General features: G+C 42.5%; 6 protein-coding genes across 7 annotated transcripts in view; 5 read left to right on the top strand and 1 right to left on the bottom strand.

The window, feature by feature from the left end:
* Positions 1-17888, top strand: part of npr2 (natriuretic peptide receptor 2) — a 44881-nt gene extending 26993 nt beyond the window's left edge. Inside the window, exons 11-22 of the mRNA XM_068574716.1 lie at positions 1067-1171; positions 2317-2388; positions 3159-3318; positions 3435-3590; positions 5576-5744; positions 11371-11517; positions 12326-12449; positions 13617-13685; positions 13871-14045; positions 15256-15354; positions 16078-16169; positions 17323-17888. Of these exons, the coding sequence (XP_068430817.1) occupies positions 1067-1171; positions 2317-2388; positions 3159-3318; positions 3435-3590; positions 5576-5744; positions 11371-11517; positions 12326-12449; positions 13617-13685; positions 13871-14045; positions 15256-15354; positions 16078-16169; positions 17323-17385 (1431 nt within the window). The 3' untranslated portion in view covers positions 17386-17888. The remainder of the gene's footprint in view (positions 1-1066; positions 1172-2316; positions 2389-3158; positions 3319-3434; positions 3591-5575; positions 5745-11370; positions 11518-12325; positions 12450-13616; positions 13686-13870; positions 14046-15255; positions 15355-16077; positions 16170-17322) is intronic.
* A 4722-nt stretch (positions 17889-22610) lies between these two features.
* Positions 22611-31575, top strand: spag8 (sperm associated antigen 8). Of its 2 annotated transcripts, XM_068574364.1 has the most exons (7): positions 22611-22790; positions 23369-23528; positions 23765-23810; positions 25230-25344; positions 26826-26888; positions 27270-27381; positions 31443-31575. In XM_068574364.1, exons 1-6 carry the CDS (start codon positions 22722-22724, stop codon positions 27375-27377), a joined length of 561 nt encoding a protein of 186 aa, XP_068430465.1. In that variant the 5' UTR covers positions 22611-22721; the 3' UTR covers positions 27378-27381; positions 31443-31575. The 2 variants fall into 2 exon arrangements, with proteins under 2 accessions (XP_068430465.1, XP_068430464.1); XM_068574363.1 differs by lacking the exon at positions 31443-31575 and having other exon boundaries at positions 27270-27445.
* Positions 31576-31671: 96 nt separating this feature from the next.
* On the top strand, positions 31672-32013 carry pmchl (pro-melanin-concentrating hormone, like). The gene has a single exon (XM_068574192.1). It carries the CDS (start codon positions 31672-31674, stop codon positions 32011-32013), a length of 342 nt encoding a protein of 113 aa, XP_068430293.1.
* A 15418-nt stretch (positions 32014-47431) lies between these two features.
* On the bottom strand, positions 47432-50754 carry ccnb1 (cyclin B1). Its single transcript, XM_068573893.1, has 9 exons — positions 50641-50754; positions 50252-50380; positions 49569-49682; positions 49283-49471; positions 49046-49204; positions 48663-48899; positions 48422-48562; positions 48096-48206; positions 47432-47988 (listed from the first exon to the last, which is right to left on the bottom strand). Exons 1-9 carry the CDS (start codon positions 50659-50661, stop codon positions 47884-47886), a joined length of 1206 nt encoding a protein of 401 aa, XP_068429994.1. The 5' UTR covers positions 50662-50754; the 3' UTR covers positions 47432-47883.
* A 919-nt stretch (positions 50755-51673) lies between these two features.
* Positions 51674-57807, top strand: LOC137784268 (AN1-type zinc finger protein 5-like). Its single transcript, XM_068574805.1, has 6 exons — positions 51674-52060; positions 54256-54436; positions 54553-54688; positions 55410-55513; positions 55723-55851; positions 56259-57807. Exons 2-6 carry the CDS (start codon positions 54280-54282, stop codon positions 56405-56407), a joined length of 675 nt encoding a protein of 224 aa, XP_068430906.1. The 5' UTR covers positions 51674-52060; positions 54256-54279; the 3' UTR covers positions 56408-57807.
* Positions 57808-61344: 3537 nt separating this feature from the next.
* tmc2a (transmembrane channel-like 2a) lies at positions 61345-69718 on the top strand. The gene is made up of 20 exons (XM_068574507.1): positions 61345-61451; positions 62499-62537; positions 62657-63092; positions 63345-63497; positions 63941-64031; positions 64115-64196; positions 64283-64389; positions 64845-64943; positions 65073-65215; positions 65557-65704; positions 65826-66014; positions 66225-66404; positions 66702-66860; positions 66995-67123; positions 67459-67526; positions 68081-68320; positions 68414-68539; positions 68646-68724; positions 69249-69369; positions 69478-69718. The coding sequence occupies exons 1-20, from the start codon at positions 61415-61417 to the stop codon at positions 69696-69698; spliced, it is 2847 nt and encodes a 948-aa protein (XP_068430608.1). The 5' UTR covers positions 61345-61414; the 3' UTR covers positions 69699-69718.
* The last annotated feature ends 417 nt before the right edge of the window (positions 69719-70135 follow it).

The following is a 70135-nucleotide window of genomic DNA, read 5'->3' as shown; positions in this document are numbered from 1 at the left end:
GACGGACAAGATTGAAGATTTTTGGCCATTTCTTCTTCACTGTAACATTTCTTGTTTGTTTGTTTTTGTTCTTGCGAGCTGCCGCCCCGTTGGAGGAGAGCAGTTTCGGCTTCTGGGATGCTTCTGTGGTCTCTCGGTCAGTCGGCAGGCCCACATGGGAGAGAGGCTTCTGTCTGAGCGGGCAGCCTCTCAGACGCCCCGGGGGCCTGATCGGCTGTCAAACCTCAGCTCGTGAAAAAAAGCCAACCAGATGGGGGAAGAGACGGGCCTGCCAGTGGAAACTTAACCACTTGTCTTCCGGCGCTCGCTCTCTCCTCCTCCCCCAGTGGTTCTCCTCCCCCTCCACACCGGCGTGCAGCAGGGGGAATTATATAGGCCAAAGGGTAGGCTAACATCTCCGGAGACGTGAAACAGGAGCGACTAACGGCCTCCTTTTGGTGTGAGAGCGCCTGTCCCTCAGTGTGCTCAGAGAAGAAACGTACACTGTTGACATTGTGAACAGCGCTTTGAGAAGTTTCCCGCTGGCTGCAGAAAGATTGACCTCTTTTTGTACGTGTTGCTTCGAGGGAGGCCGTGCGCGGGGACACACCATTGAGCCGTCTTGATCGCTTCACCTCAAACGTCTCTGCTTTCATGGGTTTATCATTCAAAGTGATTGGAACGCGTGATTAGTGATTACTTTCCATGTTGAGAAGTTTCACACCCTTGGCCCCGCTCCGCTCGGATATTCCTGCTCCGAACATCCTCAACGTATAATTTTTTTCATCATCCTTAGCACACAGGCTCATTCATAAAAGTCCAAGGGCAATTTATGCACATGCACATGTTTCAACAGGGTGCCCTGAGCAGGAATGCGTCTCAACACGTCGAAAAGACACCGTGCCAGTTTGCCGAACTGCAAATAGAATATTTTGATGAACTGCTGGCAGCGTTATTCTCAAAACTTTGTATATAAATGAACCGTCAGTCCTCTTCCCCCCGTCTTCTGTTTCCATGGGGTTTGGGAATGTGATGTTTGGAAAGAGTTACACTCACAGTTGCAGTGTGTTTGTGTGGTTATTTTCAGATGAGAGACGTTCAGTTCAACCATCTAACCAGGTTCATCGGAGCCTGCATTGACCCTCCGAACATCTGCATCGTAACAGAGTACTGTCCCAGAGGCAGCCTGCAGGTAACGTCCATGTCTTTGAACAGTTATGAATTGAGTAACTTGTGGGTGATGTACTGTAGGTAGAAACAAAAGCCCTGAGTCTCTTTGGGATCAGGAGGATTCCTATCAGCATTTTTCACTGTTACAGAATCACATTGAAGAATCATTAATGAAATAACTGGTAGTTGCAGCCCTGTACATGTGACATATTGATTTTACATTCAAGCGGATCTCCTGTTTTCTTGGCTCATGACCAAACTTCCTACCAAATTTCATTGAGCAGGTTTTTGACTTTGTCTGAAATCTAGCGCACAATCACACCTTCACATCCACAACGTAACTTCAGCAATGACCTTCGACCATCTGACCTTATCTTCTATATCAAAACTAATGTGAGAGAACGTGTCAGGTGGGAGTTTCGTACTCGTAAACAAATCAAAGTTGTTCGGGGAATGTTACACATGAACTCGTGCAAGGTGCAGTCTGATTAATCATTGAATGAGAAGTTTCTAACATAAGCCGATGGACTTTTCTAGTTGCAATACCAAGAGAGCAAAACGGTTTGTAGAACCTCAAACTGTCCACAGAGCTCTCCAGCACCAAATGAAACCTCCTTATTTAGTCTGGTGAGCTCGCGGCACATGTGGAGCTTCCCTTTGAAGTGTGACTCATTCTTATCTTTTTCTGTCGTATTCAATATTTTGCCATCTGTGTTTTTTTTTTGTTCCAAAAAAAAGTAAACGATGCATTAAGTAAATTTGTTCTTGGCCCGCGCCCCGTGTTCCCAACTTGACCTTAAAATGGACGAGCTGGAAAACGATGGGAAACTCAGCCGCGGTCTTCATCCCTCACACTTAGAGATAGAGACTTCAGAGTAAAAGGCAGATAGCTGCAACCGCCGCGGCTGGATGTCAAAGCCCGACATGGATTCCAGCAACTGGCCGGCTGGAGGGCATTTGAGGGCTTTGTCCTGAAGGGGCCAACTATGTGACCCTGAAGGTGAAAACCAAAGATATCTGGACTCAAGGTGGTTCTGTAGTTGGTCCCAGAATACACATCGGCGCTCGCCTGGTGCCCGAGAGGCTCCTGGAAGTTGAAAAGATGAACCAGATACTAACTTTTTTTTTTCTGTATGTAAAAATGTTTTTGTTGTTGTTGTTCTCCAGGACATTTTGGAGAACGAGAGCATCAACCTGGACTGGATGTTCCGCTACTCGCTGATCAATGACATAGTGAAGGTACGTGACTGAAAGCTCTGCAAACAGAAATCAAAGGCAGGACGATCCATTGATATGATGTTTTTGCATAAATGTTGGCAAAGAGGTCGCTTTTCAACGTTAAATCATGTTTGTGCTTCGTGTGTTAAAATCCCAGTTACCATGGAGAGTTTGTTAAAGGAAAAACTGTATAAGTGTGTTTTAAAGCACCGCACAGTGTCTAAGACTACAGTAAATATTGTTGTGATATTGTTTATAGTAGGACTCAAACGTCGTCATAAACCTTGCTAAAATTTCCTTTAAGCCAATCAAAACTAATCCCGGTCTTACTTCAGAAGATTATCTTCGATCTGTCCCCACAAAGAGGCTTTCTGTCTCTTGGATGGACTCGATACTGCACCACGTGCGTGACGAAGCGCTCCGGCTAAATGTCTCCACACAGATAGCGGCGCTCGGCAGAGGAGAGGCGCTTTGGGGAAGCTCTGAGGGGATGTTTGACTCACCGTTTCCACAAAATATTGTACGCGAGTACATTCAGTACCCGCAGTCCCTTTCCCAAAAGAATTAACAGTAATTTCACGGAGATTCTCCCGTGACTGTGCCGTCCTTGAAACAGGGCCTCTTTTCAAAACCTCCAGCATCCATCCACAACACGTCAAAGCGTATTACTTCCATATGTCTGGGTTTGTGTGTTTTCATGTATGATTTGCTGCGGAGAGAGAGAAAAAAAAACAGGAAAAACAGTTGCGAGAACCCCCCTTAATGCTTGACTTACCGCTCCTCTCCACCAGGGCATGAACTATCTCCACAACAGCTACATCAGCGTCCATGGAAATCTGAAGTCATCTAATTGCGTGGTGGACAGTCGATTTGTTTTGAAGATCACGGATTATGGCTTGGCCAGCTTCCGCTCGTCCTGCGAAAACGACGACACGCACGCACTTTATGCAAGTAAGTGGAGTTTGTGTATTCGATCACGGCGTGGATCTTATCATTCACAAAAAAAAACATGAACTCCTGTAGTAGTGCAGACATTTTATGAGTGCTTCTGTTTCTTGGCTTCCCAGAGAAGCTTTGGACGGCTCCTGAGCTGCTCATATACGACCGCCATCCTCCTCAAGGAACTCCGAAGGGTGACGTGTACAGTTTTGGCATCATCCTGCAGGAAATAGCCCTGAGGAATGGACCTTTCTACGTGGAGGGCATGGACCTCAGCCCCAAAGGTAAACACAGGTGTCTTTTTTAGGCCTCGGGGAGGTCAGCTGACCACTGGGATCCTTTCAATCAAGCATGCAGCAAACTAACGTGTACGACCTGAGCGCATGAGAAAAGTAAAGCAAACGGACAAATCGGCACGAGCATGTTTTGTGCCAGTAATTCACAGGAGAAAAAAAAGTATATCTCTGTAACATCATGAAGCCTCTTTAGAAGAAACTCGTCTGAGAAATGTTTCTGAAAACAGGAGGACAGAAAGACGGACGTTCACGTAATAGTGACTTCATTCATTGGCTTTTCTCTGACATTTCAAAAGGGGACCTTGGTAAGAGCAGACAACTATATGCAGCTACGTACACAAACAAAGAACACATGTTGGCCAGATGTCAAAGGCAGGTGGAGTTTGGGACGAGAACATATGGTAACAAACTAAGACAAGGCACAGGAAAAGCAATTGAATAAAAAAAAGGTGTTTTGAATTTTAAAAAAGGAGTATATAATGTATAAAAAAATGCAGCTTAGAGGGATCAATTCTTTTTTATTTGATTGTGTAGCTTGGTTCAAATCCGAACATTTGCATTTTGATCAAAGTGCAACACTGACAGGTTAACTAACCTTTTTCAGTTATTTCCTAACTCATCATCATAGCAAACCTTGACTCAGCTCGTGCTAGAGTTCACATTATTCAAACCTTATTGACCAGCTTACTCAATGGCTGAGTGGGCGTTAACAGTTTTTTTCAAAACCCCGTAAAAGAACGCAGATGGAGTCGACCTTTAAGCAAAAACATTTCATTTACGTGTCCAGTATTCAGCTCGGGAGTGAGATACAAATAACTAACACGTCAGGATACAAATGAGCCCACGGCATCAACAGGTGGAGATAAGCAGGCGCTCCTGATAGTGATGGGTTCGGGGTTCAGCCAACATGACCGAATGGTATTTCTGGACAACAGCCGTATTACTGAGTTTTGGTTTTGCAGTAGCTTTCTATCACTGGGTAAAACATTGTTATCTCAGACTAAACTAATCTTAAAGCTTAATCACTGATGACACCATGGCTCTTCAGCTTCCTGCACCCATTTCTTCACCAACACGTACTTTTACCTCCGCTGCCGTTTCCCCCTGAGTGATTGGTGGGAAAACTTCTAAAGTGACTCAGGATCAGGAGTTCAAACCATCCCGGGGCGCTTCCTCCATGTGATGACTGTGATTAGTGTTTGATTCACAGTCACGCTCGATGCTGATTGTACACGTGCATGATAGCCATCCATTAACAAGCTGAGCGCACTGAAAGACTGCACCTGTCCTCCGGTCTTTGAACGTGTCCTTTCACGATGATGCCAATAACAGAAACGTCAGAATGTGGAGGAATCGTGTCGGGAAGGATGACTCTTTCAAACTTTTGAATTTCTTTGATTATGGCGTCAACCGAAAGAGAACTGTGCAATGCTAAATATATGATGGCTCATGTAGCAGAAGTAGCACATTAATAGAAATACAGAACTTTCATAAGAATATCACCATTTGTGAAAAAAAAATGATCCAGAGTGCAGCATCTACTGAGCTTATGAAAAAGAGTTATTAGTAACACTGTCAATGCATTATGAGACCAGTAAGAAATAAGAAGTAAATACAAATGTTCTCAACGTTTTCAGCTTCAGACAGAAAGTTGTTGTAAAATATCAGAAAGACCTTAGAACACAAAATACACCAGAGATTTTCTTATTTTACTCTCAGGAATAATGTAAATAAGCATATTTCTAAAATGTGAAATGTTTCCATGAAAGAAGCAGTTACTGCTTTCCAGCAAAATGTCAAATCAACACATTATTAAATATATACTTTGGTTTAATTGGACACAGATGCCAACAATGAGGATTGTTGTATCGTTTCAGTTATTTTGTCCGACCCACGTACACACGTTTCACACACTGTGAATGAAATGTGAGACGTGAAAGCAGTGCTTCTCAACACACCTCCTGTCCTCTCAGAGATCGTACAGAAGGTGAGGAACGGTCAGAAGCCGTACTTTCGGCCCACGACGGACAGCAAATGCCACTCGGAGGAGCTGACCATCCTGATGGAGGGCTGCTGGGCCGAGGACCCCGCGGAGAGGCCCGACTTCGGCCACATCAAGATCTACATGGCCAAACTCAACAAGTGAGACGCACGCTTCACTTCTTTGCCTTACCCGGTCACATTAAGCTTTTTCCTTTTTAAAGAGTCAGTAGAAAACAACCGCAGTAATCAGGACAACTCTTCATTTTGCAAACTGTACGTTTATGTTCGACAGGAGGAAATTATTCCAAAATACTAGGAGCTGGAAGCTTTCCTGTTTTTTACGAAGGTTTTTACACTTCAATCCTCTTTTTTTTTGCAAAGTGGAGATAATTTGTCTGATTTAATTTGACAGTCTGTTTCTTTCTCACACTATCAGTGTCTTTCCCGCCCTCCGAATGATGTGCAAGTTGACACATTAACGAGATTCAAAAAGACAAAAGACAAAAAGAATCATGTTCTAGAAACACCGCCACGGCAATTTAGGATAAAAGGTTGTTTGTAATTCCAGACAGGAAGTGCTCGTTGCTTTCCTGCATGTGTGTTCGTGTAAAAGAAAAGGGATGGCGCTAAGTCCATGTTTCTGGTATTGTCTTCAATGATCAGAATTCATGTGCACATTTTGGTTTCGTTAGCAGGGCGGATCTGTCAGAAATAGTTACCGTATGAAGCATCCCGGCTGATACAAAGTGACACACTCACACACAAAAACACACATAGACAGACACAATGTGTAGCACATTCTGGGATTTAAACTAGATGCTGGTCGGAGCTGTGTTATGGAAATTGTGAAATGCTGTTATATGTGTACAGATATAAAACGGGCTGAAAAACTAAGACCAACCCTCCCACGTTTGTCCCTCGTGTATGTGTTGCAGGATGGTAGATGAATGGTCTCTGCATTGATTGTGTGTGAAGGTCTGCTCCTGGTTCCCATAAGATGTTTGTCACACTTGAATTAGATGGATTTCATTCGCTTTATCTACAGTTAAGATGTAAGTTAAGTTGTAACGTTGGCCTTGGCTTCATTGTAAAAGTGGAATAAAGTCAGGCATAAATATTTAAAAAACAGAAAATCATTAAATTCCCCACTCCCAAAAACTATTTGATGATGATGATGATGATGATGATGATGATGATGATGATGATGATGATGATGATGCACTGAACCCAACTGAGCCAGGTCCAATTCAAAGCAGTGAGATGAGCACAGAGGAAAAAAACACTGGCGATGGTTTCAGCTCCAATGGCATCCTCCAAGAGTGAAATCAGGGTTGAGGAGGTCAAACGCAGCGCCGAGAGAAATACAACGTCATGTTCTGCCGGCTGCTGCCGACCTTCCAGTCCTGTGAGTTGTGACATGCAGAGCAAAACACTGGTCACGCTCCATTACACTGACTGTCAACTTTTCTGCTACTAACATTGCCATGCTGTGGAGCATCTTAGCTTAGCTTCAGATGGAGTTCTACACTGGACAGGTTATGTTCAGCTTTAACGGTACACAGTCAACACCCGGTAGCTGTCGTCGCCATCAACTATTTCCATCAGCCTTGGAAACTGGAGGCGAAAACGCAAGCAGCCTAAGCTGACCAATCACAGCTCCCGAGGTCGCTCCATGATATCTCCTTGATATTGCACCGTCGCAGTATCTGTCCCGCTGCTTGTTCCGCGCCTAAAGATACATCTGATGCGCGATTCATACTTTCAGTCTGTCTTTCGTGCCTGCCGGAGCTGGTTATGGAATATTGTTATTACTCATTATTTTGAAGGAGACCTTGCTGTTGTCTGACAGGGGCCCTTTATAATCAGCTCAGATAACGCTCGGCTCTGTTGCGCCGGAGCGTCGCATCAAATCAGCTCGCGGAGATCCGGAGTGTGCTTGAAATGAGAAGAAAGAAGAAAAAAAAATCCATCACAGTGAAGATTTCATTCATTGTCATTTATTGTTTGTTTTTTCAGCAGAGTACATCACTGTTCAAGGCCGCTCTGTTATCAAAGACAAAGCGAGTTGGGTGTGAGAGGCCGTTGCGTTTGTGAGCTACATGGTTGTGAAATGAAATCCATACGCGCGCTGCATTTCTCTGTGCAATACCGCCCTGCATAATAATCAAATCAAAGGAAGAGCTTTCAATTCAGTTCCTGCACACGGACGCATTAGGATGCAGGCATCCAGAAGCTCCGATCCTCTGAAGATGGAAAGAGCACGACAGCTGTTGAAGTGTAAATGCACGAGTGTTGATTTGGGGTGGCGGCGAGCTAAAAGCAGGTGGTTTGGAACCGAATCTAAAAACAAATCTGTGAGGTTGGAGTGTCTGACGTCTCCTCTGGTAGCTGTGTCAGTCAGTGCAGGATGAGCCCGGTGATGTACAGCTTTCCATTTGTAGCGGAAGCACTCAAGGATGCTCTTGACAGCTGCACGCAAAGCCCCGCCTCGTGTGCCCGATGCCCGTCACCGCTGAGGGCCTGCGCCTTAATGCTCTGTTTGCCAGTTACTTTCATTAGGTAAATGCATGTTGTTGACATGACGTGATGGATGGGCAGCTATTTTTGGTTTGTGTGTGTGAGTTTGATCTTGAAGGGAGCAACAACAAGAAGGGTGTTCAGCAGTACTTGGTGTTTAACCCACGCGACAAGCTGACACTTGCCATAAATAGGTGCACATGAAGTCTCTCTCTGTACTTATTTCACTTTGTGTTCAGCATTTAAATGTTCCCCTTTTCGGGAGTTTGCAAGATACTTTTCTTTTATTCTTAACTGTGTTTTTCTGAGAAGACTGGCACACAGTCCACCGATTTGAGGGGGAAAAAAAGTAACTTCCTGAATGTTTAGCCGCTCTGTAAACAAGAAAGCACTCAGAGAGCGCTTTCCTTCGCCAAGACTGCACAGTCCTCTACATTTGTTTTGTAAATAGTAAAAAAAAGAAGAAAAAAAGTGTTTTAATCAGTGTCTGGATCCAGATCTGCATAAAAAAACACAATGATGGACAAACATGCTGAGGGGCTGATGACAGCCACGATCCACTGAAACTACGTGAACCTGGCTGGAAAAGTAGCAGCTTTGTACAAATACCTGGGCCGTCTTTGTCTGCTTGCACTTGCACAATGTGTTCAAAAGTGAAAGTAGCTCAATTCAGTCGGTCATATTCATAATTTTAGGGACAGTTAATTACACAGTTGTTGTGTTGAGTTTTAATTTGAACTAATTTGAAGTACCTTTTGTAGCTGAACCCTGTTCTCCCATGTTTTTTTTTTGGTCTAAGTAACTATAACGATTTTTTTTAATTGGTCCAATATTATTGGACAGCGAGGTAACCGGCAGCCGCTAAACAAGCTGCAACTTCAATGTGAGTCCACCCCAAGTTCTTCTTTTTGCAACTCACTCAGGCTCAGAACTGTCTGACTGTATAGAAAGGATCCTATACGAAGAAATACAGATAAAAGTGTTGTAATCATCTTCATTAAAGTTAATTGGAGCTAATTGGTCTTATTCAGCGTTCGGTTGTACTTGGTTTCACCCCCTTAAGTCACTTCTGTTTAAAAAAAACAAAACAAGATGGCAGTCCACAAACCAAAGGGTGACTTCTTGGTGGCGACGTCTACTTCCAATATACAGTCTATGCTTTCACAGACAAAGAAATGCTGGAAGTCTTTCTCCAAATGTCTAAGGTGCACTTGCTTTAAGAGGATCAACAGGATGCAGGATTATTGCCTGAAGGCAATGATTATTTTCTGGCTTCTCACCTCTTCCGCTTCACGCTCAGCATAAAGGCCGCTTCTCAGTTTTCCACCGTTACTATTAGTTTGGATGAATGGTGGGAAACTGCGGATGTCGATAAACAGCGCATGGCCTGCGCGCTCGAGCTCAGCGCGTTGATACTCATCGCCGCCTTTCATGTCTCCCTCTGATGGCTTTTCTTCTTTAAACTTAAACAACATGTGGGCGTGTGTAGGATCCGTGACCCACAAGGAACATGGCAGGACGCCAGGCATTGATGCTCAGGGGCCGCCACGGTGGCGTGGATGACTCACCTTCTCGCTCAGTCGGAGTGAATGCGCGGACGTGCGCGTGTGTGTGCGTGAGTCTATGACTCCTAGAAACCTCCCGAGACACACACATTACACAATACATGCATTATATAAGTTCACAATATATGTGAAATGCTCCGATCTTTCCGCAGCGTCTGTTTTTTTCCTGCATGTTGGAAAGTCACAACAGCCGCTGTATGCAAACGAAACGTAACATCTCGTTAGCGCATGTATTAACAAAGCTGCTGTGGAGCGGTGATACACATCTGCTTTTCCTGTTTTTTAACCCTCGCGCAGAAAGAGACTGTTTGTTTGAAAGGGGTGAAGCGGTGCCGGTGCTCCATGTTGGAGGAGGGAAAGCTACACCACTCAAAGAGCACTTTGAATGATTAGGTTTCTATCTCAGTCATCTACACTCTTATGTGACCTCTGAACTCCACCCGTTGTGCAAATAAAGGTCAGCTCACGTGTCATGGTTGGTACTACTCAGCCTGTGAAAACAGCTTTAGGTCGTCTCCTGGAAGAGCTTTGTCAAGTCTGGGAAAAGGATTCCTGATGATGTCATCAATGTTATCTCAGCTTGGGTTGGAGACTAAAAATGTTGTTTTTTTTTACGGAAAGCCGTATTACAAACTGGGCCTTTATCGGGCAGTGAAGGCCTCACAAAGACAAGCTGTTGGTTGCATTCTGGGAAATGAGGGGTAGAGAGATTTTGGGAGTTTGGCCCATATTAATGACAAAAAGTGGAGCTATATCAGCCTGCGTTTATTCTTCTTTCGGTCTTTTATGCCTCTTTTGAGCCTCTTCCAGCTGTAATACTAAATCACGGGATTAGCCAGTACATTCCACAGATCAATATTGAATGTTAGTAACCACAAATGTGCTGATTCCACCAGTTATATTCCAGCTGCTACTTAGATTTGAGGCCAAGGGGACAAGGGTTCATCAAGGGTAAATCCATGGACTCGGCCTCGCTTGACATTTAAATGGTTTGACATTTACAGTATGAAGTCATTTTTTACTTTGCTAAGTGGCAAAGAATTTCATTTATTTGTCTCGTTATACGCATACATTCTTTTCTTATCCTTCAGATTGATGGAGCCGATTTCACTCATCCAAGTCTGTTTACGGGTGTTGTGGAGTACTCGTGCACATCGGAAAAAAACTTGTATCGAGGTTTTGGTGGCTCCAGTGGGAGTTGCGTAAAGTTTGATAAATTGTCTTAAGTGATTTTGCGTGAGTCAGCGTCGGCTGGGGCTGAACTTGAGTCTACACACTAGCCGCTCTTCGTAACACACCGAAATCTCAGACTCAACTGTCAGCAGTAGAGTTGCATTTTGGGTAATGTAGGTGGTAGGTTTTGACAAGGTAAAAGATAAGTTTCCTTTTTTTTTTTAAGGAGTGCAATTCTAAATCAGTACTCTTAGTGCAAATACCAATCTGTAATACGTTGTTGTAGTTTTACAATTGACAATTTACAATAAACTCCTCCCCTCTGGTTGTTTTTAAAATGATTTTCTCAAAGATGATCTGTCCCATTAACTGCATTATATAGTGACATTTAGACAATATTTAGGTAACATTGAATGATCTCCACATGTGTGTGTTTTGCATTGTTTTACCATCATTTTTAGAAAAGACCAATAGCTGTGGAGGGTTTGTGTGGCTGTCACCTGACTCTGCCCTGTGTGTGTTTCCCGTAGGGAGGGCAGCACCAGTATTCTGAACAACCTGCTGTCCCGGATGGAGCAGTACGCCAATAACCTGGAGAACCTGGTGGAGGAGCGAACACAGGCATACCTGGAGGAGAAAAGAAAGGCAGAAAACCTCCTCTATCAAATTTTACCACAGTAAGAGCAAATGACATATGGCACATTCACACTTTGGTCCTTCCACTCAGACGCTCAAAACGTCCAATTAACTTTGAACTAAAGCAGCAAATTAGGTGAGTTTTACACTGTCAATTGTGTTAAATCCTCGTATTAATTAAAGACTCTAAATCCCTCCCGACGCTACGTTTTAATACACACTTTCCCGTGGTGCGATCGCACCGGCTTAGACGAAAGGGAGAGAGCTGACAGGCAAACTGCTCATTAAGGCATGATTGTGAGGTTTGGATAACACCAAAGCGGCAAATCCCATCTGTCTCACCCGTTGACTCTCTTTTTTTTTCTTCTGCTGAATAATCCAGATATATACAGAAGGGAGCCTGAGAGAAAGGGCAGACATCCTTTCTCATCGTACTTGTGAATTGCACTGGCCGGCTAATTCCACATGTGCCTTTTCTCTTGTGATATGATTTGATTGAGGGGAAAACAACAGCAGCAGAATATGCAAAGATAAACTGACGTCCAGTTTTATTGAACCTGTTGCTAGGCATCCTGCCACTGTGGTTTAGGCGGACGAATCTTTGAGAAAGAGATGTGAACAAAACAACCATCATGATTTCATCACCTCCTGCAGCGGCTCGTTTTCCTCTTTTTTTAGTCTCCATCCTTTGCTTGTGGACTTGTCTGAACGTATCACATTTTGACCTCCCTCTCTCTCTCGCTCTCTCTCTCCTTCTCTCTCTCTCTTTCTCTCTCTCTTTCTCTCTCTCTCTCTCTCTCTCTCTCTCTCTCTCTCTCTCTCTCTCTCTCTCTCTCTCTCCGCGTCCAGTTCAGTAGCAGAGCAGCTGAAACGAGGCGAGACGGTGCAGGCCGAAGCCTTCGACAGCGTCACCATTTACTTCAGCGACATCGTGGGCTTCACGTCCATGTCCGCGGAGAGCACACCGCTACAGGTACACGGCGACCCCCCGCTCTGCGAAACACTGTGCCTGTCCGTGTATACCGTGTTCATTTTTTTTTCTCCCCTACCTCCCTCAACATCCGCTAAGTTGACGTCTGAAAGCTTCGTGATCACAGTCGCAGTGAACTCCCGTTCTCTGTTCACGCACATGAAGTGCTCACCACCGGTATCGGGTCTCTCTACCTACGGTGCGTCTCATAGTTCCCACAGTGTGTGTTCCCACACGGTCTTCTACTCAAAATAGTACAGTTGTTAGATGGAGCAGTGTGTTGACGCAGAGTTGAGTCACATTGTGCCACCGCACATCTCCCTCTCGCTCGAATACCAAAGGGAGGTTTCTATAGAGCAAAAACACCATCCTGGTGTTGCTTCCGGCGAGAGGATCTTAAGTGTTGATGGACAATTTGACACAAGGAGTGGAATCTCCCAAGGAACGCGTTGGCTCTCCTCAGCTTCACCTCTTTCCTCCTCTCAAGCCGCGAGGAGTCAAGTGTGCTTCTTGCCAAGGCCAGACATTCATATGATAGAACAAAATATCCCACACAGCTACATCGAATCCAGTGCTGTAGTGGTAGTAAAACAAGACGTGCCCGTCTATGGCAAAAGAGAACTGCAGATTTGGATCCTGTGTTTTGAGTTTGATAGCAGGCGTTTTAGTTTAGTTAGATTGTGCCTTTTTAAGAGTTCAGTTTTGATGAAACAATCTTAATTATAAAGTTTCTCACAATTCAGATCCTAGTTTCAATGTTCTCATTCACGAGCACAGCTCACTCTTAAAGCACAGCACAAGATGTCCCGGCCAGATAGAGAGCCAGCGCAGACACAATTATAATGCTTTTTCTTAAAAGATCTCAAAGATAAAGACTAAATTACTGAACGCGGTCAAATTAAACACAGATTGTGATTTTGTAATATTCCGTCAGTGGATTTGATTTATGACCCTGTAAATGTGTTGGCCAGGGAGCCTCAGCGGGCGCTCGTCCAGTGACAGACAAGCAGAGATTAAGTGGGAGAATGGGAGGCTTTGCAGACACGCTGGAATCCCAATCTGTCAGCCTTTTAAAGAAAAGAGAAGCGTGTGAAATGTTGAATTCACGGCTGTAAACCGTATTGTTTCTTTATCAAGTCTCATCATTGACACTTTTCTGCCTCTCGACAGGTTGTCACACTGCTCAATGATCTCTACACGTGTTTCGATGCCATAATCGATAACTTTGATGTGTACAAGGTAATTCCCTTTCTCATCTTAACTTGGGTTTTGTCTCTTGTGTTGTGTTAAAATATGCATTTTAAAGCATGAAGGTTCTTCACAGCCTTCAGGACCTCGAAAGGAATCCTGGGAATACAACAAAAAAAACCTTTATTTTTCTTGTTTTTTTTCCCCTCTCTCATCCTTTATGACTCATCCCCCAGGTGGAGACCATCGGCGACGCCTACATGGTGGTGTCGGGGCTGCCGGTGCGGAACGGGAAACTGCATGCCAGAGAGATCGCTGGGATGTCGCTGGCGTTGTTAGAGCAGGTCAAAACGTTCAAGATCCGACACAGACCCAACGACCAGCTGAGACTCAGGATAGGGATACACACAGGTGAGTCTGACCTCTGACCTGGACGGGACACAGATCTGGTCTCTCATAATGGCTGGTGGCCATCCCACTAAGGTGTCCGTGACTTGACCACTGTTGGGTCACCCACCGTGTATCTTCTATTTTTCTTGTTGCTATAGCTACTTTTATGTCTGGTACAGGGACATGATTATTCCGTTCTGCCTCGGATCTTCCAACACTCGATCGGCTCCCGGTGGGAAAACAGCCGGTAATGAGCGCAGCACCAGACCTTTGTGAATTATTGAACAAATCAGGATGCAGGCACTGATGAAGAATTATAAACCAATACTTGAAAATTGTAATTGGGAGAACTTATTCAGTTGTAACATAATCAGAAAGTCCCATTAGCTGAACAAGTATGTATTTTATGGACAGATTTGCTCTCTTTCACTTCTCAAAAAGAGTTCTGGGATGATCTAAAATTGGTTACAATAGATTTTTCACGAAAGAAATTCCATTGTGCGCAAATGTTTTCACAAACTAGGACGAACCAAAGCACACTGCCCTGTCTCCGCTTCCACGCTATCAAAGGTTTGCACAGCTATCAAAACCTTCTGCGCTCCTGTTAGTCCAAGAGGGATTTTTGACGAAGATAAACTGTCATAACAGGGTGTGTAATGTGACACTTAATGTGCTCTGCAACTAGATGAATAGATTGCTTGTGGAAATGTAGCTGCTTTCCGTCCAATAAAAGTAGTCGGCCGTGTCTTTTTTTTTCCACTCTCCACTTAAAAAGCTGAACCTTAATGAAAGAAGGGTTTATTTACAGCGGGTCTGTTGTTGTATTAGCTAACTATAACTTGTAACTTCCCACCTCTGGATGCCAACGTGCCGGCTAGGTATAAACACTCAGGGTGTTTCAACTCGACCTGTCTGCAGCGTTTAGTCTGATGTCACTTACAGTATTTAGACTGTATCAGCTCGCTGCGGCATTACTCATATCCTTCATCAGACATTTGACACGCAACAGAAACGGACCGGCGTCAGTAGGCTGGTACTTAGCATTGTCAGAGTAATTAAAGCATTCTGGGCCCAATTTAATTTCACTGACACCGCTCTAGTCCTATGTAAAGACATGCACACTGCGGAGGCGGCTGTGTGATGATGACAGCAGCTCCCAGCATTCCAAAATATGTTTATTTTATTTTTTTTCTGCTGTAATTAATGTGACCATTTCGCTTTTGTTTCATAGGTCCGGTCTGTACCGGCGTGGTCGGTTTGAAAATGCCCAGGTACTGTTTATTTGGAGATACTGTCAACACAGCATCTCGAATGGAGTCCAACGGAGAGGGTGAGCGTCACTGTCACTTCCTTTTGTTCTGTTTTTCTTTGTTTTCCAGTGTTTACAACAAATTGCATCTTTTTCTGTGTCTCTGAGATTGCTGTGACTCTGCAATGTCATCATTAATATTATGGTGGACTGGTGTATATGCCAACGTGCTTTAATATAAAAATAATCAACACAGCATCTTTGTTACTGGAACTGGATGAAATATAGTGCATTTGTTTGGACTATTTTTAGCTGCAGATTAATACACATTTGGTGCTCAAGTGAGTATTTTTAGCAGCACGACTGTGTGTGTGTGTGTGTATGGAGGGGGGGGATTGAGAAACATTCTTGTATAAGAATATGGTTTTCCAGAGATTTCAAGAACCTGCGGTGATAGTTTGCGAGCCAGTCATCAGAAGTATTGATTAACTACTGAGTCGCTTCCTGTATTGTGCCTCCACTGGTAAATAATTTATAGCACTTACAGCTAAAGGCCCTTAGCCAGCGATAAACCGGGCAGCTTGGAGCTTCACAGGCAGGACTCTCGTATCACGTCCCTGCATTGTGAGCATTAATTGGACAAAACAATGCAGATTGTCACCCCCGTTACAGCTCGTCTCGCTCCTCGGTTTTCTCATCTGCCGTACGCCCGGAGGCCGGAGATGAAAGCGGTGTGGTGCTGATGCAAATGACATAAAAGTATGTCATTTACAGTGTGGACTTGCTCTTCATGTGTCTTTCCAGCCTTAAAGATCCACTTATCTTCTGCCACCAAAGAAGTGCTGGATGAGTTTGGATACTTTGATCTCCAGTTACGCGGAGACATAGAAATGAAGGTAAGAAGCCACTTTTTTTTTTTTAAATTATCAACAAAAAGAGCACTCAAACTGCAAATAAAACATCTGCCTTTATGACTCATTGGACTTGTTGTTGCTGGTGCAGTTTGTTTTGCAAATGTTCTCGAAATGATTGTTCAGAAACAAGATGGAACGAGTGACTGTCTTGCAACGGGATCCCCACCAGCTGCGAAGTAAAATCGTTTCTGTGACTGCATTCCGCACCGATGTGATGCGATCGCGTTGACAAAATCTGTCCACAGACAGACATTTAAACACCCAGTAATGTCCACGGACTTCTACTGGTTCCTGCTACAGTAACACGCTGCATGATGACACACACACACACAGACTCACAAGGTGTGAACAAGCTTTTGGCTGAGATGGTACAAGACAGATTACTTCATTTGTATTGTAATTAGATGAAACAAATGTAGTTTAAGACGTCATACTTGACAGAATAACTTTGAAAAAGAAGGTTATTGTAATTTTATGTTTGACACTAACATACTATGTTAATTCAATTCAATTCAGTTTATTTTGTATAGCCCAAAATCACAAATACAAGATTTGCCTCGGAGGGCTTTACAATCTATACAATCTGTTAACAAATGTTCAAAGAATTGAAGAATCCTATGCTGCTTCCTGAATTGAAGACCGCAGCTACAAATTATTGTCAGTATCGTGTTCTTACTTTAGGATCTTACTGAGGATATTTTATTCTATTTCAAAGACAAATTGTTCATTCTTTAAAATCAGGGATATAGATACCAGTGAGGACATTGAGGTTATGTCCTCAGCAGCGCGGCCATCTTGGGGTTCTTCCTCTCTCGTGCTCCGGTCTGATGTTGAAGTCTGACGCAGACTCGAAACCAAATTCACGCGAGTTCATGGATGCAAGTTAAAGCAGCTAACCCGGCTAATATAGTTTAATAAAGGCTACTTGAACAACAACCACGCAACAACTATGCCTCGCAACACATGTTTTGGCACTGTGGCGATGTGGTTAACGCTCCTCTGATGGTGCTTCGTTCGTTGATGCTGGAGCTGGAAGCTGAGCTGCAGTAACTGAAGTGAAGGGCAGCCTAATAGAGGATATCACCCTTCCACTTCATGCCCATTGATAACCCTATTGATTTCTGTGTTTTTCCAGGGCAAAGGCAAAATGAGAACGTATTGGCTTCTTGGGGAGAAGACTGATGTGTATGTTATCTGAGAGGCCTGCTGATAACGTGGCAGCAGCAGTGGAGACGACAGCAGGAGCTCCAGTGGCCGAGCCACTTCTTTATTTGTTCTAGAATAAGTCCTTATTGGTGATTTCCGCACAGAAGAAAGGAGAACGACACCATACGACACAAAACAGGAGAAAATTCCAGGTATATTTATTACCTGCATACTGTAACTGCAAAAAAACAAAAAGACAAAAAAAGAGACTAAATATTGTTAAAGTTTTTTTTTTCTTCTTTTGTATGAAGAACCTTTCTGTCCTGAGTAATTTTCACTGATAAATTTAAATTTTTTTGTGCTTTCTATATTAAGATTTGTATAACGTGTTTGGGAGTCAACGGTGTAAGAATATTTCCTTGAATCGTCCATTGAGGTTTCGAGGCACAGCGTTACAATTGATGTCACTGCAGGGGCTCATAAACCATGTTACACAGTACAAGATAATATGTATATATGTATATCCAAGATACTGTAAGATATTTTGTTGAATAAACTGAGTAAAAAACTCTTTTTCCATTTATGGAGCGGGCAGTTTTTTTATGCTCCTGGTGAGGAGTCTGGTTACTTATTGATATTCACATCCACAGAAGGCTGTAACATGAGAAAGGCAGAGAAGAGCCCCAATGAGTCCGTTCTTTTTTACACATTCATGTTGAACTGGTTGATGTGAGCTCTTTGAATGTATCTGGGCCATATCCTCTCGACGACACTCACCCAAAAGTTTTCATCCGACTTTAACCCAGAAAGAATGAATGACCTTCCTCCCCCCCCTCCTTTCTAACATATTGAATGACCCGCTAGAATTGCACATTTCAAAGCGCTCACAGAGAGAGCTAAGTTCAGCAGAGGAGCAGGCCATCACCTGGTGTGACCTTTCAGGAAGGTCTCTCTCAATGAAGCTGCACCTTGGAGATCAAATTAAACATCAACTCTGCGCTTCGGCCCTCGCCTGCTTGGCAATTAAATAAAAAAAGGTTTATCTGATCCAGGAGCACGTTTCACATCGCCGCCAGGATTATTTCATTGTCATTATTTAAAGCACAACAAGTGTGCCACACAAGAAGCCGAGCATTAAGTGTGTGCAGCATAATTAAGTGCAAGCTGTTGTGGACAGATAAGGGAGGAGAAAGGGCGAGTTGGTGTGGCGGGGCAGCTGTGCGTTTGTGTTACAGTGACATCACCGCTCATTAGATGCTCATTATCAGTTGCGGGGGCATGGGCGCTGAGTCGGTGGCTATGTGTGTTTGTGCCTTTTTATCTCTGCAGGAGAACATCTCCCACCTCCCCTGCCTCCTCTTCCTCCACAGCTGTAATTACCACCCACTTCCTCACGATGCCTGTTGGAGCCACAGCGAGCAGAGTGAAGGTCTCTGCTGAACGCCGCTCTGACCTGCTAGCTCATCACGGCTGACGTCTTGTTATTTTCTGCCTTTCCATACAGCCGAGAACCTTGAAGTGCATGCACAAAGCCTCTTCAAGAATACTGCAGAAAGAAAAAAATAAATAAAGTGTGCATAAGTCAAATTCTTTTTTAAATCGCATATTTTTCATAAAAACCGAGAACATCTTAACTTGTCGGGTGATTTCATGTTAACCTGTGTCACGAACTGGCTCAGGGGATGTAACAAAGAGGGGGGTTCACCTAAGACTAAACATCATTTATTAAACTAAAGTCTTAAATGAACAATGGAGCGTGTAGACCAGCGACTGGAAGCAGGACACGGATGTGAGGCACATCAGAGTCGACTGTGCAAAACCAAAAGAAGGGGATGCAGATGTTGGGGTAAACACAAGGAGTAGCTTTTGCAGCCTGCAAGGCCGGTGGAGCTTAATCAAGCTTGTGACCCTTCCTTGTCAGCCAACTGCCCGCTGAGGTCGGCCAGGTCGGCCTCTGGGACAGTTGGAGAGACGTCACACCTGCAAAAGAGATTCACAGGTTTCAATCTGCAGGGACAGCGAAGCACTTTCTCCAACAGATTCATCCAGCTCCGCTGTCACAAGGACCGATACAGGAGAACATACCTGTCCACTATGCAGTCTTATTGCAATAAGACTGTATGATAAATCACACCTGGCCAGATCCTCAATAACCCCAGCACCGCTTTCACTGTATATATACTATATGTACTAACACACTTCATATACTATATAATAATATAATTTTTGCACTTTTATTATTTACTCTGATTGCTGCTGACACAACTAAATCACCCCTTGGGTATGTATAAAGTACATGTCCTATCCTAATCTATGCAGATTAAAAACAGGTCAATGCTTTTGGAAAACTGGGTAGTTCGTTTGAGCAAATTGAGCAGTTTTATGAAAGAAAATGTTGTTACTGGTATGAATGTTTTTTGCACATGAATTCAAGAATTCATCTGCGGTGAAAAACCATGTGTCCAGACATGAACCTATACTATTGCTACAGGATTTATTTATTTATTTATTTAAATTATTACTTGATGGCTGAAGTCCTTCTAAATGGCTGTGTGAAAGAAGTATTTTAGGAAAGTGCCTGCCCGTACATCAAAACATTAGTTTGTATGTTTATTTGTAGCAACTGGTAACAGCCCAAATTTGGGGCCTTACATCTTATATATAAGATGTAAGATATTTGATAATAATGTACTTCTTACATTAATATCAAATATTTTAAGTAGGCCCTTATAGGCAAGGAACATAAACTAATAAATGTATTTGATAATTGTTCTAGTTGTTTACAGCTTCACACATAACATCATGATATTGTAAACTCTTTAGTAGTGTAGTTATTTTGAGTGAACAAAATGATTGCCTATTTGTAGTGTACAGCAAGCAGAATCACAGATCCCTATCAAATGATGGGTGGACAGATATAGGTCGTGTGTCTTATTTGACAGTCTGTTTTAGACCTTTTGGCTGTCCAGTAAAAAAAACTCCACTGCTATTTTTAAATGGGATGTGATTCTAAATGAACAAGTGACTCAGCAAGGTTACTGAGCAAATACATACCTCCTTTTTTTTTTTACCACCTAAATGATGTTGTGTTACTTGATTTGGCAGCAAAGGACATTCACCTTCAGGTATAACGAGAGCTGCTGCACTTCGGCTCCTCGTTGAAAATGTGCCGCTTTGGAAGTACATTGCAGATTGTAGGTAATGGGAAAACAAAATCATGCAGTTATGTGGATTTGGCAAAGAATGCTGGATTCTATTTTTTCTTTAGGTTAGGATTTGCTGCCATTATATGTTATAATCAAGCATTGGGCTTTTAGAATTTTTAAGAGTTAATAATTCTTAGCTGAATGCTGTAAACACGTACTGCTTAAAACTGATGGAACCATAAGAAGACGGTACCTCTTATAAATTATATAATACACACGATCAATTTTATTCTTTCTGGCAAACAATGCACTTTTTTTTAGCATGGAATTCATTTCTGACTTTGTGAACAGCGTATATGACACACTGATCTAATCAAGGTCCACTTACTAGCTTCTTTTGGAGCTTTCAGCTGCACTCGCATGGTCATCAGCAAATCGAAGTGGCTTAAGGCATGAGGATACTATGTGACGTCACACCATATGTTCAAACATGTTTTATTAATATTCAATGTTTTGTGGGCCATTGTAGCTTAGAATTGTGTTTTGCCTTTTGTAACAGAGGAACAAAATAAATAAAAGAAGAAAATAAACTCTGACTGGTGATGTTCATCCGGTTGCCACCACAACCCGTGGCTGTAACAGTGGATGATGGACGGATCAAATCAGTGGATGGATGTGAAGACATTTGACCAGGTGATCAGACCCGAGGAGCATCGTCTCTGTTCACTTTAATTTCGCCTCAAGGGACACAGAGCTGTCTCTTTGAGACGGGAGGAAGTAGAGATGTGCTTGTGAGGAGGATCATTCATCCTGAGACTTTACAATGCTAAGAGACCTTTTAACTCTTTTATAAAAGTGGCTGGTATTTCAGACACGCCAGTTACTCACAAAAGAAATCAGAAAAGAGTGTCTTAATCAGACAGGGTCATATTGATGAAAAGCCAGTAGTGTATGTATTGGCTTTAATAACTGACATGACTTAACATTTAATCTACGTGGGCTACTGTGTTTCAGAGCATATTCCTTTGAGACATGTAAAGGCTATGTCATTCTCTTAATAATTCACATTTTGATAACTTTGTTCATGACACTTAACGCATGCATAGAGCTCACGTGCACAGACAAATATCAAGAAATGAGATGACAGTTTGGATTTATTCATATGTGCTTGTAAATATTTATGTAGAAATGTGCAAGTATCTGCATTGTGTGCTATCCTTTGTTCTTTTTACGTCTGTGAAACACATTGCTGGTTGTTTTGATATGTGTTGTGTAAAATGTATTATTATTATTATTATTATTAACATTATTGTAGGAGCTATTACACAATGTATATATCACAACATGAGACTAATAACCAACATTCGAGCATTAAGTATTACAAACCAAAGAATAGGAGTTATGATTAATTGTGGTGTTTGTTGTCAGATCCATCTTTAAAAAAGATCTGATTGGCTCTTTTTAAATAATTTCGCACTACTGCATATCATTATCCACAATCATCATCAATTACTTGTGGATTTATATTTTTCTATTACTAATCTGCAAAACAACTAATCTTATCAAATAAATAAACTAAAGTAAAATAAGGAAACAAAGTAGAAATCTGCTGCAAATGGAAATCCTGAAGTAAAGTACAAATACCTCAAATACCTACTGTACTTTATAGTATAGTAACAAGGTTACATTCCACCACTGCCAATCAATGTAGATATGATATCCACAAATGGTTTCTGACCCCAGGACAATCACTAATTTGCCACAAATCAATATTTAAACATAACCTGAGGATCCTCCTCTGGTGTTTTAACTATCCTGAATTGGGGGACCAGTGTTCATCCCAGCATCCAGGAGGAAACAAAACGTACACGGACCCAGGAGGCTCAAGTCCACCTCTGGAGCTCTGCATGCACAAGGTTGCATGACCATTCTTTTCTAATTTCACCCTGAAGGGCTCATCCTGATAGATGACCACCAGCATAACGTTATACGATGTGTGTATACTCCATGTATAGAGTATTTTATATAGATATATAATATTCTATAGTGTTGCCAAAGAAGGGCGCTTGGAGTCCATCCCGCCACGTGGGAGGGTGGAGCTTCCGGGTTGGATGACACCGTTTAAGGGAGGAGTTGGCTGCGTTGTCACGGCGACGGTTCCCTCAACAGTGACGTTACCTCAGAGGACGGGAGGTATAATAATTCATAGTTATAATACAGTCATATTTATCTCGGTGCTGCAATGGCCGAACAGCCGAAAACTGTGCAAAGTAAAGTTGCGGGTTGCATGTTGCGCAACTGGGTGGAAGAGGTGAGTTCATAGCGCGAGCGGCCGAGTAAATGTTAGCTAGCAGCCACACGTCACTGCAGACTGCGGCCGTGACTTCTCAATTAACATCTTGTTTTTTTGTTATTTTAAATGTTCAGTCATATCACGACGTTATTCTGTGTGCTGTCACCACACCACGTCAGTGCGTCACATTAGTGGTGTAGCTACATGATTTCAGTCATGATAGCTATAATTAGTTGCACCTGTGTTTGGCTCTTTGAAGGGTGTAAGCTTGTGTATCTCCACAGCCAACGTGTTGTTTCATTTTTTTTTTTTTTTTTTTTTTACCAGGGAGTGAAATAAGCACCTGCCAAAAAGGATAAATGTAAAAAGAAAAAGTGACAGGTCACCTGTCACCATTACAGATCTTCATATAAAGACAAAAAAAAAATCATTTAAAAATAGTTTAGCACACAAAAAAGATGTTCTTCTTTCAAAGATACAGTATTGTTAATAGCAAACACTGTCCTTTACAAAGGTCGTATTCATTGCGTTGCTCTAGAATGTAACATGTTTGTGTTTGTTTCTGTCCAAAACCCTTTGTGTCCATTAAAACACAGAGGGCTGTTGACGCTCTTGACACTACACAGACGAGGTCCGAAATTCTGAAGCACGGACACAGAGGCATTCTCACGATGGATTGGGAGTCTAAAATGGAAAGTGTCACCACACAGAAGGCGACATTCGCGCCCCCAAAAGGTCCAGGGGTGAGGCTGCAAGGTATGTGTCTCTCTGTCTTTCACCATCCACGGGAGGAACCTACCAATACGGTGTAACCCATGTATAGACTAGACATGTATCGCAGAAGAGTAGCACACCTTTTATTCAGACGAGGAGATGTTTTATAGAGACACTTTGACCTTTTGGATTTTATTTAACTGTTCAATAAATCTTTTACCCGATGATTTGCTATGCACACTCCGTTCATCTCTTCTTATATTCTCCCCATGGTTCAGGCATCAGAGTCGAGCTTTTGGAAAAACAAATTGCTGTGAAGATAAGGTAAATCATCATGAAACAAGTCTTTCGATGCTCACTGCGTTATTGCTGCAAGTGGTTGTTGTACATGGAAACGGAGAACTCGGCCCGACCATGTCTTGAAGGTAACACGTCGAGAGGAAAGTGATGTAATATTTACACATCTGGGCTTGTTTTACTGTTCCATCACAGATGTAGTACCTTTTTAAATCAGATTTTATGATGTTATTTTACATGGAGGCCAGTCATCCTAATGCTGTTTATAGAGTCTATCCTCGCAGATGAGGTTATGCACACGCCGCACATGTTAACTGCTCGTAAAGAACACAAGGCATCGTGTCTTCGTCCACCAGCAGACAGTGTCTCATCACTCAGTCTTGAGCCGTACACTAAATGACCTGAACTTTGTAAGTACACGGCAACACTGCTTGATTCAAACAGGGTTTCCATCCACCAAGGAGCTCAGAGCAATTATCTCGGCTGATTGGTTGTTATGCTAAATATGATTGGCTTTCTTAATACATTAACCAACAGATGTCCAGATCAGAGGTTTAAAGGAGTGAAAGGCTTTAGTCTTTTGTTTTTGTTTTCATGGCTTGCTGTAAATATCACACCGGTCTCTTTTGACATAACATGAAAAGGTTCTCCTCCAATCTATATGATGACCTTTGATAAGTGACATTAAATTACATGTTCAGGGATAATGTGTTTCTTACATTGCTACTCTTAAGGGCCCAACATGCCGTTGTTTCACCCACACGTTTGTTTGCACCGATTAGACCCCCTTCCCAGGACTGTGTGGTGTATTCAGGCTTTAATCCCATCCTGGGAAGTCACACTATATATATATATATATATATATATATATATATATATATGTATATGTATGTGTATATATATATATATATATATATATATATATATATATATATATATATGTATGTGTATATATATATATATATATATATATATTTATATATATATATATATATGTATGTATATATATATATGTATATATTTATATATATATATATATATGTATGTATATATATATATGTATATATTTATATATATATATATATATGTATATATATATATGTATGTATATATGTGTATATATATATATTTATATATATATATATATATATATATATATATATATATATATATGTATATGTATATATGTATATGTATATATATATATGTATATATATATATGTATATATATATATGTATATATATGTATATATATATATGTATATATATATATGTATATATATATATGTATATATATATATATATGTATATATATATATGTATATATATATATATGTATATATATATATATATAGATATAGATATAGATATAGATTAGCTATACTGCAACTTGTATATCTTCCAACACTGCTAAATACTAAGGCTGATAATTACTTATTTTCACAGAGAAAAGGTTCAAGCTGATTTGAACCCACCGAGTCCAGAAACAGACTACTGCTCCACAACCCAGAAAGATTTCTCTGTCGAGGGATTTGTGCCTCTTACCCCCGAAACAACACAAGTAAGTGTCCGCACGTGTACTCTAAACTATGTGTGTATGCAAGGCCATGAACAGTGATGAGCGTAAATCTCCTCTGTTGCACATAACTGGCGGTGCCTGTTTCAAATTACAAGCCAATTGAACAGAGAGAGCAGCTGATTAGGACTAATCCTCTTTCCAATGTCTATAATTGTAAATAAACACCATTAATCATATTATAATGTTGCTATTGGATTACAGACTCATTTGTAGGGTAACTGGGGAAACCGGTTGCAGACCGGTTTGAGTTTTAAAATGATTAGTTGATTAATGCATAGATCTTTGTGATCGGCAGACATTTTCCCTTGCAGGAAAAGCACATGTGTAACTAATATTCATTTCGGTGGCTTGCATCACCAAACAGGTTAATTTTAGGAATAGGAATAATACCTTATTACTCCGTTAGTGGGGAAATGTATTCTCTGTATTTTGACACTTACTTAGTATTAAGTGGGCTGCCCCTAGTGAAGCGCCCTGGGAGCAATTTAGGGGTCAGTGTCTTGCTCAGAGACATTTCGACATGCAAATATGGGGAGACTATGGGGATCAACCGGCTTCATTGTGGTCGCAGGACAACCACTCATCCCCATGAGCCGCCTTAAGTCTGGCTTTATTTGAGTTTCCAGTTTTCACTAAGCTCAACACACTGGTGACCCTGGATAGCCTGAAGCTGGTTATCATCTGGCTCAGTCAACTCCTGGTTTTTCCAACGCAACTATCAACACATTCATGTGAAAGAGTCCCTCAGCACAAGTCAATCGCAGTCATTATCACCAAAACCACAAGTGTCACGATATTCTAAACTTATTTTAGCAGGTTAGCTACCCAGTATAGGTTACCAGCATTTTTTTGATGGTTCTATTTGCATAAATTTATCCGTTTTGCAGCCTGTGTATGTTCGCCCCAAACAGCTATTCACATTTGCAGATACTGCTGTATTTGTACACACGGAGCTGCGTGACAGCTCAGCTCTGAATGAAAAACAAAATTACAATTCTTTGAAGTTATTTTTTCTCCAGGTTCTGTTGTTTTTCCCTCTCAACTCTTCCTCTCATTCTTTGTGATCAAAATGTTTTCTTTTACAAAAGGAAACCAATAACAAAGGAAGACAAGGCCCACAGACACAAACAAACATAAAGAAGCCTGTAAAAGTAGGAGACGTCCAGGAAGAGAACATTAAAAGACAAAAAATGTGGCATTATTGCCCTTGACAGCAGTGCATGATTCTACATCATTTTCATAAGATCAGCTCACACTCTGAATCATGATGAGCCCAAAGGTCTTAAACAAACAAATGTATCTGGGTAGAAAAAAACAATCAGTGACACTGTTGATGGTTCATTCATTGTTTAAAGCCATCTAATGCATACATTATCTGACTTTCTGAACTTTTAGTTCTGGTAACTTTTGATATGGCATGTCATGTGAAAAGTCACAAGGTGCTCTTGTTGTCTCATATCCAGGTTCATGATTATAAAGCTGATCAGGCCGTCACATTTTGGAGTGACAATTGCCAGCGGATACAGGTGTGTCAGACCATTTCACTTTTTGGACATTGGGTGCCATGTATTGCAGTTTGTTTGCTGTTGTATGAATTATACATCCAATATCTACTGTTTGCTTTCAGTGATATTTTTATGGGCCAAAGGGAATATATGATCTATTTTCAGTTTGTTAATAAAATACCACTCAGTCACTTATGGCACAATTTAATGTCAGAAAAGTTGCACACAGCCACCTAAGTTTAGGGGAGGATGGTTTTAAACTATTTTAATTATATTCCCTCTCCCACTCTGTGTCCTACTTTATTATTTTGTGTCAGATTCCTCAGTCTTGACATATGTTCGTTGAGATTAAGGAAATGATTGATCCCGTTTTAAAACTGTTGTTGTGGTTTTGTGTCCCAGGGTATGACTGACGTGCAGAACCTTAAAGCGCCTTTCAGGAAGTCGGCCTTGTTCAGCACACCGATCAGCGAGCGGCTGGATGAAATCGAGCTCCCACCTGATAACTGAGATAGTATGTGTCATCACAACACATCACTTCATTACCAGTTGATATTAAAGTAGTTATCCCCTTCAAAGGTTATTGTTATTCTTAAGTTGTCGTCAAATCTGAAAACCATAAAGTCGGCCATAAATATCTACACATTGACATGAAGATGTCTATTAAAAATGTGAATTCTGGCGAATGCTTGTTTGGATGAGGAAATGGAGTTGCAACTTGGTCAACGATATTTTTAGTCTTTGATGATCCTGGAAATACTGGAAGCTGATTCAGAAATTAGGTTCTCAGGCCCTTGCAGTAGCAACATATAGTGGATAAGTCCCTCTTTTTGTAGTCCACACATAGCTCAAGACTTATTCTCAGAGCAAAAAGTGCATAAAGAGCAAGTCAAACATCTCTGAAGCTCAAACGTCTTCGGGTATCTTGGAGCCACATTCCCCAGCACAGTATTGTCGGAGTGTCTTATGTGTAGTCTGATACGAGTGAGAGCTGGATGCGGAAGATTTTCAAAATTTCCCCCTTACATTTAGTTCATTATTCTGTCCCTCCATCGAAAAGCATGATGCTGAGAGGAAGTCTTTTACTCCCTCGGTCTCCAGCCGGCAGAGCGCTGATGTTGCTATTTTTGTACCACATTGTGATTACATGTTAGTAACTATCTCCATGACTACCAGCATCTCTGCAGATGTATTGATGAGATCTGAATGTGTTGGACTCTCTCTTTCTTCTGGATTGGAAGCTGTACATCTGTGTCTCGCAGCTCACATGAGCGCCCACTTTTGGAAACGTATTTAATGCTCATTGTTTTGGCCAAATCACCCTGAGCACCAGATCCAAAATCAACTTTCCTCTTCACTTTCATCTTCCCCTGCGGCCACATCCTGACCGCCAGACCAACTCTTGACACCCTCAGCCATCATATATACATGAGCCTCAAAAAGCTGAAAGCCTTCACAGTGGGTCTGAGGTTGTGTATGCCATCATTATTATCATCACGACACAAATCATACACAGGGAATGTGTGACGACCAAGAAAACTAACTGAACTAGCTGACTGATCCAAGAAAACTAATCAGGAGCAAGCAGGGGTGCTGTAATGATTAGCCTTCATGCAATACGAAAGATACTGCCACTGAAGAAGTTTCTATTTAAACAATTGATCAAATAACTCTGTATGAAGTGAACCAGGAGGCCTTGCCATTGTGTTTCTCTCCACTAATTCCATTGTGCATTGTACTACGCTTGAATTAATATGTTCATCTGTACAGCTGCATCAATCTCATCCAGGAACATTGTACTTGACAGAGTGGTTTTACTGCAGCATTCTTGCTACTCCTTCTTAAGCTGACAATTGGGAAACTGTTATTCAAAGGTCAAGGTCACTGTAACCTCATGACCGCCCTATTCTTGTGAGCGCGATATCTGAGATAACGGAGAAAAAGTATGAAGTCTCCTCCCATAATGGAAATACTGAAGTAAAGTATTTAAATACAATGCTGCGTGAGTACACGCAGTTACAGAGGGATTTTCCACCAGACCTCTCTGGTTGCTTGTTTGAGAACATGCAGTGAGTTTCCACCAGAACTTCCTGCCCCTGTGAAGGGAAGACCTCTGTGCATGTTGCGGTACAGAATTCCTTAACCTGTCTGTGAGCAAACGGAAACTGAGATCTGAATCAGTCAGACCTCAGAACCAGCTGGCTGGACCCGCCGTGTTGGAATTTCAACAACATAATTCAATTTGTGCCTGTCCATACAGTCACTGCTGTTAGATCTGTCCTGTATTTACCTAGCTGGAATAACACTTATGCTTGTGCCGTGTGGTCCGCTGCTCGGTGTCGTAATAAAGAGAAGCGACGCTGTGCTGGTGTTATGTACGTCTTCCCTCGGCACACGGTTGGATCTTTTTACACATGCCCTCCAAACACCTACGTCGAGGCCTGGTGTTTTGGTTGGTGTTCTGTCAGCTGGGCACATCTCTGCCTCATGCTTTTAGAAAACCCTTTTTTTCTTCTTCTTGACGAAACGTAGCACCACCTTTGGCACACACACACTTTCAGAGGGCGACTGCTGCCTTTTACACCCGAGGGCAAATCAGGAGAAATGTTCCCTGCTTCTGTGCTTATTTGTTTTTCAGAAATGCAAGAGAAATTATTTGGCTATTGTATTAATATGCGTTGTTTTTAAACTGGTATCCAAAGTAGGATTCAGTCGATTTGCATCGAGAATGGTGGACAGAAATGTTATCCTTAACGCAGTCTCTTGCTACCTCAATTCCACTTGTGTTGTATTGAGTCAAAACACACCTCTAGGAAGGGAGGTGTACCAAGTGTGTAACATCAGCACCAGTGACCAGAAGTCCTGTTTCATCTTCTAACTGCTGCCATGGTTGTTTTACTTTCAAGTGTTTTTAGTTGCTAAAAAGAACATTGATCCCTAAAAATTTTGCCCAGCGACATTTTCCAGCCTTTATTCCGCAGTGTGCTTTTGCTTTGACATCCATCCGTTACATTGGTAATTATGTTATTTTGATTATGCCTTTCAGAAACACGGATACCCCCACCGTATTTACGTGGCTAGTTGCGTAAACTGAACAATAACTCAATGAATTTGCCTTCCTTCATTCTCAATCTATCTCTGACCTTAAGTTCAAAACTTCAAATAATGGCTGTTTTTACTTTGTAAACGTGTCAAAATTGTATGTAGTTGATAACAATGCAAATAAATGAGTAAGTATTCTATACTGTTTGTGTTTTAGCTGAGAGGTCACATTTTGTTACTGGCAGGTTTATCATGTGAATTTTAAGAGTTGGTGAAAAATATTACCTTTTAGGGGAAAAAAAAAGAATTTTGCTCATTCCTAAAACACCTCTATTTTAGATCCATACGGTTGTCGTCCAAAACCAGCAACAAGCTCTTTTGCGCTATTAACACCTGTCCCATCAGTGACGGGCTACACATGATGAGCTGACATCTAGGAATGAAAGATAAGATTTAAACAAAACCGTCCGTCTCCTGGAAACCACACAAGGCCTTTCAGACAGTAATAAAAACAGGGTGTAGATAATTCCCTAAACCAGACTTTAGAAACCACAGACATGGCTTTCAAGAAGAAATGGTCGACAGCACTTCCCATCTGAACTGCCCGGCTGCACAATACCAGGACTAAAATAACCTTAACAAGTTAATGACATCAAATTATATGTCTAGCCATCAAAGTTTTATAATGTGCTGCAAATCATGTCAGTAAAATATTTTCTGTCAAACTACTGTGCAAAAAGTGTTAAGTGTCATACGTTTTTAGTGCTCTCAAGCTTGTTATTCGCAGCCTGCGCTCCCAAGGTGGGAGAATATCACTGCTTCTTTCAGACTTTGGAAAAGCCAATGATGGTAAATTATCCCAACCTCAAATAAAAGCGTGAATTTGTCAACACGTTTGATCTGACTCAAATGCCACCTGCATGAATTACATTCACTCATTTCACATGGATCTCATGCAAGCCCAGGTGTGCAAAGCTCCTACGGCACCCATCTGGCAACGGTAATTAGGTAAGATTGTAATTATGCCGGTCCAGCAGGAGATCAATTCAACTTTCACCATGGGCCTCGGGAGCAGATCTACTCTATATTCACCTAAGAAACATTTCCTAACTTCACTTTCACTTTGACACGTCGACAAGGAGCTGCTGCCACGAACACACAAACACTTCTGGAAACGTCTGTTTGCTTTTTTGTTGTTGTTGCACTAATCCGAAATGAAATCCCATATTGAACATCGTTACAAACAATGCCACGAGAGCACAGCTCTTGTCATTGAGTACCTGACAGCACAAAGAGCTTCGTGGGTTAGTAATCCCTCCTTGTTGTTTTAAAAGGCGGTCAGTTTAGAGTAATGTCTTTCTTGGTGTCACTTGCTCAAAGAATTCCCACTGTTTCATCATCCGGAGTCTATTGTCAGTCACTGTGTTGGAGATGACTTTAATTAACGTTCCACCAAAACAACACTCTTGAACACTGCAAGACTCTCGCCCAACTGCCTTATGATGCTTTTAACTAATTTTCTGGGCACAACAGGAGAAGCAATGATGAGAAACGATTCAACGTGGCCAATCCAGCTCGTCCAAAATGATATAAAAGAGGACGACGCGATCTCTGGGCCAGAACAACGAAGCAAAGGGCACTGGAAAGAAACCCTTCCCCGAAGACAACGCTTTGCACCTCCTGAAAGCTTTTCACCATGAGACAGTCACTCGTGTCCGTCATCTTCGCCGCAGCACTGTTGTTCCACTGCTATGCTCTCTCGATGGCGTTGCCTACGGGCAAGACTGACGACGTCTCCTTGGAGCAAGACACCTTCGCCTCGCTGCTGAGCAACGAGGCATCAGAAAACGCCCTCGGCAACGGAGACCTGGCGGCAGCGGGCAAAAACAGTGGCCCGAGGATAATCGTCATCGCTGATCCAAGCCTGTGGAGGGACCTGCGGGTGCTGCACAGCGGACTGTCCGCCTACAAGCGGAGAGCCGACGACAACGGCCAGGTCATCGAGCACAGAGACGCCGGCCAGGACCTGAACATCCCCATTCTGAGGAGGGACACAATGAGGTGCATGGTGGGACGGGTGTATCGGCCGTGCTGGGAAGTCTAGGACAGTTTGCTCCACTCATTGAGGTGCCAAAACAGCGGACGACCACCACATCCTCTTCCTGCCTCAACTTAATCCAAAAATCTATGTATCTATATTGAAATTATTGCAGATCAGATCAATAAACTACTGAATTCTGCCTTATGTGTTGTGCATGTTTGGGATCTGTCTGTTGGTATCTGGTATCACTTCCACTAAAAACTAAGATTATGAGGGTTACAGTTCTACTTTCCGATTTAGATGGAAGAACTGGTGTGATAGTTATAGCATGTAATAGAATTGTCTCTGTTAGTTTTCCTTTTGTATATGGATGAAATACAATGTGTTAGGTTGTAAGCTTGAAAAGTACTGGTCGGTTAGCTGTTTTCCCTCTGCCTCCAATCGTAATGCTAAGCTTGGCAAATCACCTCTAGGCTTCAGCTATTTAACACAGACATGAAAGTGGAAATCGATCTTCTCATCCAACACTGACAAGAAAGCCAAAATGTTGAACTACTTTTTTAAGACTTAAAACTAGACATTGGAGAATGGAAGAAAGGGGGCAAATTTCACAATACACAAAAGCTTGGTGCATTCAAGATGTTCCTTAATGGGTTCCTGCAGTAACAGGCTTCTTCTGCATGCAATGTCGGTCTGGTTTACCAAAAACATCTGTAATGGGAGGAGTCACCTTGATAACAGCTATGACTGGCCCACTTTCAGCAATTCCGATAAAATTCCAGACCGATTTGTTCAAATACAAGTTTGTTGCATCAGATCCTGCAAACCGGTAAATGACTACTTTCTTACGTGGGCTGGGGACTTCTCACCTGCAGAACAGAGGCGGATTATGTTGTGGCGAAAATGACGAGAGACGTTGATTTAGAGTTGCAACCCAGCGGGAAGTGTTTAATGACCTCAACAGGCACGTACATCAAGACCACAGTTTAAACTTTCAGCGAACGCTTTATATTGTAATTCAGCCCTCCCAGATCACTTTCCATTGATCAGACCAATAGGTTGAAACACAAACATAGCTCATCAGGCTTTCCAAATATGGTATGTTCTTTTGGTGTGACCTACGGTCAGGGACCAGGGTCAAAGTACCCTTCGACAGAACATACAAATCATGTAAATGTGTTTACTCAACCCAACTTTCATGTGAGAGCGCCATTGTCAACGTTCTAATTTCTAGGAACTATTTGTTATAAAACTAGATGTGTTCAACTTCACAAGTTACATATTACGTTTCTCTTATGATTCCAAATGTAAGGTGTCCAAACTATGTTATATGATGATTTTCTCCAACAACTCTCGGGAGAGTACTTCTAACCGTACAAGAGCTCATCAGAGCATCAGGGTCAAAGCTCTCCCAAGTTCTGTAGATGTGTCCGGCCTCTCGTCAAAACAGAGGAGGGATTGATAGGAAATGGCCTTTTAATCAATCAGGAAGCTTCCTGATGTCCAATAAACATAAATTACACATGATTTGGCTCATTAAAGCTGCTGTGGCTTCTTTCCTTTCCAAATGTAGCTGATAATGAAGATCATAGTTTCAAACAAAGACCTCTTTCTGCACAGTTTATTGAGCAATGAGGGTTTGATAACATGTGGTATTTTAACTTCTAATAAGGAAGTTGTTTTCCAACCTGCTGACAAGAAAATGTGGTGAACAATTATTGCACACCATCTTGTTCCCGTCCTGTGTGACACCAGTGAAGAGAGTTATATGGTGCAGTAGGCGCTGTTGGTGCAGAATGATGATCTGTGTGTGTGGGAGATGTAGTCGTGCTAGTGGTGTGTCTCTACAGATGGTGGTTGCTTGGTCTCTCAGGTTGTAATAGCTCCAGAGCTATTCAACGGACTGTCATCACATTTTGTACAGACTTCACAGTCCCCAGAGGATGAATCCTACTTTGGTAATCACTGAGTATTCCTCTAGCGACACCATCAGGTTGACATCTTTTGTCATCGAATAGTTGTCCTGACATTCTTGGTCCCCAGAGATCGACTTGTATTAGTTTTCTTTTAGCAGCAAGATTATCAGCCTCAGCTATACTTTGTGTGTTAACAAATGGTATCATGGTATGTCACCAGTTTATCCTCAGCATGCTAACACTGTCAGTATGTTAGCATACCAACCAGCAACACTGCTGAGGACCATAAACAGCAATGTGAACGTCCATAAAAGCCTCACAGAGCTGCTAGTGTGGCTGAGCATTGTTTCATTGTGGACAAGTGGTTTTAGTAGACTTTACTAACACTGATGAATCTCAAAGGCCAATTAATGAGTCATATTGCCGGGAAGATAAACACATGTAGAGTAAGCGGAATGATGCTACATAAACTGCATTATTCCCAACAGATATAAATTCCTACCGCAGCGAGTATTTTCCTGTTTGACATCAGTGCTCGACAACTCTTTGCCATATTGTGTCAAGTTTTTGGCATTAAATACAAAGGACTTCTTTAAAAGTATGACAAATTATAAGGAGAGCTTTTTGGCATTTACTCACCCATAATAGTACACAATGCAGATTATGGGAAGGTTGTTTCACTTTACCGATAACTGTGGAGCGCAACATGTGGAAACAGTTAAACAAGAGGCTGTGCAACTGTTTGTTTTTTATTAGTTGGTAATTATATGTGGTTTTTAATTTAACATACCATGAGTTATCAGTCTGAGAAATGTGGATGACTACCGTGAGATTTTTCTCAAGAGCCTTTTTCATATTATAATGTATTATAATTCCTTTCCAAAGAAACAGTCATTTATCAATCATTGAGTGACAAAACAACACTAGCCCTGATAAGCATGATTATTCTTATGCTTCACTATAATAAAGTGGGGTGTAATAATGGCCCTTGAAAAATGTGATTATTGCTGTGAATTGGGTTTATGTTTTCTTATATTTTTAATACTTTCTGTTTGTTCCTCCTTCTCAATCAGTAGAGAAGATGCTGTGTTTATTTTTCCAGAATTAAATATAATACTGCTGCTCCAATAATACCAACGCTGCACAACAGCCATAAGCCAAAATGACATAACCGGCCTAGTTTACTCGTCACTAAATGGCACCAAATACATATGTGACATATAGTTTTCAGCAATTGCAAAGCCGAGCAGAGGTTTGCCTCTTACTAAGCGACAGCATCAACTGCAATAAGCTGCATTACCAAGAAATACAGTCAAGTTAAACAGAAAACTATTACTTCAGTGTTTTGTTGTTTTCATTCACCAAATATGTGTTAGCCTGGCCAACTTAATATGTTTCCATTGGTTTCTGGTCTTTTCTTTCTTTCTTTAATTCTTTACTTCAGGTCTCCTTACCAACGACTGGTAAAATATGTGTCTAGCTTTACATTAAACCCATATTCATTACATAACTGCAGCAAAAGCCTTTACCAAGGTAATTCATTTGTGTAATGTACCTTCATGTAAAAATACTAAATGCTTGGCTTAACTTTGCTCCAGTTGATTAAGGGAGCATCTTATGCAGGGGAGGCATTGTAAGGCTTGCTTTTCTTGCCTGTCGCTTCTTCTGGAAGAATAGAACTATTAATAGCTGAGGACCAGCAGAAGAAAGGTTAGCTATCCATTGAAACTGTCTTCAGCTTAAAAGGGTGGAAAGCACAGCTTGTCTGTCTGCTTTATGCTTCACACTACTGAGTCCCTTTTCCCTCTGAATTATTCCATTTAGGACGATAAGACTCTTAAGAAGCCTTTGGACATTAAACTCAGTGAATGGAAGTTTACTGAGCTTCTTGAGTGGGGATTCACAAGAAAGATTTAAAATGTCAGCATTTTTGGGGAACAAATGCACAGAAAATTGGAATCAGGGATTGCAGAGACATACTGTGAATGTAGAGTCCTGTTTCATACATGGTGTAACACTACGGACAGGCAGGATGAAGGATATCTCATAGGTGTGCCTGTGATGATTGATGCATCGGAGCTAAAGTCAAATACCTAAAACAAAAGGAGCAGGATTTCACGTGTTATGAAATGTGAGAAAGTCATAAATAATTTTATTGCATGGTAACATCAAGGTAAACTGTATACTTTGGATAACAAAAGACAAATTAGCACATAATCAACAGGAGCCTGCTGTGGCACCCAAAGCCACTTAAACAAAGTGTTGGCTTGACGAAACGCAGAACATTCTGGCTTTCAATAACAAGGCGCTGAGTAAATGGAGGTTGTCGACTGTCTTTCTGGCTACTTTACTGTGAGGTTCATCTCACAAATACTAGTCCAGACCTTCTAGTATGCAGTCTATTGTCCAGACTGAAAGCCCAGGGTTGAGTTTGTAGTCACATGGACATATTATACGGGGTCCAAACTGTCACGTTATGTTTCATTTTAAAAGTTACAGAGCCCTCAAAGCCTTGATTTTGCTCTTTTTTTAAACTTGTAAGTACAAATTATTTGGTTGATATTGTGCTCACAAGGCGTAATCTTAATAAAAAACAACTAATTCATACTAAATAGATCATGATTTGGAACTTTAGGGGCCTTGTAGAAAATAAACAAAAAAAATACAAAAACATATATAAAGAAAAATATGAAACCTTCATATAGACAAAACATTTTTTTAAATCCCCTCCAAGGTTAGGGCTAGTGCCTCAACACCTGCTTTGGTAACTGAACACATTTCCAGCTAATGAATGAGTGAATAATGTGAAAATACAACACATAAAAATTATCGCTCATCTTTTGAATCACTCCTGAATGTTTAGTTTTTTTTAGCATTACTGAGGAGAGCGAGGAAGGTTTTACTGTGCTGATGGTTTAGACACAGAGACTCAAGCTGTGGCAGCGTAGGCCTGCAATTGTCTGAAATGGTCGAAACAGCTGACACAGTGAAAGGAGGTGAACACATGAAGGCTAATTATAACAGGGAAGGAGTCATCTGTGTATTGTTGGTGCACATTTCTGTTTGTTCAACAGTGCTTGTTTTGCACAGTTTACAATAAATGGCTTTCACCCTCAATAGGGTGCCTTGGAGAGAGAAATAACATCTGGAACCCATTATTTGACCAAGTGATTATTCTGTCTGGGCTGTCAAGATAAAAAAAAAAGCAGTGCATTATTCCACTAAATTGTAACTGCACTATATGTTGTATTTATGTCCCTGAGACATTATGTCTGGCTTACTTGTGAAACTGAATACAACTGGATGCGACATCTCATATATAGATTTGCTAGAAGCATATCATGTGGCATTCATATGTATTCCTTCAGTTGAGTTAGTAATCTTGATCACACTTATAAGGATGCATTGGGTCATCTTTCACAGTGAGGATGCAGAAGCGAAAGATCGTGTGAAATTGTAGTACTTATGTGAGAAATCATTTTTGCTTGGTACATTAAACCAACATTTTGGTCACTTGGCACCATGGAATAGAACTGACACACACACACACACACACACACACACACACACACACACACACACACACACACACACACACACACACACACACACACACACACACACACACACACACATAATTAAACCTTTAGGTGGCAAACTATTGCATTGTTACACATCTAGCAGACACAGGGTAATATGAGAATCCCGTCCGAGAACAGCTTGCTTTGGTTGTCGCACCAGAGAATGTCCACACCACTGATTCTATCTGGTAGCTTCTCCTTTCCAAAACTAAACACTTTCTGTATGTGCTTCTTAAAATCCTCCTTCTTTGGGATTATTTTGAAAGCTAGATGTTCTTGCTGTTTAGTCTTTTTTTTTCCCTGAATATAATTACTAGCACCATCAAGCTTAAAGATTTTGCGATAAGGCAACCGGGCCCAAAAGTCTCAACCCAAACACAGTTAACCCTTGACTGATGTGGTTATTGTCGTGTTTTATCTCTCTGCCGCACCTTTTGATCCCTGAGGAGGACATAGACTTTCTCCTTCTACAGAGGGTAAATGCACAGAGGGGCGCCCAGACTGTGAGGCAGTCTTTAGCCTGAGGATGTTTGTGCAGCGAAAACACTTGTAGACTTTGTAGATCATGTGTTTCAGGTCTCCAGTTTGATCATCGTGTGGCTCTAGACCTCGACATGTACATACTTATACATACATATTCCCACTCATAATATTTGAAATACATGCATCGAGGTGTAAACATACAAAGAAAATCTCACACACATGAACGTTTTCCAGATTAAAAAAGAGCATTATAGCATTCAAGGAATTAGGTCTTGAAAATGAGTTTTTAAAGGTAGATTTAAAAAAAGAAAAACATGCACAGATTAGTACTCGTAAATACAATCTATCTATCTATCCTCTTTTATATCCAGACATCTACAGATAGAAGGCTTAAAGTGGCACTTATGTTTCACGGTCAATTATACTTTATTCAGAGAAGCTTTTTTTAGAAAAGATGTATTGGATTAGATGGTGTGCATTTTATTTTAGGTGAACATCTGCTCTACCATCTGTCTCAAGGCGTAAGCATCGCTAATCTCTAGATTTATTGCATTACATGCATTGATAATGACTGTCTCTTTGTGACTGAAACCTGATACTGAAATGTAATTGGGTCCGTCTCAATCCTTTGTTTCATAATACGATCAGCCCGATAGTTCGGCCAACCAGTTACATGACATCTGGCGCCAAAGGGCGCTCTGATGTCCGGAGCTAATTGAATTTCTCTTAGTCAGTTTGAATTATCAGTGTGACAGCTCAACATGTTTGAGCCTGACGAGCTGTTGATTGCCAAAGGCCAGAGGTAGCTCTGACGGGTTTAGAGACAGCAAGATGTTTAAATGCTCAGTCTTTCAGTAATCTATACGCAGTTTTAGATGGACTGCACTTACAGAGTTAGCCCTTTTGTACCAGGACAATGGGCTTCATAATGTCTCTCATTCACATGCCAGTGGCCCCTCCATCACCACGCAAGGCTCAGTCCTGCCTCTCAGGAGCAATATGAGGTTCAGTGTGGAGGTGTTCGGTACATTTACGAACAAAGCTTTGTCACTGCATGGAGCTCAGCTATTACATTGGTATGTGTGTGTGTGTGTGTGTGTGTGTGTGTGTGTGTGTGTCTGTGGACATATTTTGAAGGACGTCCATCCTTCAACCTTGCTTGAATATCCCACAGACGTCAGAACAAAGACACACCAGATGTCAGCTCGTGCTAGTGATTAAAAGACCTTTCTCGGCTTCATGACCCAGAGAGCGAGAGACACGTCGATAGGGAGATAGAGAAAGAAAGATGACAACTCTTGGCAACAGGGTTGCTTTCTTTCTTCCTCCGGACTGTGTTGCTTTTCCGCTGTGTTTGAATAGTTTTTCTGGGCATTCTACGCGCTGAACTTCCCAGAAATGAGACAGAAGCAGACCGGCCGTAGAGCGGAAATACCTCGCACTACGCGCGACGAACGCATGGCTTATTTCATGTGCTTTTGCATTTTGATCACCAACGGGGCATGGCCTGTATTTTGACTTGATTGTCCAAGTAAAATAACTTTTCTTGTCTTTCATTTCCACAGCCTCTCACAAGGGTTCACAATGTCACAAGAAGCGGTGCAGTGGGGCCATATTTCTAGTCAAGTGGTGTACATGGGGGTTGTTGTAAAGCGGTAACTCGTCAATACAACTCCATAGAAGAGGTCAATAAGCAGTCGTCCTCCTGGTGAGTTCGGATAATGGCTGTATTTGCTGCTTGTGTACCACAGAAAAATGATCGGTGGAGTTTGTTCAATCAGGCTTTCCTCCACTTTACCCTCTTTCACATCTCACACTGCTTTCACTCAGAATCCTGTCAGCCGGAGCAACACATAAGTAGCGGTTGCATTTTACAGTGGATCACTTCAAACTGAATTTTCATACAATTTCTCTCCTGGCAGTCTGTCAGAATCAGACTGATAAAACCACCAGCTGTGGGGAGGATGGGATGCGATCTCTGTCATTGATCCATCCATCAAAACACTTTTCTTTTGTATGTTTCCTCACATATAATAAAAGGTGTGAGAGATGTGTCCATCATACAGAGCCAATTGTGTTACACTTGGCCCTGTAATCAGTGGTGGTTGCTGTGGAGAGAATCTTTTGCTCTCAGACATCAGCCTTCAAAGGAATGGTTCAACGTGACAGGAAACAGGTAGTTGTCGTGGTCATTGAGGCGGTTCAACAGGTCCGCGTCGCTCTGGTGGTCAATTAGGAGGATCAGTGGGACCTTGAGGTTGTTCGTGTGGTCCCCTGGTGCAAAGCAAACGCCATTGGGTTCGAGTACGAGGGGCATTCCCAGGTTAGTGACACTTTTCATGGAATCACAGGGCTCTGCACGCGTGCTTGAAAATTGTGCCCAGTGTCTTTTTCTAAGCCTATTTTCAACGCCGTTTTTATTTCTGATATAGTTTTCTCATTTGCCATGGGCCTCTCCTGACTGGTTCTTAGTCTTCCTCTTGTGCCTGCTCATCTAAAAATACTTGTCATGTAGGAAGTTGTAGTTGACCTCACGGCGCTTGTCGGGGTCCTTTAGGTGGTTGAATACCTGTAGGGAAGACATGACAGCACCCCTGTCATCCAAACACCAAATGAGGGAATATCTAGAGTTCTTTCCTCCAGTAGAGTTTCTACATCTGTGAACCATCTGCACCTTTACAGCTTAGGTATATAGTATGGAAGTAGGGCTTCTCTTTCTTCTCAAATATGTCTCTCCATTATGAGCCGCGGTTACATAAGCTTGTATTCACAGACGGCGTTCCCTCATGAGCCGTGTCGGTGAAGTGACCTGCAGAGGCAGAGCACTCGTCTACTCAGACAGAGACTCTTCCGGCAGTGCTGTGGTCCTCCTCTCCACAGCTGACTCCATCTTTCAGTCCCAGGTGCCCTTGACTGGCTCCATGGGGCCGGGTGACATCATCGTCACCCCACCCCCCCCTCCCCTGCCCTCTCTTCCCCCGCTGTCTCTAATGGAGGCCCGGAGCTGGTGGAGGGGCATTGTGAATAATTTAGGAGCTCTGGTGCACTTTATAACCTGGCCTGCAAGGCCAGCCGGGACATTCACCCGAAGTGCATTAGTATAGTTGGGGAGGAAACTAGCTCTTATTGACTGATACAATCAATAACTGTGCTTCTGTTCGCCGTTGAGCCCCTGGAGGTTGCTGTGTGTGTGTGGGATGATTGGTCAAACTACCAGAAAACACTCCTAAGAACGACAAAAGAAAACTCAATTACACTTTGAAGAAAAGCGGTTCATCCCTGATTCTTAGTGGAAAGAAGCAGCCGATAATTGGAGCAGTTCAATTCATTCGTTCTTTCAGTTCTTGACGTTGCGGAGTGAGGAGCTATCTGCAACAATCAGAAACAGAATTTTACCCACACCGCAGACGACATGCGTTGTGTGTTTGAGGGGACTAATGTCAACGAGGAGAGAGCTCTGTCAAGGGAATTCAGTGTGACAGGAGAGTGACTTGACAAATGGAGTAATTATCCGTGGTTTCTTGAGTGGGATGAGTCCTCCTCATCAGCAGGAGGAGCTCACCTTGATGAGGTGAAAGCTGACGCCACTCTAATTTACCAAAGTGCTTTCACAGCAATGTACACACCACACAGAGAGCCTGCTGCTGGGAGCACTGGAGACGAAAGAAAAGAAAAAGAGTTCCACCAACTTGGGAAAGGGGCTTCAAAATCTTTTTATTTCTTTGTTCTGGATGAATCTTTAAAATGGCAATAAGTGTTGTTAAACACCCTTCTGCGTTATTAGCGACACCAGTGGCATGGGTGGTGATGTCAGCCTGTTGGTTGACATCCTCACTTTGTACCAGATTTAAAATATCTCGACAGCATTTAATGGCTTGACATTTTGTAAAATCAGTTATGGTGCACAACGAGTCTTCCAGACTGACTTTTCCTCTAACTCCACCATGAAATCCACATTTGTTATATCTTTAAATACTAAATATATTTTTTAATTGTGTATAGACATCCACGTGTTCCCCAGAATACATTTTAGAGGATTGGGTTCATAAGCCTGCAAACTTTTCAGTTATAACGTGGGTGTCAGAAATCCTCCTCCTATGAGTAAATGGTTAAAAAAAAAAAAGGTTAAGTATAGATTTCTAAGTGCACTCATGGATTCAGGCCGTATAGGTTTCCCATAAGAAGCAGTGGAAGTGCCAAGGTTCAGTCTCTGTCAATCTCTGTCAATCTCTGAGTCCCATGTAGACAACAAAGGAGATGGCCAAGTGACCCCGGAGGTTGATTTACGACGTGTCAGCAGGAGCAGCAGTGGTCCCCCTCCCTCCCTTCCTCCTCCCATCACACTGAGGATTTATCACAGCTCAGTGGCGACGTGTGCCAGGCGGCCTGACCAGGTCCGATTACAGCACACTGTCGATACCAGGACACGTCTCTGTACACCGGCCACGCTGGGAGCTCACATCACAACTAAAATTAAGGAACAAAATGGTTCTATTCCTACTTCATGCGGAAAGGTTTTGCGTAGCGTACCAACAAACCTCCAACCACAGCACTCAGTCTTGTTCTCATTATTACAGATCTCGTAAATCAAAACACAAACACCGGCCCACTTCCCTCTAAGTAAAACAGTGATACAACCTCTGGTAGTTCCGGTGCGTAACAGCATTAACTTAATTGCCCTTTAGTGGTTATTTTGTTGCTTAGTGATGTCAGGATAAAATACAGCGAACCGTCTGAGAACCACAAACTATTGGCGCTCCAGTCGACGGGATGTGATGTGACCGTCCAGATGTACTGTACGTGACCACTGGCGAGGACATTAGTGAGATATATTTCTGAAGCCACATGACAACAATTTAAAAAGTTTTAAATGCAACTCCCTGATTGGAATAGAATTGTCTTATTTTCTGATTTAGTTTCTTCCTGTGAGTAAGTCCACTTTTTGCCTTAAAATCGTTGGACCGAACCTATTAATTTCCACAAACTTGAGTAGTGAAGGCCAGTGGAAAAATATCATTCAGGGATGTGAACCACCAACAGTCACTTCCCTGCAACCATACTCTCCTCTGAACTGGTCCAGTGGAGCTGCTCAGACGCCAAAAATAACCTCTCAAAGCCAAAATAAGATAATAACTTTGTTTTGTCTCCCCAAAACAACATATCTTGCCAAAGCATGCACGCAATAACAGTTTGGATTCCTACAGTATTTTTTTGTGCGTGCAATTTAACTTCATTTCTGTGTTTTGTCCAGGCTTTTATTTGTAATGTGTGCAGAAAAATATAGTTATTAAAGGACTTTTTTCCTGTGTTGAAAGTTAGATTGAGCAATTCTGTCTTAAAATGTTCTTAACCAATATAAACAATTATATGAATTAGACAAGGATCATTTTGGTTTACTACAACTTTGATCTTATTTGAATGTAAGTAGCTGTTCTGGAGCCGTCAATCATATCACGTGATCTCCATCAGCTTGCCCGGTAAGCCCTTTTTATGTCATAGCAGGGTGAACAAGAGTGTAATTGATACAAATGTTACTACTATTATTCTATTTAGTGTGTCACAGCCATTTCACAACTAATACCAGGGCCATCAGTGTCATTAATAATGACATTTCTGAAGAAATTAATTTAAATTCACACTGATCTCTGTTCAGTTTGATCTGTGATCAGCATTATACTGTCACATTTAATTATAAAGAACGTACTCTCACGTTGCCGTGTCTTCAGAAAGGAAACACACCACTCTCCTGTCTGCGACTATAACCAACACGTGAGTGCAACCTTGATCCGCAGGAGAAGATTACTTCCTGCTTGCCGCTCAAGCCGTGCACGGGGAGGGTCGGTGGTCTGGAGAAAATCCCATTCACACCTGGCTCAAACGCTCCACTGTTCAGGCCACAATGGGAGCCTTTCTTTCATTCATGTGACACGGAGCGTCCAAGGTCAGCAAAGTTCAGAAAGCACATGATTTTTATTTGAAAATCTATAAATTGTGAAAATGAATGCCCTCGTGTTTATTTGCACTTCACTCCAGTCTCAGGCCCAGAGGCCTCGTTCTGCCTGCCAGCTGCCAGCCTATTAGCGCCCCGCAGAAACCCTCACAGTGTTGCCGCGGGGCGCCTGTTTGTTTGACTTTGTCGTATTGAATTGAGACGCGCAGACTTTGTGGACGGGAGGTGAGAATGGGCATGGACTCATTTTGAAGGGTGCACTTGTTAAATCTCTGGCCATCTTGGACGATGTTTAGACTGGGAAGGAGCTGCACACTTTTGACTCTGGTCTCGGACCAAACGCTTGCGGGTGAGATCCCTACTGCTGAAACGCCGAGAGGTCTTCAGCCAAGCTTTGCATTCTTTCTGTACCTCAGTGCTGACTGGCAAATTCATTTAATGGGCTAGTGCTTGAATAAATATGGAACAGGACAGAAGCATTTGGGCTTCGAGGAATGTGCATGAATCATGAAGGTTCTCACATTGTTGTGGGAGAACTTGAGATCGTTTAAAGCCATCAAGTTCTTGTGATTGCACACTGGGGCACTGAAGTAGTTGGGTCACCCAAAATATCATAACGTTAAATATGATGCAGATAGTTGCATTTGTATAGTGGACATTGAATTAGAGCGTTCCGCTCTGATGACATGACTAAACTAATTTGCTGGAGGTCAATTGAATAAATTACTCAAACCCTTGTTATTTCACTGGGACTGCCTTCTACCAGCTGAACAGCAGTAGCCTCTGAGCAGTGGAGATCCTCTGGCTGAGAACGCTGTCAGCTCGGTCTTGATGCACAGTATGTTAACTCCTCATTAAAAGCGTATTAAAAGACCTAACGCTGCAGAAACAGTCATAATCACAAATCATAAATAAGCTATGTTCCGAGCTATGTACCTCGGAAGCTATTTCAATAAAAAATAAGTAAAAGGCCAATAGAAATTCAGGGAATCCCTAACATTAATAGGGAGTTTATCTGGGCCCCGTGATTGTCTTTGCCAAACCATCCACGTTGAAATGTTACACTTTGAACCGTGCAAACATGTACAGTTGAATGCGGGTAACGGTCCGTGTGGAGCGCAAAAGAGGCGGAACGCGTTTGGCCGAAATGCAAACTGGGCACCCGCCGACTGGACGCCGAACGGACGATGATTTTTATTGCTTTAAAATGAGCTCGTAAACTGTCTGCTCGAGAAACAATCCGGTCGAGCGCATCGTCGTCGTCTCTCAACTCCAGCTCCAGTCTGGCATCTCAAGTTGCTAATTGGACTGTAAATAATGAGCAGTGCATGGAGAAGGAAGTCTTGGCCGGCGTATCCGCTGCTACACCGGGACCCCAGAAATATAGCCCCTCATCTCCAGAGGCCTATCCATCGTCAGACCGATAGCCAATGGGATCCAAAAATGAATTGTCATGGGTCTGTGTATGTGTTTATATGACGAATACTGGAGTGGATCCAAAATTGGACTCTCGATCAGCTCCGATTGCTTTGTCATCACAGAATGAGCGTGCTTTGAAGCAGAGATGTGACTCTTTTAACGATGCGCACAAAACCTACACTTAGATATACAAGAATTGAGTTATGAATTACATTCATATTCACCCTGCATAGGTGGCCAGTCCATCTCTGGGCCCATTTACAGACAGACAACCATTCACGCTCACATTCACGGCCAATTTAGAGCCTCCAATTAACCGAAGCTGCATGTGTTTGGACTGCGGGAGAACCCGGAGGGAACCCACGCGACAGGGAGGAAATTCAAACTCCACACAGGACTGCCCAGACCGGGAACCAAACCCAGGCCACTCATGCTGTGACGCGAGAATCCTAGCCACCACACCACTGTGCAGCCCGACTCACATGTTTGGATTTTTGTATTTCTTGTGAGATGACCCTACATGCATTTTTACAGGGAGGTTAGTGTTTCTGTGTTGCCGAATTGTCCTGAACTGCAACAATTCTTCAACATAAGAGATGTCACACAGCTGAATCTTCGTCAGAAAGGCCATTAAGTGTTCCAGGCAGCTGCAAGTGTATAGTTTGCAGCCCCGCACAGGAGGAATCTGCCTTGTAAACCGATATGGCTGTCCAGCTATGACCTCAGCCTCCAAGTATGAATTCTCGGTTTGATCTGTGGGTATTAAAAGCCCGGCTAGGCTAATCATGCGACTGGAAAAAAAGAAGGCTCAGAGCTGAATGGGTAGAATCTCTCAAGGTGTCAGCATTACTGTCTAAACTGTGTGTCAGGTAGCAAATGCTCTGTCCAATTATAACTATCAAAGCATGGTTCAGCTCAAAAAAATAATTAAAGCATCACTGATGAATGTGGACCTGTGTTTCACTGAATGAACTCCGCAACTACAATAAACCCAAACTTCGCAAGCCAAATATTGTTATTCCCCTTTCTACGACAGACGCGTTCAAGCAGTTATCCAGCCGGCCTTATGATCCCGATGATGTACACCGACTCATGTGCAGATGGTCTTCTCCTGGAAAGCTGCCCTGGCATCCCCTTGAGGGTAGAAGAGGAGGAGGGTTTGGGGAGTGATGCTGGTTACCTCAGGGTCTCAAGCTGTGAATGGGTTTGAGATACTCAATTCTGCTCTATCCATCTCTAAATACTTGTGGCTTGTTGGGGTAAGTAGTTGAGAGACTTTGCATCTGCACCTCAAACAACCCACTTGTCATTAGAGCAGTAACGATGCTGCTGAAAGGTCAGTCAACTGATGGGATACATTCCCTCTGAATTATTTTTCAGTCAGTAAACTAATTACCTTAGAAGATGCCAGGGTTATCATTTTATTGCAAATCATGCAGCACCAGTGTTACCAGTTACTGTTACACTGCCCTGCTCAGATGTTGACGGTAAAAACAGAATGATGGCTGCACGCCATTTAGCTCCAGTTAGAGACTTGCGTGGTGCAGATCCCAGTGTGAGCCCCATCATTAGTCAAAATGGTAAGCTCTTAAACATTGCATTGAAGAGTTTAAAAATGGAGCCCACTGGATAGTCAGTTTGAGGTTGAAGCAGATTTTTTAAAAATACAATTCAAACTAGTGGAACATTTTGCAGCGGGGTAGGAGAAAAGGATAAACATTGGTTACGATCTTATACTTTAGCTGCAATCAAAGAGTGTGCCGACAGCACGAGGCAGGTTTGTGATGTGCGACGGAGCAAAATGCTTTTCATCTCATCGAAAGAAATAGAAGCCCTTTTAATGAGGTAAATCTTTCTTGGCAGTTGCACCTTATACTATAGGATCACTTTTTGGATCCTCTGGTCAAGCCGCCACTAGGCAGACCAGGCGCCTCACAGGGGAATGAGACTTTGAGCTTAGAGTTCCCTCTAGTGGTGATGTTGTAAATGACAATAGACATAAGTCTGGTTAGAACCATTTAATAAAGGCTTTAAGAACAAGACAGATATGTAAAAACAGCTGTACAATTACAGAATAAAACAATCCCATAAAAAAAAAAAAGATAAAACCACACCACTGGTCACTTTGTTAGAGACCACTTTAAAGCATGCCACAAGTTCTGAAGTAGCAGCAGTTTCTAAGCAATGAAAATAGCTTTTCATGGATATAAACTTGGGACTTAGTCAAATTGTCTCACGCAACTTCATTGAAATGTGAACAGTCAAAACCTGGACAAGGAGACAGCGCTAAGATTTCAGTTGGCAAGTAGTGCATTAAACGGTGTGAATTGCAGGCTGTCTATCACCGACTGATTCTTGGGGAAGACAGACTCTGTTCACCCTTTTCTAAAGTCTACACTGCTTTTGTGTGAGGGCTATGCATTCTAGGGGGCAGCTACCAGATTAAAAACTTGTAGCATGCTTTCAAAAAGTATACATGATACTCAGTTGGACGTCATGCAAACCACTGACGGGCCTCGTGTGAAGGTCCTTCAGTCACGTTAAAAGTTTAAGTTAAAAACTGTACAAATCCACACAGGGCATCTCACTGGGGGCTCTGCTTCGCGAGATCCTTCACCACTGAAGACTTGAGCTGCGAGATGGTGGCGATCCTCATCTGCTTCGATGTAGAGTACTTTCCTTTAATGGCCTGCAAGAAAAGAAAGTAAATTATAGATATTGAAAAGCGTCAACGGTGTCCCTCTTTTGACTGGGCTCAAACCAACAGCTTTATTACTTTGTCAAACTGACACTCACCATGTGCTTGGTCAGCCCTTCGTTCACCTTCACAACATTTTTGGCAATGTGTGCCATCACAGGAATCAAACTCTCTGCCGTGTAGTCCATGTAGTGCTGCAGCGTCACATCCTGAGGGAAACGTGACAGACAAGGTTACCTTCTGTAGTTCAAGATGATACAACCCATCTTTTATTAAACATCCCACAGCTTTGTCACGATTAAAATACAAGGTAGCCTTGACTAGTTACTTAGACTTTATGAAAAAACTCATAGCGGCAAATATTGCTTTGCAGACTCAAAAACCATTCCATCTTAGCCAGAAGAGTTGGCATAAGAAAACTCACCCATTCACCAGCATCCAAGACCTTGAGGGCCAGAGCCAAAGAAGCACTTGCCACCATGGAAGGCGGGAAATGAACCATCTCGTAGTCGACCATGGTGAGCTCCAGGAGGTATTTGGCCAGGGTGTGTTGCTCTGCAGTTACCTGGGGAAGGAGAAGAGCCGGGGACGTTAGCGGCCAGTAAACTGACACAAAAGCGGCCGCCGAGTTGAGTTACTGCCGGCTTTAAGATGCAGCCACTCACCTCGTAAATCTTTGAAGCCCTTCTGAGGAACTGCAAGGGAAGCGGGCGGCCCAGTTGGAACTTGAGCACCCGGAGGAGCGTCATCTCCATGTCTCGGATCTGGGCGGTGGTGTAGGCCCGGTCCGTCACGTAGGCGAAGTCAGAGATCTCCGGGGGATACATCTCCTCGTATTTGGAAGCGAGGAACATGGCGGAGACGCCGACCAGCTGCAGCTGCTTCTTGGGGACTGGGTGATCCTGTGTGAATGGCATCACATGCAGCGTTTAGAAAACAGTCTGGTGCCAGTTTAGTAGAACGTCAGGATTTGTTCTGCTTTAGTGGGAGCTGCATTTCTCGCAGAGAAGCGAGTGAATGGCTTAAAAAGGTTGATACAGTCAATCACCTGAAGAAAGCGGTCAATGATTCCCACAGTCATGTACATGGTCTCCTGCAGCAGACGGAACTTCAGGCTCACTTGCACCAGCCAGTCAATGAGAATGGCCCGCATGTTACCAGTCACCTCCTGATCCTCCAGATACAAAAGTCTGACATTTTGCTCAACCTGATGACAAGAAACTGGTTAAAAGTTTATTTATTTATTTTTTTTAAGTGCACGTGTGGAGAAAACATTTTTGCTTGCCTCGAGCTGTCTGAGGTACTTGTAGATGTCTTTGACATACTCGCTGCAGAGCATGGGGTTGTCGTAGTCCTCTGCATCCACGTCCCGGACAGCGGCGTGAAGCATGACGTCAGAAAATGCTTGGCAGAGGTCAGCAGGTGCACAGCCAGAAGTCTCCATTGGCGTGGGGGATGCTGGGACCGGGAGAACCTGGAACCATGGCGATCCCAGAAAGATCAAACAAAAGCGCCACACCCGGCAATCATTTGTGTCCCAAAGGTCAGACAGCATTTGCCAGACAACTCACCTGCACCTCGGGCTGAGGCACAGCAGGAACAACATTTTCTGGTTTTGGTTGTTCAACAACTGCTACTTTTTTGGTGATGACTCTGGTTTTCTTAGTGGCTTCTGGCTTGACAATCTGAAAAAAATAAATAAATAAATGTGAAGTTAAGCTGAGATTGTATTTTAGTTTCAAAAAATATACATCTACACAAACTGTTAAATGTGGACATTTAAGAACTCAAGCCAACAAATCGGTTGCCAAGACACAAGTATGGGCTCTTTGAGAATGTAGCCTAAATTAGCATTTTGTAAATTCCTAATCTTGTCAGAAGGCAATTTATGTACATCAAAATGTCTTTTTTAAATAACTAAAAACACCCAAATAGTTGCATTCCTTTCCAAATTTCATACAACTGCTGCAAACATTTAGGGCTTTATAAGAGCATAGCTGGTCAAATCATTGATTATATAAGGCTCTCTTTAAATGAAACATGCAGACATGAAAGTTGCCCAAGCTAAAGAAAAGAAAAAAAAAGAAGAAAAAAAAAAAGGGAGCTCTCCTTGAAGTCAGTACATGAAGTTAATTAGCCCACAAAGCTATCGTTAAGACTGTGAATGCATTGTAGGAATTGCCCTTCTGCCAAATGCCATCATTCACCAATAAAAACAGCTAGACACAGTTGACGCAAGATTAAACATATTTACCTTTTTCTGTACTTCTTTGTTGGCTGCGATGTTTCCGATTTCGCCAAGTGCAGCTCGAGGCTTCATTGTGGGCCCGGTGACCGAGCAGGCCTTCCCTGCGAGGTCGGTCCTCGTAGAGGCCAAGCGGTTCTGCAGTCAAATAATAAAAAAAGAGATAAACTGGAGGTAACAGATTTATAGTACAGTATCTGAACAAATTCCTATGATATGACGGCTGCACGAGAGCAGAGCACACAGCGACGCACGAGGACATTTAACATCGCTTCCAATAGATAAAACATACAAATAAAATAAATAAAAAAATCAAATAAAGACGCTTTTTTTCTAAACGCCTTTTTAGTCACAACAAACAGCAAAAATAGATCGGAAACAAACTTTAAAGTACTTACTCTGGTTACTCGAAGAGCCATTTCGAAATGTGTGTCGCTTCAACAACAGGGCGGACAAACGAAATGGAGAATGAATGATGTAGTCTAGTTTTGAGATTCGCCGTCTTGGTTTAAATCCTCGCTCGCTTCAAGCTGATTGGCTCAGAGCTGAACGCTGCTAAACTTTGACTGGCTGAGCGCATCTGTTTCAAATGCGTCCCCCGGACAACTAATGGTCACGTGATGTATATTTGCTCTTTCCATTTTTCCGGCTAATTCGTTTTTTTTCTTGCTTTTCCAAATTCGACTTACGTTTTAATTTGTTCTGTACAGAAAATAAATATTAAGTGAACGCGTTTAAAACAAGAACCGTGCTGGCTTGTGTCACAAACAAAATGAACACAATCCGGAAATGAATGCATTACGATACACCGCACACTACAGTGTTGTAACTCTGTTGTGTTGTTTATTCTGTGGACATACATTTGTTCCGGAACAGAAGATGACATATGGCCTTCGGGGCAAATTTGTAATTGTGATTTTGGGCATTACGAAATAAATGCAATTTTACTTAATTGAATTAACGACTTGATCGCTCTATTCTCCAAAACAGCCATTATGCTGTCAAACGCATCTCCCAGTTGCTATACGTTGAATATGAAGCTACATTGTGTATCATGGGATCACTATGTGGAACTCCTTGCCTTCAGAACTGAAAATGTTTTGGAACTAAAGTTCAATCAGTCACATCGTCATTTAAGGAGTTGGTGCTTGTCATTGAGTTGTATCGCGTGTTCTGTATACTATTATGTGAGACAATTGTGATTAATATGTACAAACAATAATAATGAACATCTCAAACATGGTATAAACAGACTGATTACCAGGACAATCATACCATCCTAATACATTATCAGGATAAAAAAAAAGGTCGTCCTTTGGAGGAGCTGGAGTTTACGAGGAGCATTTGAAGGCAACGCATCCTCTCCAACTTGTTTTCTTGATCCAACGTTATAGACACTCGATAATGATCACATAAAGACTGATCAATACGCAACAGCGAGGCGACGGTCCGTCTACTTGGGTGAACGTAGTACTTGTTTTGCAATGGCCTGTAATCTTGCGTGGCTATACTCCAACACGCCTGCCTTCCAATCAGAGGATCACAATTTCCGTGACGTCCACCGGAAAAAGAAAGGACGCAAACGCACCACATAAAACAAAACAGATGCGGCCACAAATCAGCGACAGAGGACGTCAACCAAAGTGTCCCCCAGTGCTCCCAGGCGGAGCGGAGTCTGCGCTTCGTGAGAGGACTGGAACCAGAGGCACCAACCACGACCTACCTAGACGGCCCTAGTTAGTCAGTCCCGAGAGAAACGGAGCCATTCCGTCAACACAAAAGTTTCAAGAGACAAGAACACCGTTTCTCGAACGCACGGTAAGTTAACTATTGCCAGTGAAACCTCGAGCCAGCGACAATAGGCGTTGTTTTTGAAGTTTCTGGAAGTAAACAGTGAAACATGAATGCAAGCCATGTTAAAGTCTCACCTGTGTGCTGGCGAGGATTAACGAGAGCCTCGACGTTAATGTAAATGAGACTTCCTTAAAAAACACGTGTCCATGAAAACTTTTTATTTTATCGAGCTGTGTTGAGTTTTAACATAGGATATAAGTGAAATACGACTAGAGGATCTTTAAATAGCCAAGTTAGCTAGTAAACGCTTTACAACCACCCGAGTTTCATCAATGTATGTTCTCTTTTAACAACAATCTGTCCTAACTAAACATACATACGACCTGTATTTGATAGTGCTAACCTAATCTCGTTGGCTACGTCACGGTTTTACTATTATTGTAGTGTTGCCTGCTTCACACTGCCAATGCTCGCAACCGTTTCCTGTAGTAACACTTGTAAAAGCATCGTGTTATAAGCAATTGTAAATATATTTAGTGGGAACAAAAACAAAGGGCAGACAAAGCGACGGTGTGCTAACAGCTAACGACTAGCATGCTAACGTTAGCAAGATCACGAGCGTCTGCTCACACGGTCGTTGTCGCTATAACTCCCGTGAGCTGACGAGCAATTTTACTACATAGTTTAGATTGTGCCGTTACGTTCTCTTGGGTTGTTTGCCTTTTTAATTTGAAACCCTTTCTGGAAGTGGGGACACTGTCCACCCTGCCAGGACCCGTGTAGCATGTTTTCTTTGGGACAGAAAGCCTTAGCATCCGCCGTTAGCTCGCTAGCATGACTCGGTGGATTTGACGAAGTGACGCGACTGTGGCCCTGAGTTAGTCAGGAAGCAGCCGACATACATGGTATTGCTTATTCAAAACTCTTCTAAATTAGAGATGGTGTTGTTGAGCCCCCCGTTAGCGTGACCCCAGAGCTACTCATGATCCATGCTGTGGGTCAGGGATTGGGTTTAGCCTTCGTCTCTTGTGATAAACGTGCTCGTCTTATTGTGTCCATCTACAGGTGTTGAGCTGAATCTCGTAGCCATGTCTGACTGTATCTGTCCACGAGTCTCCTGCCCAGCGCCGTCTTAACCGTGTAGGATTGTGCGTGCTCTTTTTATGTTACGTTTCCTCCGGGAGTTAGAGAGCTGAGAGTATCTGTGATGGGTGAGGGGCGAGGATTCCCATGTTGGCACGGTGAGCTCTGTTTGCAGGATTCTGGGGATTGTCTATAATTAGACGTGGTCACAGCCTTGCTGTATTAAAGTAACTCGAGTGTGCACCTCTGCGATCACGGTCACGTTGCACTTCTGTGACTGAGGAAAGCCATTACACACTCGTCCATGTGACACACACACACGAAGGGTTGCAGCACTGTAGGGTCAACAGTTTGGAGGACTCTGATGCAATTAACCAGAACTGTGTGATGTGATTACTTAGCTTCTTGGTTATCTTATCCCGGGCACAGTCTTGCACTTCTTATCTGTGAAGATCAAAAAGATATTGGCCTACAACACAAAAGAACGTCTTTTAAAACAGGACGTGTTACAATCTCTCCCCAAAACCACAATATCTAGACTGACGTCATGTGGTGATACCAGAGCTGTCCCCTAAGATGTGAGATGTGAAGGCTCTGAGAAGATTATTTATCGACACATACTTAGTCCAACCAGAAATGTTAAAAGGTGTCTGATACACAGCCCTACATGTTATTTCTTAGGTCACATGCTTAGCAGGTTTTAATTGTTTTATTTTTTTACTACTGAAGTAATGACCGAGGACAAAAACTACTGTACCTGGCTATGCATAGTTTGTCTGTTTTTCTAGGCCAGCAGGGGTGAAAATACAGTTCTAACTGGTCAATTACAGATATTTGAGTGCAAACAAACAGCAAAATCCAATATGAATATTACATGCTGTGATCGTTGGCTGTAATGCAGCTGAGTTTAGTTGAATCTCGATATCGCAGTACTCCACATTCCAGAGTAAGAGTTATAACTCTAGTCACTTAATTTTTGGGAAATGTTGGAGATGAAGATGTATTTGTGTATAGTGAGTAATGATACTCGATAATTAAAATGATTTCTGCAGTTCTCATTCCTTCAGTGCACTCTTTCCCCTGTGTTTTAGTTTTACACACACTCATCCTTCACATGTCTTTGTTTGTATCTTCAGGTACACAAGGCGGCAGACATCATCATGGCCCAGGAGACCAATCAGAGCCCGGTTCCTACGCTGTGTGCTAATGGCTGTGGTTTCTATGGCAACCCTAGGACTAATGGCATGTGCTCTGTGTGCCATAAGGAGCACCTGTCAAGGCAGAACAATGGAGGAGTCAGTACTTTGACTGCTCTTGGTAAGACCTGCTGTGCTCATCACACATACAAAAATAACAATAATAATTTGTTTGTACGTTGGCTAAAACTCCCAACCTCTGTGTCCGACTGTAACGTGCGGTGAAATCTCCCACAGGCGGCAGCAGTGGCTCCTCAGCTGAGGCTTCTGCCATCCAGAGGTTAGAGGCCACCTTGAATAATGCTGCAGCGGCTGCAGTCGCTGCTGCAGAGGAGGCAGCTGAAGCCGCCGCCTCTGCTGAGGCTGCTTTCAGGTGAGGGGATCCCCAGGGAGCATTATGCTGGTTAAAACGAAGCCTTCAGGGTTAAAGTTAAGATCAGAATGTCTGCTTAAATTCTAAGCCTGGGTTAAAAACAAAGAATACATTTTTCTTCCGTTAAAAATCTCTGTTTTACTTTATATCAATTTGCCCCAGACTTTGATATAAAGTAAAACAGAGATTTTTAACGGAAGAAAAATGTATTCTTTTTTTTGCCCCAGACTTTAAAATTTGGGAAGATCAAATATAATATGGCTAGCAAACTTTACACACACACAAAAAAAACAGCGTCTCAGCAGTCATTAAAATTTAGGTTTAATTTTGGATTTACTAAACCAAGATTAGTTTTCAAATTAATTAACGGAACTCTTCTTGATTTTAAAACTTGATGTTATCATTCTAAACATAGTCTCCCTAAACTCTGATTAGAACTAATCTTAGATTAAACTAATCCTTGCTGGTTCAACCTAGCCTCCTTGCGTCCTAGTTGCTAATTTGTAGCAACTTCCAAGGCGCTGACATTTAAAACTTTATCATTTGTTAACAAATTGTTTCCACTTACAAAGTCATGAGCTTCACATCACAGGGTCATTCCTGTGACCTAAAGGCACCAATCATCCTCAGTAGGATCTCATGAGACAGTGAGGTCTGATGGGAAATATGGCGTGTAAATATTGATGTTTTTATTAACTTTGTCCCGTTTATCCTTTTGCAGTGGGGGTTCAACTGCCATGTCTGTGACGCAGCAGATGACTGAGATGAGTCTCTCCTGTGAGGAGAAAGGAGCATCGGGGAGCAAAGTGGAGCTCACAGAGCCTGGTGGGTTGGATGAAAACGTATATGTTTATCTAGTTATTTTGAAGTATAAACTCCATAAAATGTACAATATATTGACATTGCAATATCAAATTGCATATATCTGAATTTTATAAAGGTTAGTGAGAGAAATTATTTATCTTTTTACAATTCTGTGTGGGGTACTTTACTGAGATGAGTGCTTTTTTTTTCTTTTTCTTATTCGTCTTCAGTTTTGACTCAGCCCACATCCTCAGCCTCTCATCCCTCCACTGCTGGCAGTGAGCAGTCCGAACCCCCTGAGCCCCAAAAACCCAAGAAGAATCGCTGCTTTATGTGCCGCAAAAAGGTTGGCCTTACAGGTAAGACATGACACCAACACTCGACCGCTTGTCACAGGTTTGTTCTTTTTCTTCTAGGGCAAGTTCATTCAGGGCTTTTGGTTTACGTATTGGAATTTAGGTATTTACAAGATGAAATGTTCTTGTCAAGCGACAGAAACTATTCCAGTTTGAATACCTGAAATTGACTCTAGATAGGAGCTGCGTTTCTTGCTCAAAAGGCAAATATAATTCGGTCCAGGACTCCAAAAGACAGCGGTTAAGTCCACTGTGTCCATTTGTTGTGACTCCCAAGTGTTGACTTGTCCCTGCTTGTCATTTTTACAATATTAATTTGTACGGTTAACATCATGCCCCATGTGTGCCAGGATGTTTCGCAGGTGTGAGCACTTTTATTTATCTGACGCGACCTGTCCTCTACTTTTCAGGTTTTGGCTGCCGCTGTGGTAATCTGTTCTGTGGAATTCACCGTTACTCAGATAAGCATAACTGTCCATACGACTACAAAGCTGAAGCTGCTGACAAGATTCGCAAAGAGAACCCCGTGGTGGTCGCCGACAAGATCCAGAGAATATGAAAAGGACTCCCAGTTTAACTTTGAACACTGGGATCTATAGGCTTTATTAAAAAAAGAAAAAAAAGGACTTGAGCCCGACCTTCTTCCTAAAGGACCCGTTTGTTTTCCCCCTCGTTTGTTTCACATTCAAGACTTTTCTCCCCAGTGCATGAAAGTTCACATATTTTCCATCTTCGTTTTTGCTTTTGGGTGTTTGTCTAACACTTAACGCATTGTATGTGAGAGTGGGGGTCCATATCATTGGAAGTGACTGCGGGAGGTTGCTGACAGAGTCATTGCCCTTTTTAGAAGATGGCTGTGCTGGCTTTTTTTGTGACGCCCCTCCCCTCGAGATCGCTTGAACACTGCCTGGAAAAAGAGCTAGGACGCTTGGCCCCGTTTGGATTCTCCAACTTTTACTGCTGTTCGCCGATGAAGCCGTCTCAGCCGTCTCAGCCGTGCTTGCTCTCTGCTGGCTTGAGTAGCAAAATGTTTTTCTTTTTTCTGCCTCATCTGAACTCTGTGAGGTCAGAGTTTAACCCTCCTTACTTGTCAGACTTTGCGTCCCGGTAAGTTATCAGCCTCAAATGCTTCTCTGTGCCGCTGGAATCTCACCCACTCATCCTTCCACCAAACCACCCAGCACAGCCGCATTTCTAAAGAGAAAGAGACTTTGTTGCTAGCCCTTTCTTGCTGGCTGGCTTGTATTCCTGCTGTGTGTTTGTGTGTGTGTGTCACTAAAAACACAACATAGTTTGACAGTTTACTTTTTTTCCTCCCGTTGATTGTGGGCTGAATGCTGTGATGCGCTCTCTGCGCTCTCTCTCTGAGAATAGCAGGCATGCTGACGTCCTGCTTTGTTGGTCAAAACGATCCACTGAAGTCACGTGACTGCTAGTCACCTGACTGTTTAATATTTGTTCCCCCCCCCCCGCCTTTTCCCCTCCCCATTAAAGTGGTGTGTATGCTGTGTGTTGTTGTAAGACAAGTAGCCTGAACTTGTATTGATTTTTGCCTTTTTGGAAGGGTTTAGCTCCACTAATATTTCATCTTTTACTTCACTATTGAATGTTTTCCTCTATTTTTAATGTGAGCTGACGAATTCAAAAAAAGTTGGACTGTTGCACACTGCGTATCAAACACAAGTGTGTTTGTGGGAGTAAATGTGGTCGGCTGTTGTATGAGACGAGTGGCTGTGTACCGCGGTGACTTAGACCTGTGGTCGTAGGTTATTAATCATTTTTCCGTTTTTGATTTTATTTTGGTCTGGCTGCTTAACGTGTGTGTTTTTTGTTTTTTATCCTATTTTAGTTATGCAAGTTTGTACAAACATCTTTATTTATATACTGCAGTGTGCGTAATCTTCCAATAATAAAGAATTAATTGTATGATGTAAATAAATTATGTTCACAAATATAAAATCAAGAGTTCACGGCTCCTCAGTTTGACGTGTCACTGTTGTTCCGTCTGGTATCTTGGCCTTCATGTCTGAACTGTTATCCACATGCTTCTACTTAATATAGTTATTTTACAGTGTCCACTCTTCTCTCGATTGGAAGAAAATCAAATGCAACCAATTCAATGTTCAGTTCCACTAAATCTTTTTCAATAGGAACATCGAAATCTCTTTCTTTTTTTTCTTACCTGTCGTGCTGTTTAAATTGTTTGTGTAATTTGCTGAGTGGTGGAGATATCGTCTTTGACACAAGATGGCACTCTGCTTTGGTGCTCAAAGCGTCGAAAAACAACACGTCCTCAATGTCGCTGTCTGACAATTAGATCCAGTTTCTCAAAAAAGAAAGCACAAAACTTGTGAGCAGTAACATGCTGTTTCTATATTTCTCCTATCGAATGACCCCTGGTGCGCACATCTACACTGGATGACCTTGAAAGATGCCTAGGGCACGTTGTGTAAGTATATAATGATGCACAAACCAAAGTGCATCTTGCGTGTGCAGAGTATCCTCTTTCAGCAGCAGCATCATGTGACATGAACACACGATTAGAATAAATAGTTCCATTAAGTAATCTTGTTTTCTTTTTTTTTACTACTTATTGCTGTTACAGTAGTCTGCTCTTAATGTTCCTGCTCTGAAGTGAGTACAAATTGTTGTACGTCTGCAATAATTTCAAGATTATTTTATTATCTGCATTAATAAATCCCCTAACAAAGCAGGTTATGTTACATTATTTAAATTAAGTGCACCAATCAAGCCAGACGTGTTGGTATTAATTTATCATACTTCAGGAAACCAGCGTGCCTCATCTCCTTGTTTTGTGTGTCGAGATGCATTTGGTTGAATCCCCTTTAACTTCCACTGAATCAATGTGGTTTGTGCACCCTTTTCTGACCACCGTTGTATACAAACCCTTCAACTAAAGTACGTAGCAGCTACTGATGTCATTCTCAAAATGCAAGTGTCACACTTTACAGATTACATATTTTGTGGGAGATAAACTTGTATTTTATGTTACTTTAATTTATGTAAAAACAAACCGCGCTGCCAGTGTGACTAATTTCATGTCTGACTAAAAGTGTGTCCAATTTATCAACACTGAGGTTTCATGAATAAGTGTGGCACTGAGGCACGCCCACAGTTCAGTTACAAGTGTGAATTTGACTTTTGACTTTATAGATGGAAGCAGTTGTGAACTCTTATTGGCCCTTATTTTATAGTTTCAGATCAGTTTTGGAATCTTTTAAACAATTCTGTAATCTAGTGTTTGTTTTCTCGTTGGAAACCATAAAGGAATATAAAAGATAATAAATATATTATCACAAAAATAAACAGCTAACATATGTTAGTATTACTGCCAGTAAACAGCCACTAGGTGGCGTAATATATTTATATACTCTGGTTTTGCCACATGGAGCATTAAAACAAAAGTACAAACATGACTATGCTTACACATGTTGTTCAGTGGGTGAAAATGATGAAATCATTAAAAACAAACAAATAATACATAATCACAATTCAGAACACAAACATGCATTACAAAATGTTTAAAGTAGCAATTCTTTTGATTTATACGTCGTCTCGTGTTTATGTTTCAGCTCTTTGGACACACACACACACACACACACACACACACACACACACACACACACACACACACACGTTGTTGCTCGGTCACGGATGTGCAGTAATAATGCAGCATTTGTGAAACACAATCCATTAACTTTTAATTGCTCATGCATGTTTCATGCGTGGCGATGCATGAAATATTGATATAGAAACGTCTGATGGGTTTTTAGACATGCAGGTGTTTAAAAATGCGTGTCAGCATCCCGAGCGTCTCCAGATTTGACCAAAATGGTTAATTTCAGCTGTTTGTGTAGTTCTTGTCAACAGAACAGCAAGACTGCTCTTAGGGCGTTTTATGGACGATATAATGCACGGATCTATAAAGAAAACACATTTAACAATGTTAGTTAACATTATATATTATTATATATTATTGTTATATGTAACAAAACCCAACTGACAAATCAGACAATGTGTGTGTGTGTGTTGTGTCTGGACAAAGACACAACACACACATCCAGATGCTTTCAATGAAAATATGACTGTTGTATTTGCCGTGTTTTCTATTTCATGCGACCTTTGACCCTCTCACAGGCCGCAGTGGGTTTACACAGTGGAGGCTCCGCCTACGGACATATTCACAGAACTGGATTTACACTGAGATAATTTATATTATTGTGACGCAGGTTTAACTAAACCTCGGCCTCCATATTGTTTAAACATGGGGATTCAGGCACACGCTGCTTTCATAGCGTTTCACTCCGTTGTTCACATAAAAAGTAAAATGTATAATTGTTTTAAAAAGTTCTAAAAGCTATTCAACAAGCGTTTCTGGAGCATACTGGCAGCTTAATACACACACACAAACGAATGCCCACTTTCAGCTGGAGAATTGGTCTGTGGGCTGAACTACAGGGCTGGAGGATCTAAATAGGAATCACTAATTATACTACTTTCTCATCGTATGGACCCGTGCCCAAACTCCCTGAACGGACGGGCGGGAATGCAGACGATGGACCACCTGAAGCACACTCGCATGTACACCGACACGAGGCTGAAAGGGCGTGATCCACATCTCACCTGCGTGGAACTGACAACCATGTAATGGAATCATTATGGATGTGAAAAGTGAGCTCCACTCTATTATTTAATGATCCTGTCCGAGGTGTACGAGGTGGTTCCCCGTACGGTTTCAGCTACAAAGGTAGCTGCTGTTCAGTCTCCGGTGAGACTTTGCTGACTCCACACCTGCTGTGTTCCTTTTGAAAAAATGTCCTAACAAAAATACTGAAACTGCAAAGTCATCTCAGAGTGTCTACTGTTGGCCTAATGAGCCTCACCGAGAGAAACCTAAACCTTCATTAAATCTTTAGGCCGCCTGGTCTTCTTGCATCTCTCTCTCTCTCCCTCTCTTTCCCTGTGTGTGTGTGTGTGTGTGTGTGTGTGTGTGTGTGTGTGTGTGTGTGTCTGTGTGTGTGTGTGTGTGTCCCAATAATAAGACGAGTGAGAGTGTCTCTCTGCACTGTAGTCCTTTGACTATTTTGGAAAAACAAAGTAGGACACCTTAGTCAGGCCGAGTTAAGTAGAGTCACACTGAATGATTTTAAGAGCCAATGGCCTGATGGGATCCATGGGTGTGGCCCCATGCATACATACATACATACATACATACATACATACATACATACATACATACATATATATAGATATATATATATATATATATCTATATATATATATGGCCCATCTCCCAGAATAACCTAGCGTTTCTGCTTGAAAAGCCACAGTAGATCATCTTTGGTTTCCAGAACGGCACCTATCCAACAACACCTGTTGAGAGCGGGTCACATGCAGCAGTCGTCATAGTGACGATGCCGTCAGATACCTGAGTTGGGCGCTGGTGGGGAGCCAAGGCAGAGGAGAGCCAGCCTGCTGGGGTGTCGACTCGGCCAGCGCTGCAGAGGAAAAACAGGGGACGGGACGCTCTTTTTCGTTTGTCATCATGCCGAGAAGAAGAGACACAGTTTCAAACGATGATGGTGAGTTGAAGATTCGAGAGACTGGACTCCTTGGTGTTTAAGGTCAGAATGATATCAGTTGTGTAGCTTATAAAAATGGGTGATTTGTGGGGTAAAGTATAAGACCATTGACTACTTACAGACTACTCAAATGCTTCAATGCCAGAGGTGTGGACGTAGGTCATGTGACTTTTGACCTTTTGTCACAAGCAGGGACGTAGCAGAGCCTGACATGTAACCATCCCCACTGGTTCTGCTGCTGTTTCCACTGGTCTCCGCCCACACTGTTGGGCTGACATCCTGAAAGTTAGGGTGCGAGTTTGCATGTTTGGAAAACAAACTGTAGACCCAGTCAGAGAAAAACAGATTCATAGTAAAACTAGTTCTCAGAAACTCCACAGAGAGTTTAGTGTTATGTAACACTCCCCCTATAATATATCACTCATTATTTTCCAGTAAAAGAAAAACAAGTCGTTTTTAAAGTCCCCATCACAGAATAAGGGTGGCCCCTAATCTTCTTAATTCTAGAAAATGATTTGAATTTCAATATTAGTTATTTTTCCAGAGGAAATAATTAGAGAGGTGTTTTCATTATTTTCAAGAAAACATCTAAGAATAATGAGACCGCTTAGAGATGGGTTATTAAGCACAGACGTTTCAATTACAGAAAGGATGACCGTTTCTTTTCCCTCTTTGGTAAATGTTGGCCAGTGCGTTCCTGTATCTCCGCTGCAGCCTTGCTAGCGGCTCTGCGATGCTGTAATTAGGCACTATGGTGTGTTAAGCTGAATGCTAACATCCGCGTGCTAGCATGCTCAACATGAAAACGCTAGCTTGCTGATTTTTAACACCTCATGTTTACAATGTTCTCCGTCTTAGCATGCTCACAGTTGCTAATTAGCACTAAATGCTAAAGTGCAGTTGAGGCTGATGCTAGTTTCTGCAGCTACTTGAACATCCCGCAAAGTATTGGACCAATTAAAATGTTGACTTGACATAAAGTCTTAATCTCACAATCAATTCTTTAGTGACATATTTGCTTTTGTGTGTGTGTGTGTCCTTCCCTAGTTGAGATAGAGGTTGGCAGTGATGCGAGTGGCAGTGATGGTAAGTGGATAAAACATCATGTCATGGAAATAATTTGAAAATAATTGTAGTCAAACAATCAAATAACAAGAACACCAAATGTGTTTTTGTGTGTGGGTTTTTCTTTGGTGGTAATATAGACGAGGGCACCCAGAAGAGACCAAACAGGAGGCAGGGAGCGGGAAGAGGAGGCGCAAAAGGCAGAGGCCGGGGGAAAAAACCACCCAGTGAGGACGAAGACGAGGAGGATGAAGCTCCAAGGGGACGCAGGGCGGCAAACAAGAAGAAGCCCGCCAAGAAACGCGGGGGTGGCGATGATGAGGATGAGGATGAGAGCGAGGACGAGGCTCCCAAGAGGAAGAAAAAGGGAGCCGCCAATAGGAAGAAAGGAGGCAAAGCTCAGGACAGTGATGAGGAGGACAGCGATGCGGGGAAGGGGAAGAAGGGAAGGAAGGGAGGGGGGAGGAAAGGAGGGAAAGAGGCAGAGGACAGTAAGGGGAAGAAGGGGGATGCCAAAGGGAAAGACAAGGGGAAAGACAAGGACAATGACAAGAAGAAGAAGAAAAAGGACGACAGGTCAGAAGTCAGACACTTTGAGACTCAGCTTTACTTTGTGTTGAGTGCTAAGTAGCAAATGTACATACCATAATACACATTTAACCTACTGAACATCAACATATTGATTCTAGCATTTAGCTCAAGGAGCCTTCTTTTCTCTGTTTAACGTGAACCATTTTGGTCCTGAAGCAGCCACACAAGTATACTTCACAATTGTGTTTGCTTCAACAAACTCCCCTCTCCCTTTCCATCTCCCTTGTTCTGCTCCAGTTCATCTGATTCCAACTCAGACTCTGATGAGGAGGAGTCCTTGTCCGAGGGAGAGATGGCCCGGCTGATGGAGGAGGTGGAGGAGAAGAAGAAGCTGATTGCCACCATCAGGAACAAGCCGTGGAGGATGAAGCGGAGGCTCGTAAACCTGAAGTAATCATACAGCTGTCCTGGTTTCTAACATGAGAAACAGGTTTCTCACCCGAATCCAGACACTCTGAGCCTCGCATCAACCCTTGACATGAAAATTAATCCATTGTAGTTTGTATGTGGAATAAAAGGTTTAATTTTAGTCAGCACAGTGAAGCCGTAATCTTACGTCAAAAAGGAAAATTTCCAATTTTGACATTTTGAAAGTAAGCATGAGTTCAATGATCACCTCGATTGGAATTTTACATTTCAAAAGCTTTTTCCAAATCAGACAACTTTGTGTCTGAAACTATAAATGTGCACTTGCAGAATTTGCAGTTGCTAAATATTTGGGTGAAAACTTATTGTGGGTCTAGAAGTGAATCAATATGGGGAAAACACATGAATACAGCTCACTCTAATGAACTCTAATCTCTAATCTCACATGTGACCTTGTTTCTTCACAGGGAGGCTCAAGAATTTGTGGATAAGTTCGAGGGAGCTTTGGGCAAAGGGAAAGGCAGGAAGTGGTTTGCATACAAAGTGATGATGAAAAAGGTCAGCACACAAATCAAACTATCTTTTTTTCTTGCGTGTGTTTTTTCCATCAATCATTTAAAATGTATATTTTTTAATCCCAGAAATGGATCAAGTTCCAGAGGGATTTTGAGAACTTCAGAACAGCCTGTATCCCGTGGGAGAGGAAAATCAAAGAAGTGGAGAGTACGTTGCATTCGCGGCACACATCAATGTTTATCAGCTGAACGGCGACTCCTAGTGGACAGATGCTGACCCCTTAATGTCTTCAGGTCACTTTGGGTCATCTGTGGCGTCTTACTTTATCTTCCTGCGCTGGATGTACGGCATGAACCTGGTCCTCTTTGGTTTCACGTTTGGACTGGTGGTCATCCCTGAGGTAAAATTATGTCCTATTACTGAATCATAAAACTTGAATAAAATGTGTTCATAAAGAAAAGCATTGCACATATAGTTAACAAGACAGGAAAGCTGTTTATTATATATATATATATATATATATATATATATATATATATATATATATATATATATATATATATATATATATATATACATATATATTTACAGAGGAATTAATTTCAGTAAAAAAAATAATAAAAATCCAGTAAACATACAGATAATTTCAGTTAAATCTGAAATTGCTTTTCAATGTAAGTCGAAAATGCTCTTCAATAATCAGAAAGCAATCAAGAGATGACGCTGACTCAGCCATCTTTATTTTCATGGGCAGGTTGTGAGAGCTTTGGGGTCCTGGCGGCGGGAGCAAAGCTCACCTGAAGAGTGACGTGTGAAATTCAGTTCATCAACTGAAAAGTTTATGCTTTTTTCCAGGTTCTGATGGGCCTTCCCTATGGGTCCATTCCCAGGAAGACTGTACCCAGAGCAGAGCAGGACACCGCTCAAGACTACTCTGTCCTCATGGACTTCAACGTGAGTCTGATATGCGTTGTTACAAACAGCCCAACCCTCATTGGTTTTGGCGCATACATTTTCAAACGACGCTATAAAGAGTCCAAGAGTAAATGCAAAAAGTAAAGAATGACGTCCCTTTCTTCCTAGGGTTACTGCAAATACTCCGTCCTGTTCTACGGCTTTTACAACAACCAGAGGACCATCGGCTTGCTGAAGTTCAGGCTGCCTCTGTCCTACCTCATGGTCGGCATCGGCACCTTCGGCTACAGCCTGATGGTCGTGATCCGCACGTGAGTCCACCGCAGCAACCGGCTCCGGCGGCCTTGGTATGGTTGCTTTTCATTCATGTGCTGTCTCAGCCAGGCGGCAGCATCTTAATTCTGTCGCAGGAAAGTCTTCATGCGCCAATTTTGATTATTAGAATTATTTGAGTTGGATGCGATTGTAATTGTTAGATTGATTTGATTTTAAAAATCAAAGCAATGACTTAAACAAACCCAGGGTTAAATGGAACTTGAAGACACCAGGATAAAACAATTGTTTGAATTTGCAAATATAAACATGTATTTTGATAATGTACAGGTTTGTCTGCCTACAAGCCCATCAGGAAGGCTGTTTTCTTCTTCTTCAGGATGGCCAAGAACGCCGATGTCGGCGGTGGAGACGGAGACGAGGGCGAGTTCACGTTTGCCTGGAAGATGTTCACCAGCTGGGATTACCTCATCGGCAACTCTGAGACCGCCGACAACAAATACGCCTCCATCACCACCAGCTTCAAGGTGACCGGCGACCACCATTTTACAAGAATCAGACATGCGCGCGTGCAGTATTTGTCAGTACACCGGTTGTCCCATTTGAGCTCTTTGCTACGCCGCCACTGACTGTACATCATTTCTACAGGAGTCCATTGTGGATGAGCAGGAGAACCAGAAGGATGAGAACATTCACCTGCGGAGGTTCCTCAGAGTCATGGCTAACTTCCTGATCACCTGCAGCCTGGGCGGCAGCGGATACCTCATCTACTTCGTGGTGAAGAGGTCTCAGGAGTTTGCAAACAGGACGGACCTCAGCTGGTACGAGAAGAACGAGGTAATGTTGTAACGTACATTTGGCAAGACAAAACACAGGAGAGGACTTTCCATTATCACACGTCACTCAAATCTCTAAAAAATAGCAGTGACAAGATATGTAAAAAGGCAAACGGAGCCAGAGAGACAAATATAGGCAAATGCACGTCTGTTCCAATGAATTGTTATCCGACGTGAAGATGTTATTGCTGATTCTGCCTGTTTTGGACAGTTGGAGCTCATCATGTCTCTGCTGGGGCTGGTGTGTCCTCCTCTGTTTGAGACCATCGCTGAGATGGAGGACTACCATCCACGAATCGCCCTCAAGTGGCAGCTGGGGCGCATCTTTGCCCTCTTCCTGGGGAACCTCTACACCTTTCTGTTCGCTCTGTTTGATGAGGTCAACACCAAGGTATAGCTGTGCGTGTGTGTGCGTGTGCGTGTGTGTGTGTGTGTGTGTGTGTTGTCTCATTCCAGACTGACGGTTTCCTAACTGCGACCGCACTGATGTCTTTGAGATGATAAGAAAAGGATGGAATTGATTGTCAATCAATATGTCCATTCAAACAATATTTGGACCAGAATGAGAGACATATTATGTCTCAAAAACCTCTGTTTCCTCATAGGCCCCCTAGAGGTTTGACTCCGCTTTGTTTTGTCTCTCTGTCAGGAACAAAACAGTTAACCTGATTCGCTCTGTGTCCCGCAGCTGGGAGAAGAGGACTCCATCAGGAACGCCAGCCTCTGGGCCATGAAGGAGTACTACGCCAACTACACGCTTCTGCTCAACGGCACCGATGCCACCCCACCCCCCATGCACCCTGCCGATATCATCAGAGGACCCTGCTGGGAGACCGCCGTCGGCATTGTGAGAAAAACAACAAACTGGTTTACTTTTAGCGTATCGCACAGAAGCGGGAGCCGCGAGCATTATTAAATAACTGACAGTACAGTCATCCAGATTATATAGGTCATCTTATGTGTGAATGTGTGTTGTTCCAGGAGTTTGTGAAGCTGACAGTGTCGGACATCCAGGTGTCCTACCTGACCATCCTGATCGGGGACTTTGCCAGAGCCGTCATCGTCCGCTTCCTCAACTACTGCTGGTGCTGGGACCTGGAGGCTGGATTTGTGAGTCTGACAGCTGAAGCGTTTAAAAGGTTTACTGAGGGTGTTTTTTTTAAACTGGTCCATAGCTCAGTAAGAAAGGAAATCCCCCTGCTATGGAAAAGATTGTTTTTGTCACGCCGGCCCACGATTGTGTGATTTTTGTGTGTGAAATGTCTTAGGATCTGGATTGTCATGAGGGTCACGTCCATCAGAATGATTCTCCTTCTGATGTTTTTGATGTGATTTTGTTATTTTTCAAAGTTAAAGGTTTCATTAAGTAACTTACCTGAAATCCAGCACAGTGGACTTTATTTAACTGCTTTCAGTAACTAATCCGTTACTCGGTTCACATTCAGCCGTCATATGGAGAGTTTGACATCAGCGGTAATGTACTTGGGTTGGTTTTCAATCAAGGAATGATCTGGTATGAAACTTTATTTGTTCATTGCCTTTTTCCCCCCTCTGTGTATGTGTGTTTGCATGTGCATGTGTGTAAATTGACATGCCTGCGTTATTGTGTCTGCATGTATCTAGTACCCTTGAGTACATCATTAGTGTTTCACCCACTATTGGTTGGATTGCTGTGACACTTGGTACACACGTTACTTTGTGTTTCCTTTCAGTGCTGAAAATGCCTTTTGAGCCTCTAATGATCAGTTACACACACACACGCACACGCACACACACACACACACACACACGCACACACACACACACACGCACACACACACACACACACACACACACACACACACACACACACACACACACACACACACACTGTTTACAACACTATTACCAGTGTTGAATCAAATGATTAATTTCAGGCCAAAATGTGTTGATATAACACACATTTTCACACAAACTTTGACTTTTGTTTCTAATTGTAATCAAATAAACAGAATTAACGAGCTTTGATAATGATGTGTCACGCATCGTCTCATCACATGACACGCCGTCGTGCTCTGTGTCCTTCAGGATGGGTGCGTTTTATGCTCCCGGGCTGGTGGGCATCAACGTGCTGCGCCTCCTCAGCTCCATGTACTATCAGTGCTGGGCTGTCATGGCCACCAACGTCCCACACGAGAGAGTCTTCAAGGCCTCCAAGTCCAACAACTTCTACATGGGTCTGCTGCTCCTCATCCTCTTCCTCAGTCTGTTACCTGTCGTCTACACCATCATGACCCTGCCGCCTTCATTTGACTGCGGACCGTTTAGGTAACCGCACGTGCACTAAACACTCTTACAGGATGCGTAAATACGCACCCAAACACACACGCACACACACGTTGACCATGCAGATGTTTGCAGTGGGAAGACGAAGATGTTTGATGTGATCATGGAGACAATCGACCTGGACCTGCCAGCCTTCTTGGGGACACTTTTCAGCTATGCAGCCAACCCAGGCCTCATCATACCAGCTGTCCTGCTCATGGTGTGAGTGTAGAGGAGACACAATGAAACACACACACACACACACACACTCTCTCTGTGTCTTTGTAGCCACTGAAAAACAACAAATCCCGTCTTCTCTCCTCTACAGACTGGCCATCTACTATCTGAACTCAGTGTCTGAGGCCTATCAAAGCTCCAACATGGAGCTGAAGAAGAAGATGCAGATGGTGAGTCGGGAATGGGAATACGAGTAATGTACACTGTTCGAATCCATACGGGAGTGGGGGGTTTGCACAGACCTGCAGACTGCTGAACGGAGTCAGATAGCCAAAATACTTACAACAAATATTGTGCAGCTTACGAGTATTTTTAACCAGCAATAGGGCTCAAGGCCTGGCGTTGTCAGTCCTCGCTGTTCAGTGCTAATTAGCAGCATACAGATTCATTATAAGTTAACTTTTGTGAACAGTTTTTGAAAGATTCAAGTCGTCAGTAGGAACCAATGAGCTCCGGCCTGAGAGCCACAGTCAGGGAAGGGAACGCACTGAGAGATGGATACACATCGTTTGTTTTATGTTTCATTGGATTTCTAAACAATGAAAAGAATATAGACGATAACATAACAGTTGCGTTCCTCTTTATTGTTTTCTCTCTCTTCCCGAATGTCTCTAATATGTCTGCCCTCACTTTTTTCTCTCAACCACCTGTCTTTCTTTGCCCCCCCCCCCCCCTCTCCTCTCTGTCTGTCCAGGCTCGGGATGAAGAGAAGAACCGGAGGAACAACACGGACAGCACCAACCAGGTCATGAAAGACCTGGAGGACCTGCTGCCAAACCAGCCCTTCGTTCGCCCCGCTCCTCCACCAGGGCCTGGTCAGTAAACTGCATTCATTGAAGTGTTCTGGTTCCGACTTCCAATCTAACGCGTGTGACTTCAAATCCAGATTTTGAGCTGATGTATCGCTGTTTCCGTCTGAACAGAAAAGACGCCGGAGCTAGAAGCAAAGCCAACGAAAACGAAGCCCGGGTCAGCCGGTAAAGATGTTAATCTGCAGAAAGACGTGACTCTGGCATCGCCCAACCCCAACGCTCGGGGGCCAGTGAGAGGGCCGCCCGGGCCGAGAGGAGCTGGACCGGGTCCTGGACCGGGTCCTGGACCGGGCCGAGGCCGCGGCCGCGGGAGGGGGCCCCCTCCGAGATAGCAGCATAAGAGGATCAGATTCCTGCAAGCACAAAAACAAGGTTTCAGTTTAAAAGACCTTCATTGGGTCGTCGTATTTCCTTATTGACATCAAAAGTTCAAAGTTTAATCGCGGGGTAGTTTTTGACACCTCTTTAAACTGTAACCTACAGGGCTGTTGTGCAGCACAGTGCTGTAAAAACCTTCATGTTTGTCTTGAGTAACTTATAATTCATGATTAAAGATTGTGTAGTTGATCCATGCTTCTGCTCATGAGGGTCCTGAGTCCATCTGACCTTTCTGCATGCACACGCACTGGATGCATCAGCCGCAAAACCAACTTGACGGGAGGAAGCGTTACTTTGTGCAATTCTACTGCGAACAACAAGTAAGAAGAACCGAATGAAAAACATAGAGCAGGAAGATGCAGACAATATGAAAACAAACAATGTTCTAAAT

This window comes from Clinocottus analis, unplaced genomic scaffold (genome assembly GCF_023055335.1).
Source record: "Clinocottus analis isolate CAN_PGR_092001 unplaced genomic scaffold, fCliAna1.0.p SCAF_13, whole genome shotgun sequence".
Lineage (NCBI taxonomy): Eukaryota > Metazoa > Chordata > Actinopteri > Perciformes > Cottidae > Clinocottus > Clinocottus analis.
Note: the sequence above shows the minus strand (reverse complement) of the source record. Positions and strands in the feature narration are given on the sequence as shown.

Coding starts and splice junctions, on each gene's coding strand:
- spag8 (XM_068574364.1), top strand. CDS start 22,722: ATGGCCGAACAGCCGAAAACTGTGCAAAGTAAAGTTGCGGGTTGCATG. Junction 23,529..23,764: donor TCCAGGGGTGAGGCTGCAAG/GTATGTGTCTCT, acceptor CCCATGGTTCAG/GCATCAGAGTCGAGCTTTTG. Junction 25,345..26,825: donor TTACCCCCGAAACAACACAA/GTAAGTGTCCGC, acceptor TCTCATATCCAG/GTTCATGATTATAAAGCTGA.
- pmchl (XM_068574192.1), top strand. CDS start 31,672: ATGGCGTTGCCTACGGGCAAGACTGACGACGTCTCCTTGGAGCAAGAC.
- ccnb1 (XM_068573893.1), bottom strand. CDS start 50,661: ATGGCTCTTCGAGTAACCAGA. Junction 49,472..49,568: donor TGCCTCAGCCCGAGGTGCAG/GTGAGTTGTCTG, acceptor CCATGGTTCCAG/GTTCTCCCGGTCCCAGCATC. Junction 49,205..49,282: donor AGTACCTCAGACAGCTCGAG/GCAAGCAAAAAT, acceptor TCTTGTCATCAG/GTTGAGCAAAATGTCAGACT.
- LOC137784268 (XM_068574805.1), top strand. CDS start 54,280: ATGGCCCAGGAGACCAATCAGAGCCCGGTTCCTACGCTGTGTGCTAAT. Junction 54,437..54,552: donor CAGTACTTTGACTGCTCTTG/GTAAGACCTGCT, acceptor AATCTCCCACAG/GCGGCAGCAGTGGCTCCTCA. Junction 55,852..56,258: donor CAAAAAGGTTGGCCTTACAG/GTAAGACATGAC, acceptor TCTACTTTTCAG/GTTTTGGCTGCCGCTGTGGT.
- tmc2a (XM_068574507.1), top strand. CDS start 61,415: ATGCCGAGAAGAAGAGACACAGTTTCAAACGATGATG. Junction 64,944..65,072: donor CTGTCCTCATGGACTTCAAC/GTGAGTCTGATA, acceptor CTTTCTTCCTAG/GGTTACTGCAAATACTCCGT. Junction 65,216..65,556: donor CTGATGGTCGTGATCCGCAC/GTGAGTCCACCG, acceptor CTTCTTCTTCAG/GATGGCCAAGAACGCCGATG.